At 43.7% G+C, this 72,089-nt stretch overlaps 1 protein-coding gene across 1 annotated transcript; it reads left to right on the top strand.

Annotated features, from left to right (window-relative positions):
* Positions 1-22,582: 22,582 nt before the first annotated feature.
* WNT9B (Wnt family member 9B) lies at positions 22,583-50,619 on the top strand. The gene is made up of 4 exons (XM_063138148.1): positions 22,583-23,031; positions 27,351-27,607; positions 28,640-28,905; positions 50,143-50,619. Exons 1-4 carry the CDS (start codon positions 22,583-22,585, stop codon positions 50,617-50,619), a joined length of 1,449 nt encoding a protein of 482 aa, XP_062994218.1.
* Positions 50,620-72,089: the final 21,470 nt, after the last annotated feature.

The raw sequence follows: 72,089 nt of genomic DNA, 5'->3' as shown, positions 1-72,089 counted from the left end.
TTCCACAACCGGGGTGCCACAGCGGAGAAAGCCCTCCTCCTAGTAGCCACCTGCCTCACTTCCTTTGGCAGGGGCTCACGGAGAAGGGCCCCTGTAGATGATCTTAAGGTCCGGGTAGGTACTGAATAGATTATATATTTGTTTCAAAAGAGTTTGCAAGTAAGGTATGTAAAATGGAAACGGGGGTAATAAAGGTAACAGACCATGCATTGCTAAGTTTAGAGTTCACAGTTAGGAAGAATTATAAAGAAGCGTTTAGGTGGAAATTAAACACAAAACTTTTGAAGTATAATAAAGTGGTAGAAAAAATGCAAAGAGAACTATCAGAGATTTGGGAAATTAATGAGAAGGGGGGAATGAGAAGGGCAGTAGTTTGGGATACCATGAAGGCAGTAACAAGAGGGATATGTATTAGAGAAATGTGCAATTTAAGGAGGCAACAAATAGCAGAGCAGGAAAAATTGGAGGAAGAGATTAAGAAATTGGAGAAAGATTATTGGCAATTTAAAAGTAAATATAAATTAATAGAAATACAAGCAAAGAAAAAGCAATTAGAAAATTTAAATTTAGAGGAAGTTCAGAAAAATTTAATATATATGAAAAGGGAGTATTTTGAAAACAGCGATAGAAATTCTAGATTGCTTGCCAGACTCACACAAAAGGAAAAAGCCAGGAATGGGATAGGAATATTGAAGGATAAACAAGGGAATTATTGTCATACAATGAAGAGTAAAATAAAAAATTTTCAAGAATTTTATCAAGAATTGTATAAGGGAAAGGATACTCAAAAACAGAAGTTGGAAGCTTATATAGAAAAGTATATAAAGAAGGGAATAAAAATAGAACATAAAGAGTTAATGGAAAAGGTAATAACTCAAAGAGAAGTAGAAGAAGTAATTGAGAATCTGAAAGTGGGTAAATCACCGGGGGTAGATGGTTTAGGCTCAGAATATTATAAGGTTTTTAAAACTTTTTTAGTACTGAAATTATTGAAGCTGTACAACTCCATATTGGAAGGAGAAAGAACACCAGAATCATGGGAACATTCATTAATAATTTTAATACCAAAACCAGACAAAGATTTGAATGTCCCTGATTCATATAGACCTATTTCATTAATAAACCAAGATGCTAAGATTTTTTCAACTATTTTAGCAAGGCGGTTGAATAAATTTATAGATGAATACATAGGGGAGGATCAATGTGGATTTGTAGCAGGTAGACAGATGCCTAATTTAGTGGGAAGAGTTTTAAATGTAATACAGGTGATAAATAAGTCTAAGATTAAAGTGGGAATTCTGGCATTGGATATTTTTAAGGCTTTTGACTGTTTTAGCTGGCAAGCTTTAAAGATGGTTTTAAATAAAATGGGATTTGGAAATAAATTTAAAGCTATAATAGAACAGTTGTACTCTCAAAATACAGCTGTAGTGGTGGTGAATGATGGTGTGACGGATAAGATACGACTAGCCAGAGGGACAAGGCAAGGATGTCCACTGTCGCCAGTCCTATTTGTAATGGTAATGGAATTATTGGCGAATGCAATACGAGAAGATGAGGAGATTGAAGGAATAGGTAGTATGAAAAAAATTAAACTGATTATGTTTGCAGATGACACGCTGCTGACCATTAAAAATCCAATAGAAAAGATGGGGAGAATTAAACAGCAACTGAGAATTTGAGGATATTACTGGGTTACGAATAAACTGGTCCAAATCAGAAATGATGTTGTTTAATTATACTAAAAAGGAAGAGAAGGATTGGGAAGAAAAGGGAAGAGAAATGAGAGTTAAGAATCAGATTAGATATTTGGGAATAAAAATTACGCAGAAGTTAGTTTAGAGAAAGAAAATTTAAAAAAGAGATTTTGGTAAAATGCGAAAAATATAAAAGATTAAATTTATCCTGGTTTGGAAGAATAGGATTAATAAAAATGAAGATTTTAGCAAAGATTAATTTTGTGTTTAGGATGCTACCAATAAAAATTTCAGAATTAGAGATAAAAAGTTGGCAAAGTATCATAAATAATCATTGTAATGGTGATAGAAAAGCTAGGGTAAAAAAAAGTAAATGGTATCTAAGTCAAAAAAAGGGAGGATTGGGTCTCCCAAATATTAAATTATATTATGTAGCTAACAGATTAAGACATATTGTGGAGGCAATTATAGGAATAGGAGAATTAGATTGGATGAAGGATAAAACTGCAAGTAATATAGAGATTAATTTGGAAAATATATTTTTTAGGGAAGGGAAAAAAATGGGTAGAAAGTATAGATAACCCGTTTTTGAGGTCTCACTGGGAAATTTGGAGTAAATATAAAGGGGAGCTGCTTCCGAGCAGCTCCCCTTTGTCACCGGTAATAATGTTAAAGAATTTCTCGGAGGAATTAAAGAGTAGATTAAGTAAAGTTTTAATAGAAAAAAAATAAAATGAAATTAAGGGAATTGTTAAGAGGAATGAATACAAGAGAGGATATGGAAGAGGTCCTTAAAGATAAAAAAATAACTTGGTTAAATTATTGGCAATTAGAACAGTGGACTAAAAAGTGGGTAAGAGATAACGGAGATTGTAGAGAATTGACGAAGTTTGAGGAATTAATAGTCAAGAAAGAAAATGATAGGGAGAAAAGAACAGTATTAAAAGGGTTGATGAGTGAAATATATAGAATACTGGTGGAGAAAGGGTTGATGGATAATTCAGGTAAAATGGTTTGGGAGACAGATTTGAATGTACAAATAGGACAACAGAGCTGGGAGGGACTATGGAAACAAAGGGCATTGAGAAATATGTCAGTAAGAATAAAAGAGAATTATTTTAAAATTATATGGAGGTGGTACCTAACTCCAGTTAGATTGAACAAGATAAATAATCAGCAATCAGCAAACTGTTGGAGAGGATGTGGGGGTAAAGGAACGTATTTACATATGTGGTGGGAATGCAACTATATTCCAAAATTTTGGAAGATGGTGTTTTTGGAGATTGAAGAAATTGTGGAAATGAAGATAGAACGAACACCAAAAGTTGCATTACTGTCACTATTTGAAGATTTTAAATGTAAAAAGGAAATCAAGGAATTGATAACGAATTTGCTGACTGCAGCAAGATTGATTGTAGCTAGGAACTGGAAGATTCAAGGGGAATATTCTATTGAAGAATGATATAAAGAAGTATGGGATATAGCTATTAATGATAAATTGACATGTAATATTAAATGGAGAAGAGGTATAGCTAAATCAAATGATTTTGAAGGAATTTGGAAACAGTTCCTAATATTTGTGTTCTTTAAAGGAAGTGGAAAACCACCAGCAGAAGAAAGTATGAGATTTTGGAATCAGGAATGAGATCCCGAGGTGGGGGGTGCACTTGTATGTTAATCTTGATTATGTTATTAAGATAAGATATTATGTATTCAACATTTCAACATTATGTAGTATGTTGTTGTTGTTTTTTTATGTGAGAATGTAAATGTGTATGTTTAAGTATTGTAGAAAAATAAAATTTATAAAAATAAAAAATAAAAAATGAAATGCTCAATTCCTACTTTGCCTCGGTCTTCTCCCAAAAGCCGGTCTATGACCCCCCTGGAAAAAGTGAAGCAGAAGTTGAGGGGGCAGGATTGCAGTTTGAGATTGATAAACAAATGGTCAAAGAACACCTAATTTCCTTGAATGAGTTTAAATCTCCAGGGCCCGATGAACTGCATCCAAGATTAATGAAGGAGCTAGCAGAAGAACTCTCAGAACCTTTGTCTATTATCTTTGCAAAATCATGGAAGACGGGTGAGGTGCCGGACGACTGGAGGAGGGCTAACGTTGTCCCTATCTTCAAAAAGGGCAAAAAGGAGGAACCTGGGAACTACAGACCAGTCAGTCTGACATCCATCCCTGGGAAAATTCTTGAGCAGATTATAAAGAAGTCAATCTGTAAACACCTTGAAATCAATGCAGTGATTACTAGAAGCCAACATGGATTTGTCAGGAACAAATCCTGTCAGACTAATTTGATCTCATTTTTTGATAGGATAACCTCCCTTGTGGACTGTGGGAATGCTGTGGACGTGATATATCTTGACTTCAGCAAAGCTTTTGACAAAGTACCACATGACATTCTGATTAACAAACTAGCTAAAAGTGGGCTAGACGAAACAACTATTAGGTGAATCCACAGCTGGCTACAGAATCGGACTCAAAGAGTACTTATCAATGGAACCTTCTCAAACTGGGGAGAGGCAACGAGTGGGGTGCCGCAGGGCTCAGTCCTGGGCCCAGTGCTCTTCAACATTTTTATTAATGATTTGGACGAGGAGGTGCAGGGAACGCTGATCAAATTTGCAGATGACACAAAATTGGGTGGGATAGCTAATACCCTGGAAGACAGAAACAAACTTCAAAGTGATCTTGATAAGCTGGAGTGATGGGTTGAAAACAACTGAATGAAATTTAATAGGGATAAATGCCAAGTTCTACATTTAGGGAATAGAAACCAAATGCACAGTTACAAGTTGGGGGACACTTGGCTCAGCAATACTACAAACGAGAAAGATCTTGGAATTGTTGTAGATGACAAGCTGAATATAAGCCAACAGTGCGATAGGGCTGCAAGAAAGGCAAATGCTATTTTGGGCTGCATTAATAGAAGTATAGCTTCCAAATCACATGAGGTACTGGTTCCTCTCTATTCGGCCCTGGTTAGGCCTCATCTAGAGTATTGCGTCCAGTTCTGGGCTCCACAATTCAAGAAGGACGCAGACAAGCTGGGTCGTGTTCAGAAGAGGGCAACCAGGATGATCAGAGGTCTAGAAACAAAGCCCTATGAAGAGAGACTGAAAGAACTGGGCATGTTTAGCCTGGAGAAGAGAAGATTGAGGGGAGACATGAGAGCACTCTTCAAATACTTAAAAGGTTGTCACACAGAGGAGGGCCAGGATCTCTTCTCGATCCTCCCAGAGTGCAGGACACGGAATAACGGGCTCAAGTTAAAGGAAGCCAGATTCCAGCTGGACATCAGGAAATGCTTCCTAACTGTTAGAGCAGTGCGACAATGGAATCAGTTACCTAGGGAGGTTGTGGGCTCTCCCACACTAGAGGTCTTCAAGAGGCAGCTGGACAAGCATCTGTCAGGGATGCTTTAGGGTGGATTCCTGCATTGAGCAGGGGGTTGGACTCAGTGGCCTTGTAGGCCCCTTCCAACTCTGCTATTCTATGATTCTATGATTTATCACTCATCCATTATCAACAGGAAGCAATAAAACAGATAAGACCTGTAACACAAGAAACTTAATTAAATGCCTTGAAAAGTAGCCTTGAAAAGTTTCAGTAATGCTTTGCCTGTTCACACTGGAAAGGCTGGCATTGCAATTGCATATTATTCTAAAAGAAGAAGTAACAAATCAGGTATAGGAGGAAAATTGGGTCAATATAGAAAAAGCTGGACCTCAACTATTTTGACAATGATGACTGGATTCTTTGTAAAAAAAAAAGTGTGTAAAGGATGGCAATTCTAGAGAAAAGGGCTGGTGTGGAAGTGGCTCAAGATCGTTCACTCTTGCACTTTCTAGTACTATCAAATCTTTCATGGTTCTTTAGTAGTGATGCCCCAGATTATTAAACCAATGTATACTTTTACATCAGTTACATACCTTTTATCATCTGACTCATAGGCTCAGTTCACACACAATGATAACACAGGTTATTTGGTAAAGTCTAGATTACCAGGAGTGAGCCAGTGAGCTCGTTCACATGGTCTATTGCCCTCACTTGGCTCTTCCTGTCAGTGGGAATGGCTAAGGACATGCCCAGCCCAAGGCAGGTCGCTTCCTGAAGTGTAGCCCCATCACTGCCACCACCTCCCTCCCTCCCTCCTAATCGGCCTGTGTGCAGGCCTCAGCAGCCGCCCGCCCGCTTGCCCGCCAGCTGGCTTACTTTTCCTGCATGTGCCTGTGCACTCACTCCCCCAGCACACTACCTGTAACGTCTTTCTGCCTTCAGGAGGCATGCAGCGTCTGCTTGTCAGGCAAAGTATCCAGGACCTCTCGTGATACTTTGCCTGACCATGTGCAGGTGCCACACCATTCTTGAAGGTAGAAACATCATTCAGGCAGTGTGCGAGGGAGGAGTGCACACATGCGTGCACGAAGAAAAGTAAGCCGGCAGGCTGGCAGCCAAGCAAGCAGGGTGGGAGTGAGTGAGCACTGCTTCTTGGTCCCGCATGGCCTGCCGGCTGCCCCACCATGCAACCAGCCAGCAGGACCAAGAAGCAGCACACTATTTGGAGGGGGGGAGTTAACCCTGTTTGAAAAAATTATGTTTCCACACATGTGCAGAGTTTCACATTTTAAACTCACTTAAGGTGAACCCTATGCGTGTTTAGACAGAATCCTATGTATCGTTGTACAATCCTAGCTGTAGGACAGAAAAAAGCCCTACAACTCCCAGTTTTCTCCAGCCAGCCATATTAGGGGATTCTGGGAGTTGTGGGACTTTTTCTTCTCTAAATATGCAGAATATTGTGCCTTTAACTCATCATGTTTAATTAATCATGATTATAGATCCCGTAGTATCCTATTAATGCAGTGCCTTCAGCAATTCCTTCCTTTTCATATTTACCTCAGGGTAAGTACTATTGAACTCAGAGGGACTTCTGAGTACACAAATTTAGGATTGTACTGTAACTCTGTTTTTTAAGATGACACAAGACACAAAAACTTCCTAGGATAAAGTGAAAAGAGGAGAACAATCAGGGAAGGAAATATCAGAGCTTAGGGGGGAACCCAAGAATAAAGCAATGATGTGTGTGTGTGTGTGAGAGAGAGAGAGAGGGGGGGGGGATCTGTGTGGGGAATGGAAAAAAGAGGGATCACCAGCCAAACTTCTGAGAAGGACCAGCAGGTTGTGCCTGGCTCTGGCAAGGGCAGTGCTGCTTTGCATCAAACTTGCACTTTGCAACCCCCTCCCTATGCCTGTTCCTCTATCTGGGAGTAAATCCAGCATAGTGTCTCCAGGCATGCACCTTCACCTCCTTCTCTGGCACCTTTGTGATGATGATGGAGGCAAGAGAAAGGGCAGTGAATTGGGAAAGGGCAGCAGTGCCTCTCTCTTCATCGGTCCCTGGCACACGTGAGGAACAAGAGGCAGGTGATGACAGCAGCTTGCACACAGGCAGGTCCTCAGCTGCGCACTCCTGCTGGAGTTGCTGGTGGGTGGCAAGGGGATGGGTGGCTCCATCAGGCTGCTGCTGCCGCTAGAGGCATGGGTGGCAGCATGGCTGCGGTGTTGGGGAGCTGGGATGCGAACAGCAGTGGTGAGTGGGAGCAACAGCAGCAGCTGGCTGCCGCCCAGCAAGGCTAAAGGCATACTGCGCATGGCAGATGTGGTGCTCCCAGCAGATGCAGCAAGCCTAGCCTGAGCTGCTGCTCCCTGGCTTTCCCACTCTTGGTCTTAAGAGACTTCAGGGATGAACGCATCCTGGAAGTCTCACAAGAAGGGGGTCTTCCAGAGCAATACATCTGAGTAGCGCTCCATCCCGCTCTCTCCTGAGCCAGCTCAGGAGGCAGTGGGTAGGAGCACTAGGTAGATGCGTTGCTCCATGGCTTTCAGGAGAGGCGGGGAAGCCAGAGATTGAGTGGCGGGGGCTTCCCCGCCTCTCCCGGAAGTCTCGCAAGAAGAGGGTCTTCCAGAGCAATGCATCTGAATAGCTGTAGTAGTAGTAGTAATTTATTAATGCTTACGCCATAGGCCATTCACATACAGAATAGATACACTATGGAGAAACAACAATATAAAAATACTACATATAATCACAAACAGATCATACATAATAAAAGAATAAAATTCAGTACAATTAAAAGCATAATTTGAATATAAAATTTGTAGTTAAATACAAATTTTAAATACAGCACAGCATCTCCAGCACAGTCAACTGCAATCTCAGTAATAAATCTTGCCTGAATTTTCATTGCTGCCAGGGCAAAAAGAGATACTTTGTGCGTTATCCTAAAGACAGTGTCAGACAGGAGATAGAAAATCTTTTCTGAAGTGGTATTGAAGTGTAGTTGATATAGAATAGATTCCAAAAATTTGGTTCTTGGTTCGGAGTATAAAGAACAGAAGAGCAAATAATGAGGCAGATCCTCAATTTCTGGGGCCCCACAAATACACAGACGGAGGGCCAAAGGGGTGTGCTGATATCTGCCATCTGTCACAGCTGTGGGCATAGTTTGAAAACGGAGGGCTGTAAATGCTTGCCTAAGCTTTGGGGATGTAAGCTTTACCAGGTAAACAGCCCTTTGATGGTCAAATTTATAAAGCCTATAGCATTTTGAAAATTTGGAATTGTTAATGGCTTGTCTGTCCAGCTGAACACCGTAGTTAAAAATATATTCCCGAAGTTTCTCCCTTGAGTTCAAGACAGAAAAGTTGTCAAGAAGAGCAACTTGTAATATCTTGAACTCCAGCTTTTGCAGTTTGATAGCTGTTCAAAACATACCTTGGGGAAAATCCTAACTGAGGAATCCTGTACAATTCTCCAATAGTTAAATAAAATAAAATGAATGCGAGATCTAATAGAGGAGAGATCTACTTCTGTCTGGACCAATGCTGCAGGAGTGCCTGGAGGAAGTCTTAACAGTTTTTTAAGAAATGTGTTCTGAAGTGCCTCCAGTTTAACCATTTGAGAGTCATCCCAGCCCCAGACAGCAGCACCATACAGGATCTGGGCAATGACTTTACTTTGAAATATTTTCAGAGCTGGAACAACCAAGTGTCCTCCTGTAGTGTAATAAAATCTAAGGATTGCTCCAATAGATCTCAAAGCCACTACTCTAATAGTTTCTATATGTGGCTTCCAGGAGAGATTCTCTGCAAAGTGAATGCCAAGGTACTTAAATTCCCAGCATTGTTCAATCTGATGACCATTGATAGACCATTGGAAATGAGAATGTCTTTTCCCAAACACCATCACCTTTGTCTTAGTATAATTAATGCTCAGTTTTTCTTTAGTACAAAATACACTGAGCTTAGAGAGCAGCCTTTTCAAACCTATACGGGTAAGTGAAATTAGAACCATATCATCAGAATATAAAAGGACAGAAATCTTCTTTGACCCAACTGAAGGCGGAAAAAAATCTGGGCCAGACAATGCTGGAATTATGTCATTCAAATATAAATTAAAGAGTAATGGTGCCAGTAGACATCCTTGTTTTACTCCTTTGTTTGTGGAGATAGAATCAGTTAATAAGCCAGAAATACCAACTCTAATTCTAGCAGTTGTATTGGAGTAGAGTTCCTTAATTAGAAACAATAGGCGCTTGTCTATATTAGTGTTGGCCAGTTTATTCCACAACAAGTTGATATCGATCGAATCAAAAGCTGCTGCTAAGTCAACAAAGGCGACAAATAAATGTTTGGTAGGACCAGCAATTCCTTGTTGGGCTAAAAAATAAAGAGTCAAACAATGGTCTGTAGTGCTCTGCCCTTTCCTAAAGCCAGCCAGTTCAGGGTGGATAATATGGTTGGTAAATTCCCAGTCCTCCAGTTTTTTTAGTAGGTGTTTACTGTATAGTTTGGAGTCAATATCTAGAAGACTAACAGGTCGATAATTGTTTGGGTCTTGCTTATCACCCTTCTTGTAAATAGGAACAACAACACTTTGTTTCCAGCCCATTGGGATTATACCTGTATTATTAATATGAGTAAACACTTTGGCTAATATTGGGGCCCACCACTCAGGAAAATATTTAAATATTTCTGGAGGCATCATATTTTCTCCTGAAGCCTTGCGCAGGGCAAGAGCTGCAATCAACTTCTTTATCTCCGACACTGACACAGAGGGCCAATAAGGCAGACAAGCAGTTTCAGAAACATTAGAAGGGTGGTTCCCTGGGGATGTAGCTCCATAAAATCTGCTAAAATGAGTATGCCACTGCTGAGAAGAAATGTGCCCTATGATTACCGGTCTAACTGTGTGCATACCAGTAGAAATTATATCCCAGAACTGCTTCTCATTCTTTTCCGTCACAGCTATGGCTAATTGTTTCCATTGTGTCCTAACATATGTGTCTTTCTTTTGTTTTAAGAGTGCCTTATAAGATAACCTCATAGAAGCTAGAATGTCAGGAGAGGTAGTACCATTATTTCTAAATACCTGTCGTGAATAATGCATTAATGCTTTCCGGGCATCTCTACATTCAAGATCAAACCGTCTGTTGCCCACTACTCTATTGGGTTTAAATTGTTTGTCACAGACTAATTTAGGTCTAAGATTTTGAATAATGGTTTGATAAACAAGATATCTGAATTAGAATGTAAGATTTCTTGATAAAGGGATTTAAAAGTTGGACTCTCAAATATCTGAAAAATGGAAGTGCCCAGATTGGTTGACCACCTTATTCTCTGTTCTCCCACGTGAATTCCATTTAAATTTTGAGAGGGACATGGGAGATGGAGCATTTCAAAATTAAATAGCAGCGACAAAGGGAAATGATCGCTTTCAACCCTGTTGTTTTCAAATCTATGGATGTCTGGGAGCAAATTGGCAGAAACTGCTATATAATCTATTGTGCTAGCTCCCCTGTTGGTGACATAGGTATAGGTACCCAGCGTTATATCCTGGTGGGTTCCATTAAGACATTGCAATTAATGCAAAGAGAGAACCTCTAGAAATCTTAGCCCTGGCTTGTTTATACTAGTATCTTGGGAGACCCTAGCAACAGGTGAAACTTGGACATCTTGTCCAAAATTAGTGCCCTCTACTTGTTTCGAACCAGCCCCAATTCTAGCGTTATAATCTCCACACAGGATGAGCCTTGTGGAAGGGTATTGACACTCCAAGATGGTAAGAGTTTCAGATAGACTATTCCAAATACTATTAGGGCCTACATTTTTTGACAAGCTAGGTGGGAAATAAACATTTATACAAATAAGAGAGCCAAAATGCTTACTCTTAATAAGTAGGGCCTGTATATATTGTGGACAACAAGTAGTCAATATTTGTATATCTACATGCAAATCAACTGAGATAAATATAGTAAGGCCTCCGCTACCACGGCCTCTAAGACGTGTCTTGATAGCTGGGAGAGAAAAAGATTGAAATCTGTGGAGAGATGGTAAATTAGTTTCAGGGGCCCGTGTCTTTTGTAAACAAAGAATTTTAAATTTTTGTAAGTAAACTGCAAAATTTGCATCATGAAACTTATTTGCCCACCCCATAATGTTCCAAGATATTAAATTTAGTTGTCAAACTGGCGTAGTCAAGTCTGTAATGTCACATATCTCCAACGATTCTGTCTGAGCAGTGGTTTTTTGTTTGGGAGACAACTCATGCGGAGAGGGTATATTTCTGCCTGAGCTCAACATGGCGTATACCTGCAACAAGTGCAAGCTGGTGGCACTTTTGGAAGAAAAAGTGAGAGGACTTGAGCAGTGAGTGTCCACCCTCCAAGGAATAAGAGAAGTCAAGGAGTTCTTAGACCGAACGGGGGAACTGCAACAGCAACAAGAAGCACATGAGATTGAAGAACAACAGCCACCTGAAGCAGAAGTGGAGTATGCTGAGGGGAGGAAAGCCAATGAAGAGGAAACTCCCTGGAAAAGAGTGACAGTTAGGAGAGGAGGAATTAGAGGGCGTTCTGAACCGGTGGAGCCATTGGAGTTAAGCAACCGCTTTCAGCTTCTGGAGAATGAGACTGAAGGACAGTTTGCAGAGGAGGAAGTACAGGAGACACCATCCAACAGTGACCAAGAGGCAGAAGGTAGGTCAACCAAGAAGAAGAGAAGAGTAGTCGTTGTGGGAGACTCCCTGCTGCGTGGGACTGAAACCCAAGTATGTCGTGAAGACCCATGGACTCGCCAGGTGTGCTGTCTCCCTGGAGCACAGATTAGAAATTTGACTGAAGGGGTACCAAAGCTCATAAAGCCCACGGACACATACCCCTTTCTTCTCATCCATGTGGGAACAAATGATGTCACCAAGCAGAGCTACGAAGAAATTATTTCAGACTTTGAAGTTCTGGGAAGGAAACTGAAGAACTTTGGGGCCCAGGTAGTTTTCTCATCCATCCTCCCGGTTCTTGGAAGAGGATTAGAAAGGGAAAGAAAAATACTCCGGATGAATGACTGGCTTCGAAGGTGGTGCTGTCGTGAGAGTTTTGGATTCTGGGACCACGGGCTACGCTACTTGGAACATGGACTGCTGGCAAGGGATGGGTTGCACCTCACAAGGGCTGGAAAGAATGTGTTCGGCCACAGCGTGAAGAACTTGATCAGGAGGGCTTTAAACTGAATCTTACGGGGGTGGGAGACGTAAATTTTGAGGCAACAATGGATAAAGGCCAATGCACCACAGTACCGAGAACAGCTCCAACAGTGTCCCAAAATAGTGTCTGCAACAAGGTAGGAACAAAGCCAGACTATAAAACACATGATCTTCGATGTCTATATACTAATGCCCAGAGCATGGGAAACAAACAGAACGAACTTGAACTCTTATTACATGAAGGCAAATACGACTTGATAGGTATATCTGAAACTTGGTGGGATGACTCCCATGACTGGAATATAGCAATTGAAGGATATAACTTGTTCAAAAAGAACAGAAAAAATAGAAAGGGAGGTGGAGTTGCACTATATGTTAAAAATACCTATCCCTGCACAGAAATACAGGCGGATGAAACTGGGAGCCCCGTCGAGAGCGTCTGGATTAAAATAAATGGGGCTAGGAATATAAAGAATATGATAATCGGAGTCTACTACCGACCACCCAATCAAGGAGAAGACGAGGACGAAACTTTTGAGAAACAAATTGCCAGTGTTTCAAGGAAGTGTGATGTAGTAGTGATGGGGGACTTCAATTACCCTGATATCTGTTGGGAGACCATTACTGCCAAAAGCGGCCCTTCCAAGAAATTCCTGACATGTATGGGTGATAACTTTCTCCTACAGAAAGTGGTGGAAGGAACTAGAGGGTCGGCAATCCTTGACTTGATATTGACCAATAGGGATGACTTAGTGGATAAAGTGGCAGTTACGGGAACTCTGGGGGAAAGTGACCACGTCATACTTGAATTCTTGATTAAGAAGGAGACAAAAGTCGAGCGTAGCCATACACGTACTCTGGATTTTAGGAAAGCTGATTTTAATAAACTCAGAACTATAATAAGTAAGGTCCCGTGGCAAGGGAGCCTAATGAGAAAAGGAGTGCAGGATGGGTGGGAGTATTTAAAACAGGAAATTTTAAAGGCACAGTTACAACCAATTCCAACAAGGAGAAAAGATAGAAGACAACCAAGGAAACCAATGTGGCTCCACAAAAAGCTTAGAGATGACCTGAAAACAAAAAGGGATACATATAGGAAGTGGAAGGAAGGCCAGGCTACAAAAGAAGAGTACAGACAAGTGGCGCAGAAGTGCCGAAATGGTGTCAGGAAGGCTAAAGCTCAGAATGAGCTGAGATTAGCGAGGGATGCTAAAAGCAATAAAAAGGCTTTCTTCAGATACGTGAGTAGTAAAAGACAGAGGAAAGAAATGGTGGTTCAACTGTTTAATGAGGATAGTAGATTGATAACAGATGACGAAGAGACACTGAAGTGCTCAATTCCTACTTTGCCTCGGTCTTCTCCCAAAAGCGGGTCTATGACCCCCCTGGAAAAGTGAAGCAGAAGTTGAGGGGGCAGGATTGCAGATTGAGATTGATAAACAAATGGTCAAAGAACACCTAATTTCCTTGAATGAGTTCAAATCTCCAGGGCCCGATGAACTGCATCCAAGAGTAATGAAGGAGCTAGCAGAAGAACTCTCAGAACCTTTGTCTATTATCTTTGCAAAATCATGGAAGACGGGTGAGGTGCGAGACGACTGGAGGAGGGCTAACGTTGTCCCTATCTTCAAAAAGGGCAAAAAGGAGGAACCTGCTAACTACAGACCAGTCAGTCTGACATCCATCCCTGGGAAAATTCTGGAGCAGATGATAAAGAAGTCAATCTGTAAACACCTTGAAATCAATGCAGTGATTACTAGAAGCCAACATGGATTTGTCAGGAACAAATCCTGTCAGACTAATTTGATCTCATTTTTTGATAGGATAACCTCCCTTGTGGACTGTGGGAATGCTGTGGATGTCATATATCTTGACTTCAGCAAAGCTTTTGACAAAGTACCACATGACATTCTGATTAACAAACTAGCTAAAAGTGGGCTAGACGAAACAACTATTAGGTGGATCCACAGCTGGCTACAGAATCGGACTCAAAGAGTACTTATCAATGGAACCTTCTCAAACTGGGGAGAGGCAACGAGTGGGGTGCCGCAGGGCTCAGTCCTGGGCCCAGTACTCTTCAACATTTTTATTAATGATTTGGACGAGGAGGTGCAGGGAACGCTGATCAAATTTGCAGATGACACAAAATTGGGTGGGATAGCTAATACCCTGGAAGACAGAAACAAACTTCAAAGTGATCTTGATAGGCTGGAGTGCTGGGCTGAAAATAACAGAATGAAATTTAATAGGGATAAATGCCAAGTTCTACATTTAGGGAATAGAAACCAAATGCACAGTTACAAGATGGGGGACACTTGGCTCAGCAATACTACAAACGAGAAAGTTCTTGGAATTGTTGTAGATTACAAGCTGAATATGAGCCAACAGTGTGATATGGCTGCAAGGAAGGCAAATGCTATTTTGGGCTGCATTAATAGAAGTATAGCTTCCAAATCACGTGAGGTACTGGTTCCTCTCTATTCGGCCCTGGTTAGGCCTCATCTAGAGTATTGTGTCCAGTTCTGGGCTCCACAATTCAAGAAGGACGCAGACAAGCTGGAGCGTGTTCAGAAGAGGGCAACCAGGATGACCAGAGGTCTAGAAACAAAGCCCTATGAAGAGAGACTGAAAGAACTGTGCATGTTTAGCCTGGAGAAGAGAAGATTGAGGGGAGACATGATAGCACTCTTCAAATACTTAAAAGGTTGTCACACAGAGGAGGGCCAGGATCTCTTCTCGATCCTCCCAGAGTGCAGGACACGGAATAACGGGCTCAAGTTAAAGGAAGCTAGATTCCAGCTGGACATCAGGAAAAACTTCCTAACTGTTAGAGCAGTGCGACAGTGGAATCAGTTACCTAGGGAGGTTGTGGGCTCTCCGACACTAGAGGCCTTCAAGAGGCAGCTGGACAACCATCTGTCAGGGATGCTTTAGGGTGGATTCCTGCATTGAGCAGGGGGTTGGACTCGATGGCCTTGTAGGCCCCTTCCAACTCTGCTATTCTATGATTCTATGATTCTATGATTCACCCTCTTTGGCTCCAAGGGTTGTACTAGAATTGTAGTTTCACAACCATTCTCCTTTGTTGTTAATAGGGCATCTATAGAGCCCCATCCATATTCCTCTTGACATGAGGAACATCTCCCATAGATTCTAGATTCACCAGTGATTCAGCCAAGTCATTAATAGCTAGCATTATGTTCTTTACATCTTCCAGTCTAGTGGCAATGTCTTTTTTCCCTTCATTAATAATTTGTTCACTCAGGCTCGAAGACTGCTTCTCACTTGCGGTGCTTGAAGTTTTGGCTGGGTTAGGATGCAGTATAGTCGTGCTCGGAGTTTCTTTTGAGATTAATGAGCAGGTATTCCTTTCCTCTGTAATCATCCCACTGCAATACTTAGGGGTAATTAAGGGGTGATAACTAGATTTTGAAAAACTCTCTTTGGTGTTATTTGGAAATTGGACAAAAAATGCTTCATTTTCATCAGCATGAGAGGAATTGTAGACTGTTCGAATGTTACCATAACTCTCTTGTATGCTGGTACACTAGGAAGCCACTCTACAGCCATCATATCAATACTATGTGCATGTATAAGTAGAAGCTGGCTCAAAGAAAACCTGATAGTGCCATGCGACCTCCGTCTACCATTGTTTATTCTATTGTTGGCAATTTGCAGCATAACTTGATTTGCTTGTAAAATCCTGTTGCAATTTCCTTTTTCCAGCTCCTTTGAAAACAGGCACTAGAATCATTGGAGGTGGTCTTTTTGCTTCCCGGTTTTTCCTCCTTTCTAGATTCTGTACTGTTAAGTTGAACTGCATGCTTTTGTGTAAAAGTATCAAAGGAGAGTTTAAGACCCTCAAGTTGTCTGGCAATTTTTTCTAGGCGTTCGTATATTGAAATAACAGTGTGAGCTGTTAAAAGGCACTGTTTTGTCGCAAAGTCTGAGGGGTATAATTGCTGTTCAGTATGTTGTATCTTCTCTGTAATGAGCAATTTCTCGGAAGCAGACTTATCTACCCCATTTGACTCCAAGGACACTCCTTCCTGATTCACAAAGGAATTATTGCCAGAGTTTTCCGCGGACTCAAGTAAAAGCTCATTTTCTATATCCAAAGCTGAAAAACTATTAGCAGTAGGAATTGAAAACACTAAGTTTGAGTCTGGGATACTCACGGTTTCCTCAAAGGCGAATAATTCGTCAATTTTAAGTTGTTTAGGTGCTTTGTTGTGTTTAGCTGTCCCTGGGCTTGTTCTCGCACGTTTTTTGTTTCCCATTTAAAGATTGCCACCGGTTATCACAAAGTAAAGGAAAGAGCAGATTAAAACAGTGAAGTACTGTACTTCCCAAAGTTATAATTCCTAGCTTCCGTTTTTTAATCTAGGAAAGTTGCCAGCAGAGTATCAGAGTAGCTGAGTGAGGGCCAGTTTTTGTCAGGTGAAGCTCTCCTCAGCCTCCGTTCTTCAAGCAAGGTGGCAGAACTCCTCCAGTGGCTTCTTGCCCACGGCTGAGAGCTTCAGGCCTTCGGCTCGCGCCTCCAGCACCCTGGTCCCTTTAATACCTGTTGGAGTGGGCGGGACAAACAAACACTCTCAGGCTCTGCAGCAGCCCTCCAGCCCGCATCTGAATAGCACTCCATCCCGCTCTCTCCTGAGCTAGCTCAGGAGGCAGTGGGTAGGAGCACTAGGCAGATGCATTGCTCCATGGCTTCCAGGAGAGGCGGGAAGCTAGAGATTGAGTGGCGGTGGCTTCCTCGCCTCTCCCAGAAGTCTCGCAAGAAGGGGGTCTTCCAGAGCAATGCATGTAGCACTCCATCCCGCTCTCTCCTAAGCCAGCTCAGCAGGCAGTGGGTAGGAGCACTAGGCATATGAGTTGCTCCATGGCTTCCAAGAGGCAGGAAAGCCAGCAAACAAGCAGCAGCTTCCCTGCCTCTCCTGGAAGTCCTGCATCTCAAGAGACTTCTGGGATGACGTGTCTGATGTCTCAGCTGGGATGCTGAGATTTGTCCTGGACATTTTAGAAAATATTTAAAAATAACCCAGATCTGAGGTGGAGGCAAAACCCCTGACAAATCTGGGAAAAACTGGGCATATGGTCACTCTAACAACAACAGCATTAATTAATTAATTAATTAATTAATTAATTTGCAGGTCTTGGAACTTTCTGTCTAGTGAAATTTCAGTGTGTAGTGCTTGTTTAAGAATTTGGCATCTTCCATTTCATTTGTTGGAGGCAGATGCAAATATTCTTTCTTTACGTTTTCTTTAGCTCCTTGGTGGAGTGGGGAGATACCACTACAGAGTTTTAGTTCTCCCCGTTTTTCTTCTGTACAATTCCCAAAATGAACACAATAATGGCTTCTTCATGTGTTTGCTTTCTGTTGGATAATAGGGACAATTCCTCATGCATCCAGACACTAGAGGATGATAGAGAATGTCTTATAGTTTGATCAGTTCCAATTTCATGCTCCCTCCCTTTCTTCTTCCTCCTCCTTTCTCTGTCTCTGCAACAAGTATCATGTGGTCTCTCCAGAGAGAAAGCAAATCACCATAACTCATGCCATTGCTTACTTATACTTACACACCCACAGTGTTAGATAGCCTTCTCTGATAAAGTGTATTATTATTATTATTATTATTATTATTATTATTATTATTATTATTATTATTATCATTATTATTATTATTATTCATGGTCTCTGTGGATCACACATACGGGCTCTGCGCCTGCGTGAAGCCCTGCTTCAGGAATCTTCTATAGCTAAGAGGCATTTTGGGCGGGAACCCCTCCCCCTCTACTGCACATATGCAGAGGGGTTCCCGCCCAGATTCCCTCAGTTCTTCTTCGACCATCTCCGCGGCAGCCTCGTCGAGAATGCTTCCGTCTATAGTAAAAATTATAGCTAAGACTTACCTCCGTTTTCTTTCATGGTCTCCTCCTTCATCTTCTTTCTTATCTTCTGACCTTTCCTATAAAAAAAAATGTTATTTTCTTCAAACTTTACCTCAAAATCTCCTTTCTTCTTAACCTGGTCCGTATGGGCCCCAAGGCCCCGTTTAAAAAGTGTGCCCGCTGTGACACGAAGCTACCTCCTTCGGATGGACACAACTTTTGTGTGATCTGCTTAGGAGAGGGGCACAAAGTGGACGTTTGTCCCCATTGCCAAGCTTTCTCCAAGCTGAAGAGACACCACAGAGCGGACAAACTAAGAGCTGAGCTGTGGGAAAGGGCACTTAGAGCAGTAGAGAAACCTGCTATGGCACAAGAAGAGCCGTTCGTGCCTCCAGCCCCCTTCCAGCCGACAACAAGTCGAGCTGATCGGCCCCGACAGGACACCCCTGCTACGCCAGGGCGTACCTTAGTTACTTCAGTAGCCAAGAAGTTGTCCAAAAAGGCGAGAACGCCAAAGTCTTCTGACAAGACAAAACACAAGAAGAAATCTAAAACTCATAGCCACGATATCGAGGGGAGAGCGTCGACGTCGATACAGCCTCCAGTACTAGCGCCACAGTCGATACCCCATCGGGTAACCACCCAGTCGGCTTCGACAATCGACCCCATAACAACAATGTCGTTATCGGAAGGAGAAATCAGAGACTCATCGTCTGTCCATAACACGGACCTGCTTCCGTTACCGACAGGCCAAATGATCACTTCACCATCGATCAATTTACCTGCCTCAGACCATTGTAGACCTGAATATCGAGATCGAACATCGAGCCGCCGTCGATCTCCTGAGTCGGTCCGATCATTTGATTCTTGATATCGTGAATCCGACTCCTACTATCTTCGAAGACAACATCACTCCAGATCTCCTATAAGAGATTGAGAAAGAGAATCGCAGTGGTCATTGTAAAGGAGACCAGACTTAGCCAACCGGCTTAACCACTGGATTTTGCACAGATCCCAGGAATAACGCACACAGCTCACAAGAGTGAGGGTTAAGCAAACTTAAATTTATTGAGAAGAGGCAAGCAAACAGGATTAGCAAGTAAAACAACACATGCAGATATATATTGAACCCCACAACCAGCAAACTAAAAAGCTATGTACAGTATTATACTTCACCCAGCCATAGGTTCCGCCAGCTCAGGACAAAAGCTTCACCCTACCTGGTGCCTGTTTACACTTCCCTGTGCCTGTTTGCATTCTCTTTCCCTCCTTATTGTTTACTACAACTTTATTAGATTGTAAGCCTATGCGGCAGGGTCTTGCTATTTACTGTGTATAATCTGTACAGCACCATGTACATTGATGGTGCTATATAAATAAATAATTAAATAAATAATAATAATAATAATAATAAAAGCCCCATTTCAAACAGGCCTTTTTTATAACCCTTTTTCCACTCCAACTTCCCTCCCACCCTCCGGTCCTCCTTGGGTGAGGTATTTCGCACTTTTCCTCAGATGTTAATTTCTCCAAGGCCAGCCGGCCTGGGCCCCAAGCGGTTCCGGGCTGTACCCATCCGCCCACTCACAGCTGGCGACTAGCTGGCGTCTTATCAGTTCTTACCTAAAATCATAACAATAGAAGACTTTAACAATTCTTCCCTTTTTTAAGAACAGCTATTCCATGTATGAATTAACCCCTTCTTTACAGTCATTACCCCCTACACACTCATACCATTATGCAGACTGGCGTGAGCTAGAGGACTGATATCGCCGTTTGCCAACGCGACGTCGACCATCGGCATCGTTATCAGCACCCGAACCAGCCGTGAACGTACATACAAGTCAAAGGACTACACAACACGAAGATTTAGCAAGACTGTCACGGGCCACAGAGACAACAACCCATCAAGCTCAACAGATGGATATTCAAACTATACAGATCCCCTCCTCCCCACAATCAGTGGAGGACTACTGCTCCGATTCGATATCGATAGCGTCGGTAGCACCATCTCTGCCATCACCCGACTCGATAGTTGAGGCGCAAGGATCCGTCTCGCCATCAGAGGGACTGGGGCACTTCGCTGATCTTGTTCAAAGAATGGCGCAATTCCTAGGTATTGAAACAAGGCAGTCTTTAGAAAAATTAACAGATCTGGTGTTTGAAGCAATATATACAGAAGCCACAACACCGGTAGCTATACCTTTCCTCCCAACTTTGACAAAGACTGTCAAAGAGCACTGGAAGGACCCTGCAACACTTCAACCTTCCTCGAAGCGGCTTGATAATATGTATAGAGTTTTTGAGAAGGATGTGGAATTTTTATTTACGTATCCTCAACCGAACTCAATAATTGTCGAGTCAGCCCAGGGACGTTCACAGAGGGTGCACATGGCACCAGTCGACAGACAAGGAAGACGTTTAGACCTGATGGGACGTAGATTTTACTCCACGGCATCTTTAAGTTTGAAGATAGCCAACTACCAAGCTACGATGTCGAGATACCAGCTCTTTCTATGGGAGAAAATGATGTCACTGTGTGAGAATCTAGGAGATGACCAGAGAGAGCTCTCTAGAGTATTTCACGCCGAAGTTACACGCATGGCACGTCAGCAGATCGCAATGGCTAAATATCAGTCAGATTGCGGGGCGAAAACAATGGTTGGATCAGTGGCCTTACGTAGGCATGCCTGGCTCAGATCTGCAAGCCTTTCGCAAGAAGCCAGGACACGCATAGAAAGTCTTCCATTCAATGGCATAGGCCTCTTCAATTCGACAACCGATGAGGCAATGGACACAGTACAGAAGGCAAGAATAACGGCCAGGAAAATGGGAATTGGAGTAGGACAACAAGGACAATACTAAAACCAAGAAAGTGGTATAGAACTGGATCCAACATACCACGATACCAACCTGATAGGCAACAACAGAGACAACTACCAGTACTACAACAGGGGAAGAGACAATTTCCGGCTTCAAACCTGAAATCTCAACGTCGAAGGCCTGACTACCAACAAAACTGGCGTCTTTGATTCAATCACTTCCCGCGGCACGAGCACCCCCTTCGGCAATCACCTCTCAACATCAATTGAGGCATGGTCCAAAATAACATCGGACAAATGGATGCTGTCGATAATCGAGGGGGGTTACAGAATAGAATTCGACTCCCTACCACCAACAGGGCACCAGAAAAGAACAACACCATCAGCACCTCTACAAGACGAAGTCCACTCACTTTTAAAAAAGAGAGCAATACGACCAGTGCCGAAACAACAACTAAACCGGGGTTTTTACTCTCGATATTTCACGGTTCCGAAGAGCGACGGAGGAATTCGTCCCATATTAGATCTAAGGGATGTAAACTCCTACATTACACCAAGAAAGTTTCGGATGGTCTCCCTCCCCACTATACTACCACTACTCACAAAGCATTCTTGGGTCTCCTCCATCGATCTAAAGGATGCTTATTTCCATATAGCCATCCATCGCGACAGTCAACGTTACCTTTGTTTCATCATCGGCAATCGAGCCTTCCTTGCCCTTCAGTCTATCAACGGCACCAAGGGTTTTCACGAAGTGTATTGCAGCAGTTTGTGCCCATCTCAGAAACCAGGGCATTCAGATCCATCCTTACATAGACGATTGGCTCTTGGTAGCAGAATCAAAGCAGACCCTTTGACATCATATTTTCTATGTTCAAGACCTCTTACACCAACTAGGTCTATTAATAAATACAGAGAAGTCAATTCTCTCTCCAGCCAGAAGAATAAAGTACATAGGAGCTATCCTAAACTCAGACACTACCAGGGCATATTTTCCTGTAGACAGAGCAACGGTCATAAGAACCCTGACAACCCAAGTAATTAGACAACACACCATAACTGCTTACACAGTGCAAAGGCTGTTAGGGTTGATGGCATCAACTACTATGGTGGTACTGTTTGCGAGACTCAAGATGAGAACCTTGCAAATGTGGTTCAACAAACAATTCAATCCCATAAAGAACGCCAGGCGTACATTCTGACTTTTTTTTTTTAAAAAAAACATTTTTAAAGCCGAAGCTTTATCACCAACTGTGAAAAAATCTTCAAAGTGGTGGACCAACTGCCACAACTTAACAAGAGGGGTGCCTTTTCAATGCTCCACTCCAACCAGGTCGATTACAACAGACACCTCCCTCGACGGTTGGGGAGCCCATCTCAATTCCTTGAAAGTGCAAGGAGTCTGGACAACAAGGGAAAGGACAAAACACATCAACTACCTCGAGTTGCTAGCGGTCCAGAAAGCCCTCAAAGCGTTCGAGGCAGAGATATCCAACCAACATGTTCAAATAACGTCAGACTACACAACCGTTGTGTTCTACCTCAATAAACAGCGGGGAACGAAATCCCCACCACTGATAAAACTTACCATCCACATATGGGAGTGGTGTAGTCGATGTCGGATACTCTTGACGGAGGTCCATATAGCGGGATTGGACAACCAGTTAGCAGACACCCTCAGCAGACACGCAGCAGTAGTCCACGAATGGAGGATTCATTCCATGATCATCAAAGAAATTTTCCGGATCTGGGGGAAACCAGAAATAGACCTCTTCGCAACGGAAGACAACACAGTGTGCAACCTATTCTGCAGCAGAGCGGGAATAGGAAGAAGATCACTAGGAGACGCGTTCCTCTGCAAATGGAACCACTCCTTCCTATACATATTCCCTCCATTTCCTCTAATAACAAGGATATTAGCCAAGATAATTCAAGACAACGCAAATTGCATAATTCTGACACCATGGTGGCCCAGGCAGAAATAGTTCGCGACACTACTGAACAGGGCACAGGGTCTCTACATGAAGCTGCCCATGAGAAGGGACCTTCTCTTCCAGCACCAGGGTCAGATACAACATCCAGACCTAGATACACTCCACTTGACAGCATGGAGGCTAAAACCCCAATATCGGACATCGACTTAACAGCCAAAATAAAGACAGTTTTGCATGCAGCACTAAAACCTTCCACAAGGATGAACTACAATAGAAAATGGTCTGCATTCAATTCCTTTGCATTGGAAAGACATTTCCCTCCCAAGACTTGTTTGGTTGATCAGATCCTGTCGTTTTTATTGTTTTTAGTTGACAAGGGCCTGAAAGTTTCTTCTTTAAAGGTATATCTAGCAGCAATCTCTTATTCCCATGATTGCATTGATGGTTTCAGGGTGTTTTCGCACCCAATGGTTAAACATTTTCTAAAGGGCTTATCTAACTTAAACCCGCCAGTAAGAATTTTCTCGCCTTCCTGGAGCCTGTCAGTAGTACTGCATGCACTATCAAGGTCACCTTTCGAACTGCTGGCAACCTACCGACTTACGTCTTCTGACATTGAAGGTCGTCTTCTTAGTAGCAATCACGTCTGCAAGACGTGCTAGCGAACTATGTGCACTAAGAATAGATGAGCCTTACCTGGTATTCCACCTGGATAAGGTGGTACTCCGCCCTGACATCCAATTCCTACCTAAGGTGTTGTCGGCCTTCCATGTCAATCAAGACATTGTACTACCAGCCTTTTCCCCCTCTCCTTCAACTACTTTGGAAAGGACCTTACATTCACTAGGCGTAAGAAGGGCCTTGGCATTCTATAAGGACCGCACTGCTCTTTTCTGCCGGTCACAACGTTTATTCGTTTGCCATGGAGAAAACAAGAGGGGTCAGCCTGTATCATCTCAAAGGCTCTCCTCCTGGCTGGTTCAGTGCATTATTCTAGCCTACCAGCTACAGAGATTGGAACCCCCAACATTGATCAAGGGGCATTCCACCAGAGCTGTCTCCACATCATCTGCCTTCCATCGTGGCATCACCGTCCCGGAAATATGCAAGGCAGCAACATGGGCTCGACCAATGACATTTGTGTCACACTACAAACTGGACGTCAGGTTGAAATCCGACTGCTCCTTTGGCAGGACAGTATTGTCATCTGTATTCACCTAAGGACACCAACCCTCCTCCGGTGAGTAAATCTTGCTAATCACCCATATGTGTGATGCACAGAGACCATGAAGAAGAAGGACAGGTTGCTTACCTGTAACTGTGGTTCTTCGAGTGGTCATCTGTGCAGTCACACAACCCTCCCACCATACTCCCCTCTTGGTGTCCATCAAGTATTACTAATGCTTTATCAACTAGTTTTTTCAGATACACCTAAAGGTATCCAAATTCCTCAGACGAGGCCTACTGGTCTCAGAAGAACTGAGGGAATCTGGGTGGGAACCCCTCTGCATATGCGCAGTAGAGGGGGAGGGGTTCCTGCCCAAAATGCCTCTTAGCTATAGAAGATTCCTGAAGCGGGGCTTCGCGCAGGCGCAGAGCCCATAATGTATGACTGCACAGATGACCACTCGAAGAACCACAGTTACAGGTAAGCAACCTCTCCTTGTTATTTATTTAGCACCATCAGTGTACATGGTGCTGTACAGAGTAAAGCAATAAAATAGCAAAACCCTCCCGCATAGGTTTGCTTTCTAATAGAATCATAATAAAACAATAAGAAGGGGAAGAGAATGCACCAAACAGGCACAGGGTAGAGTAAAACTAACAGTATAAAAGTAAGATCAAAAGTAAGATTAACTTGAGTACGTTATTCCATGTCCTGCACTCTGGGAGGATTGAGAAGAGATCCTGGCCCTCCTTTGTGTGACAACCTTTTAAGTATTTGAAGAGTGCTATCATGTCTCCCCTCAATCTTCTCTTCTCCAGGCTAAACATGCCCAGTTCCTTCAGTCTCTCTTCATAGGGCTTTGTTTCCAGACCCCTGATCATCCTGGTTGCCTTCCTCTGAACATGCTCTAGCTTGTCTGCATCCTTCTTGAATTGTGGAGCCCAGAACTGGATGCAGTACTCTAGATGAGGCCTAACCAGGGCCGAATAGAGAGGAACCAGTACCTCACGTGATTTGGAAGCTATACTTCTATTAATGCAGCCCAAAATAGCATTGGCCTTTCTTGCAGCCCTATCGCACTGTTGGCTCATATTCAGCTTGCGATCTACAACAATTCCAAGATCCTTCTTGTTTGTAGTATTGCTGAGCCAAGTATCCCCCATCTTGTAACTGTGCCTTTGGTTTCTGTTTCCTAAATGTAGAACTTGGCATTTATCCCTATTAAATTTCATTCTGTTGTTTTCAGCTCAGCACTCCAGCCTATCAAGATCACTTTGAAGTAACTTTGATCACTTTGATCACTTTCTGTCTTCCAGGGTATTAGCTATCCCACCCAATTTTATGTCATCTGCAAATTTGATAAGCGTTCCCTGCACCTCCTTGTCCAAATGATTCATAAAAATGTTGAAGAGCACTTGGCCCAGGACTGAGCTCTGCGGTACCCCACTCGTTGCCTCTCCCCAGTTTGAGAAGGTTCCATTGATAAGTACTCTTTGAGTCCGATTCTGTAGCCAACTGTGAATCCACCTAATCGTTGTTCCATCTAGCCCACTTTTAGCTAGTTTGTGAATCAGAATATCATGGGGCACTTTGTCAAAAGCTTTGCTGAAGTCAAGATATATGACATCCACAGCATTCCCACAGTCCGCAAGGGAGGTTACCCAATCAAAAAAAGAGATCAAATTAGTCTGACAGGACTTGTTCCTGACAAATCCATGTTGGCTTCTAGTGATCACCGCATTGATTTCAAGGTGTTTACAGATTGACTTCTTTATCATCTGCTCCAGAATTTTCCCAGGGATGGATGTCAGACTGACTGGTCTGTAGTTCCCAGGTTCCTCCTTTTTGCCCTTTTTGAAGATAGGGACAACGTTAGCCCTCCTCCAGTCGTCCGATACCTCACCCGTCTTCCATGATTTTGCAAAGATAATAGACAAAGGTTCTGAGAGTTCATCCGGTAGCTCCTTCATTACTCTAGGATGTAGTTCATCTGGCCCTGGAGATTTGAACTCATTCAAGGAAATTAGGTGTTCTTTGACCGTTTATCAATCTCAAATTGCAATCTTGCCCCCTGAACTTGCCCCAGGATGATCAGGGGTCTGGAAACAAAGCCCTATGAAGAGAGACTGAAAGAACTGGGCATGTTTAGCCTGGAGAAGAGAAGATTGAGGGGAGACATGATAGCACTCTTCAAATATTTGAAACGTCACACAGAGGAGGGCCAGGATCTCTTCTCGATCCTCCCAGAGTGCAGGACACGGAGTAATGGACTCAAGTTAAAGGAAGCCAGATTCCAGCTCGACATCAGGAAAAACTTCCTGACTGTTAGAGCAGTGCGACAATGGAATCAGTTACCTAGGGAGGTTGTGGGCTCTCCCACACTAGAGGCCTTCAAGAGGCAGCTGGACAAGCATCTGTCGGGGATGCTTTAGGGTGGATTCCTGCATTGAGCAGGGGGTTGGACTCAATGGCCTTGTAGGCCCCTTCCAACTCTGCTATTCTATGATTCTATGATTCTATGATTCACTTTCTCCAGGGTGGTCATAGACACGCTTTTGGGAAAAGACTGAGACAAAGTAGGAATTGAGCACTTTTAGAAGTTAAAATAATTTAAATTATAAAGTTAAAATAACTTATAAATTAAAAAAATTATAAATAAATTTTAACTTGGTGTTTTAAATTTGTAATTTTGCATTGCTGCTGTTTTTATCTGGTTGAGCTTTTATATTGTATTTTATATTATGGTTTTATACTGCTGTTTTATACTTTGAATGTTTTTAATTTTTGTGAACTGCCCAGAGAGCTCCGGCTATTGGGCAGTATAGAAATGTAATTAATAAATAAATAAATAAATAAACATGAAGTCTGCCTTCTTTACAGCAGCCGCACACGGGTTGCTACTTTCCCTGAGCTCTCTACCACAACCCCGAGATCTCTTTCTTGTTCAGTCACTGCTAGCTCAGTTCCCATCAGGTTATGTTTGAAGTTGGGATTTTTGTGTACATCAAAGGACCACCACACATATCCTAAAGAAAGAACTTCCCTGACTATCTAGCTTCTTCTCAAATGCAGTGCTTTTCATGCAGTTGGTTTATGTATTCATCTGTTACTCATCAAAGGAATAGCCCTTTTCTCTACAGGCGTGTGCGAACTAAGCCCATGCTTACCTGGGGAAACACTTTGGGATAGGTACATTGTTGATAGTCTGTTCAGTAGCAATGATGCACCCTTTGCCAACACCCTCTTTAAAGACATGACTGGTTTTTTCCTTCCTCCTCTAGCTTGACTGGGAAAGAAGCATTAACTCAGTTTCCGCTCCTGGGGACTTCAAAAAACCTTGCCCACTGGAAAGCTCACTTGAAGCAATGTGACCTGCTCAGGCTTTCCCATAAGCAGAAAAGGCTTTGCCGTCGGGAACCAGGGCTGGCTGAAACCTTACGGGATGCCATCCGACTCGGTGTCCTTGAATGCCAGTATCAGTTTCGCAATGAGCGCTGGAATTGCAGCCTGGATGGAAGGGCAGACCTCCTGAGGCGAGGTATGAATGGCAACCCCAATGGGAGACCAAAGCAACACATTGATTTCCCCCTTCTTTTACTCTAAAGTAAGTGCAGGGCCCCCGGTCAGGATCAGCACCACGGTATTATTGCTGTAGTTCTGATCTTGTTCAAGGGGGGGGGCACCTCAGAAATTCAAATTTCCAACAATTGATCCATTAAAACAGGTGTACAACTGCCAAGTGACCCATGAAGTCTAGGGGTTTCTGTCCAAAGACTGGAGATAACAGCAGGGTTTCCCACATCTGTGTGCATGGGTGTGTGTGTGAAGAGAGGGTGTGTGCGTGTGTAGGGAAAGTATATGGGGAAAGTTTTTTGTGTGTGTGAAAGGAAATGTGTGTGTGTGTGTGTGGCAGGGGAGAAAGAATGTGTGTGTGACAGGAAAGGTCTCTCTGTGTGTGTTGAGGGAAGTATCTCTGTGTGGAGAAAGAGTATGTCTGTGTGTCAGGTGGAAAGTGGGTGTGTGCATGGGTGTGTCTGTGTGTGGATGGGAAAGAGTGTGTGGGGTCAGGTAGCTAGAGTGTCTGTGTTAGAGAGGGGAACTGTGTAGAGAGTGTCTTTGTTGGTTGGGGAAAGATTGTCTGTGTGTGAATGTGGAGTGGAAAGTCTGTGTTAACTGTTGTGAACCGCCCAGAGAACTTCAGCTATTGGGTGGTATAGAAATCTAATAAATGAATAAGTATGAGTATGAGGGAGCATGTCTGTGTGTGAGCATGGGGGAGAAGTCCATCTCTGTGTGAGTGTGGGGAAAGTGTGTGTGTGTGTGTGTGTGTGTGAATGGGGGCATGAGTATCTGAGCATTGGGGGGCTGCAGGGGAAGAGTGTGGGGAAGAGATTTATCTGTGTGTGAGCATGGGGGAAGTGTGTGGGTGTCTGGGTGTGAAAGAATATGGTAGGGTGTAGTGTGAGTGGGGAGGAAAAAGTTCTGTGTTTGGGGGAAGAGTGGGGGGCAAACTGTCCTCATTGCCTAATAGCTTTCCCTACTCTTGGTTGCTTGTCTTCCGTTCTCCCAGGTTTTAAGGAAACAGCTTTTCTGTATGCAGTGTCTTCAGCAGCACTGACTCATTCCCTTGCTCGGGCATGCAGTGCTGGGCGGATGGAGCGCTGCACATGTGATGACTCGCCGGACTTGGAGAACCACAAAGCATGGCAGTGGGGAGTGTGTGGAGACAACCTCAAGTATAGCACCAGGTTTCTGAAGAACTTCCTGGGCCAGAAAAAGGTTGGGAAAGACCTGCGGGCCAAAGTGGATATCCACAACACTAACATGGGCATCAAGGTGAGACTGAAGGCCTTGTGGGACTTGCCAGGAGAAAGAGACGAATGGCAAATGCAAAAATATCTTTGGTCATCTTGCCCCCTCCCCCAGTCTCAAAGTAGATACTGGAATAACATACCTGTGTCTTTTTCTGAGGACTATAGTCAGAGCAGTGAGCTTTTCACAGTTACATTATGCAGATTTTTATACCTTAATGCTGCATTGTAGGGTTACCAACAACCAGCCCATTTGACATTCTTGTTTCCAGTTCAGTTTCAGTTATGCCGTAGAACAAACCAGCCCCTTTTAATATATCTGGCACACGTGTAGTAGTAAAGAGCATGTGCCAGGTGCTTTCCCTCATCTCTGACTAATTGCAGCTTACCCCATACTCTCCCTTGATGGATTGAAGTAAACCTGTCTGGATTACTGGATTCAATCATCCTTATTTACCAGGACTGTCCCAATTTTCTGGTACCTGTCCATCGTAAATCACTGTCTGTATTCTGCCTTTGGGAGAATTTTGGAAATGCATTTTAAAAATCCTGCTACTGGGTCCAGTTGCTACCTGTAATTGTAGTTCTTTGAGTGGTCATCTATGCATTCACATATAAAACCTCTGCACCTGTGCAGAGCTTTGATTTGGGAAGCTTTTATAGCTGAGGAGTTTTGGTGGGCTTCCCCCACTATCTCAGTGCACATGTCCCTAGTGGGTCCCTGCTTATTCCTTCAGTTCCTTGAGACAAACAGTGCAGCCTCATAAGTGAGAGAAAATTACAAAAGAATACCTTCAGTATCCACCATCAGTCTTGAGTTTGACACCGAGGAGGGGACAGTGAGTAGATTGTGTGAATGCTTACGCAACCGCTTGAAGAACTATAGTTACAGGTAGCAATATGTCTTTCTTCTTCATGGTCTCTATGCCTTATACATATTTACGAGTAGCATCAGGGAACTTTTCACTGTAGGATAGTTCCTAGGTCCCAGCTTGGAGCAAGGTAACATCTGTCACCTGATCTTCCACTCTGTCATGTGGAGAGCTGTCAAGTCTGGATGTCAGATCCAACCATTTTCTCTGGTGAGGACTGATAGTGTTTTTTAAAAAGTTTTTTTTTTTAAAAAAAAAAAGTTTTTTTGTTTTTTTTAAAAAAAGGAAATTTAAAGGCACAATTGCAAATAATTCCAACATGGAAAAAAGATAGAAGACAATAGAAGAAACCAATATGACTCCACAAAAAGCTTAGGAATGACCTGAAAACAAAAAAGGATACATGTAGGAAATGGAAGGAAGGCCAGGCTACAAAAGAAGAGTACAGACAGGTAGCACAGAAGTGCTGAAATGGCGTCAGGAAAGCTGAGAATGAGCTGAGACTAGCGAGAGATGCTAAAAGCAATAAAAAGGCCTTCTTCAGGTATGTACATAGTAAAAGACAGAGGAAAGTAATGGTGGTTCAACTAATTAATGAGGATGGCAAATTAATAACATATGACAAAGAAAAGGTCAAAATGCAGATTATGAAGAAGTCAATCTGTAAGCACCTTGAAAACAATGCAGTGATTACTGGAAACCAGCATGGAATTGTTAAGAACAAATCCTGCCAGTCTAATCTGATTAACAAACTAGCTAAAAGTTGGCTAGATGGAACAACTATTAGGTGGATCCACAGTTGGCTACAGAATCGGACTCAAAGAGTGCTTATCAATGTTACCTTCTCAAACAGAGGAGGTAATGAATGGGGTACCACAGGGCTCAGTCCTGGGCCCAGTGCTCTTTAACATTTTTATTAATGATTTGGATGAAGAGGTGTAGGGAATGCTTATCAGATTTGCAAATGACACAAATTGGGTGGGGTAGCTAATAACCTGGAAGACAGAAACCAACTTCAAAGTGATCTTGATAGGCTGGAGTGCTGAGCTGAAAATAACAGAATGAAATTTAATAGGGGTAAAAGCCAAGTTCTACACCCGGGAAAAAGAAACCAAATGCACAGTTACAAGATGGGGGATACTTGGCTCAGCAATGCTACAAGCAAGAAGGATCTTGGAATTGTTGTAGATCACAAGCTGAATATGAGCCAACAGTGTGATGTGGCTGCAAAAAAAGCAAATGGTATTTTGTGCTGCATTATTAGGAGTAAACTTCCAAATCACACAAGCTACTTGTTACCCTCTATTCAGCACTAGGCCTAATCTTGAGTATTGCATCCAGTTCTGAGCACCACATTTCAAGGAGGATGCAGCCAAGCTGCTGCTGCTGGTGGGTCAGAGGAGGGCAATGAGGATGATCAGGGTTCTGGAAACAAAGCTCTATGAGGAGAGACTGAAAGAACTGGGCATGTTTAGCCTTGAGAAGAGAAGATTGAGGGAAGACATAGTAGCACTTTCATATTTTCATATATTTCTCTATGCCTTCGACAACAGCGACAGCTAAGGATAGTGTGTCTCCTTTGAATGAATACTTGGAGGCGGTAATGGGCTGGATAAGGAAAAACAAACTGAAGCTGAATCCAGACAAGATGGAGGTGCTCACTGTCAAAGGATGCAAACTGGGTTTGGAGGTGTGTCAACTGGTTCTGGATGGGGTTATACTCCCCCTGAAGGACTGTGTTCGCAGCTTGGGGGTGCTTCTGGATCCATCGCTCCAAATGACAGCTCAGATAGATGCAATGGCCAGGAGTGCCTACTATCAGCTTTGCCTGATACGCCAGCTGCGCCCCTTCCTAGAGTTGGAAGACCTAAAGACAGTAGTGCATGCACTGGTAACTTCAAGGCTCGACTTCTGCAATGCGGTCTACATAGGGCTACCTCTGTGCCTAGTCTGGAAACTTCAATTAGTCCAAAATATGGCAGCCAGGCTGGTCACTGGTACACCTAGGGGTGAGCACATTACACCAGTTTTAAAATTTCTTCACTGGCAGCCAATTAGTTTCAAGGCGAAGTACAAAGTGTTGGTTATTACCTTTAAAGCCCTACATGGTTTGGGTCCAGGCTACCTGCAGGATCGCCTTCTCCCGTACAATCCGCCCCGCATACTCAATTCCTCTGGGAAGAAACTACTTCAGCTAGCAAAAACTAGATTAACAACTGTTACCCAGAGGACCTTCTCTTCTGATGCTCTGACTGTGGAATGGCCTGCCGGAGGAGATTCGTCAACTTGACAGTTTTTGGAATTTAAAAAAACTTTAAAGACTGATCTATTCTGGCAGGTCTATCCAGTAAAGTTTTAGAATGTTTTTAGGATGTTTTAATCATGTATGGTATGTTTTAAATCAGTTTTTAATGTGTATTTTATATCATGTTTTTATACTGTTTGTTTTATACTTTAAATGGTTTTAGTTTTTGTGAACCACCCAGGGAGCTTCGGCTATTGGGCAGTATAAAAATGCAATAAATTAAAAAAAATGGATAGACCTCTATGCTCTCAGTCACAGATGACCGCTGCCATGCGGTCTTTGGAGGGTGGCGAGACCAAAGGGTAACACCTGAATTAGTAGGCGCCGGTACCAATGGCAAAGTGGAGGTAGCATTGGTGCGATTGCTGTATGGCAATGTGAAAACATGTGTCCTCGAGGTTGGTAGATGTTGTGTCCAGTGATGTTGTGTCCCTCCCAAGCCCTTGTACTTTCAATAGGAGGCAAATGATGAGGCTTGCTGAGTAATCCAAGTAGTCTTTATTAAGCAACAAATTTCTCTTTAACCTGAATAGAGTCTACGTCTTTGAATCAACGCCCTAAGCAATTACTATGCAAACTAAGCAAGACAATAGTCCGTTCAAGAAGAGAGAGAGGAGTTACCTCTCAAATGCCTGTAACTTCAAGGCACCTGGTGTCGTGGCAGCTTCTGGTGCAATCTCTTCGACTTTCTCACAGCCTCTTTATGCGCTGTGCGTTTGAGCTTCTGGTGGATTCTAGCATCAGTTAGTGTTTCAGAATGCTCACCCCCGGAAGCTCCCTCGTTTCCCTCTGAGGGTGTAGGATTTGGCCTTGAGGAGATAAGATCTGGAGTGGGCTGATTTATTTATTTATTTATTTATTACATTTTTATACCGCCCAATAGCTGAAGCTCTCTGATTTCCAGCTGAGGAATCTCCTGTGAGAGCTTGCTCCCCCACTGGTATGACAAAGAAAAGGCTGAAGTGCTCAATTCCTACTTTGCCTCAGTCTTCTCCCAAAAGCGGATCCATGACCCCCCTGGAAAAAGTGAAGCAGAAGTTGAGGGGGCAGGATTACAGTTTGAGATTGATAAACAAATGGTCAAAGAACACCTAATTTCCTTGAATGAGTTCAAATCTCCAGGGCCCGATGAACTGCATGCTAGAGTAATGAAGGAGCTAGTGGAAGAACTCTCAGAACCCTTGTCTTTGCAAAAGATTTTGCCTTGTCTTTGCAAAATCATGGAAGATGGGTGAGGTGCCGGACGACTGGAGGAGGGCTAACGTTGTCCCTATCTTCAAAAAGGGCAAAAAGGAGGAACCTGGGAACTACAGACCAGTCAGTCTGACATCCATCCCTGGGAAAATTCTGGAGCAGATGATAAAGAAGTCAATCTGTAAACACCTTGAAATCAATGCGGTGATCACTAGAAGCCAACATGGATTTGTCAGGAACAAGTCCTGTCAGACAAATTTGATCTCATTTTTTGATAAGGTAACCTCCCTTGTGAACCGTGGGAATGCTGTGGACGTCATATATCTTGACTTCAGCATAGGCGTGCGCAGCACATTTCATTAGGGGGTTCAGCCAGGGATTATTTTTTTTTAAGGTAAACATTGATTAAATATATAGTAATAAAGGACTTTTTTTTCATTCATCAAACAAACAAAATAAACGAAAACTGAAGTAAACTGTATTTTTTTTAATTAACAAGTAATCTGTACTTTAAAAATACACATTTTAAAATGCAGACTCTGAATACTATTTTTTGCTGTAGTGATAACCAGGCATATATAAAGATACAGTCAATTTTCACCATCTTTAAATTTAATCAGATAATGACCTAATCCAAACTTACTAAAACAGATTCACATTTAAAACAGATTCTATCACATTAACAACAATGATTGTCATCTTAAGTTCCAGCACCATACAGAGAATACACCATATATCAAATGCCCTAATAATGATTTTAAAAGATTGCCCTGTGTGCTGCTGAGCAAAGAATTTGGAATGAGGTCCAGGAGAGAGACTTCTGGGGTGAATATAGTGAGGACGAGGGGTGGCTGCGAGCCTAGCGTAAGAGAGGGCTGGCTGGCAAGATTTGGAGAACTTGGGGGAGTGTAGGAGATCTGGAACTAGGGGCATCTCTGGAAGGCCGCGAAGGGGCTATTGGCAGAAGACAGGAGATGAAGGAGAAAAGAGAGGATGGGAAACCGTCACAAGGGCACATCAGTCTTCTTTACTGATCAATTGTAAGCCGCTCCGGGAGACTTTTAGGCTGAGGTGCGGGATAAAAATACTCTAAATAAAAATACTCTAAATAAAATAAAGACAAAAGAAGAGGATTGGCGTAGGGGGAGCCCTGGGGAAAGAAGAGAGAGAAATGCCCCTATGTGTGGGGTAGAAGAGGGAGAGAGGGTGCAGACAGGAGAGGTATGAGTGTCCCGGAGGGGAGAGGAAACAGAGGTAATGTTTAGCCTTGAGGAGAAGCCTGAGGGGAGACATGATAACACTCCTCAAATAATTGAAAGATTGACACACACAGAGGAGGGCCAGGATCTCTTCTCGATCATCCCAGAGTGCAGGACATGGAATAATGGGCTCAAGTTACAGGAAGTCAGATTCCAGCTGGACATCAGGAAAAACTTCCTGACTGTTAGAGCAGTATGACAGTAGAACCAGTTACCTAGGAAGGTTGTGGGCTCTCCCGCACTAGAGGCATTCAAGAAGCAGCTGGACAACCACCTGTCAGAGATGCTTTAAGGTGGATTTATTTATTTATTTATTTATTTATTTATTACATTTTTATACCGCCCAATAGCCGAAGCTCTCTGGGCGGTTCACAAAAATTAAAACCACAATAAAACACCCAACAGGTTAAAACACAATTACGAAATACAGTATAAAAAGCGCAAGCAGGATAAAACCACACAGCAAAGTTGATATAAGATTAAAATACAGAGTTAAAACAGTAAAATTTAAATTTAAGTTAAAATTAAGTGTTAAATACTAAAGTGCATTGAGCAGGACTTGATGGCATTATAGACCTCTTCCAACTCTATGATTCTATGATTCTATGAAAACAGTAGTGTAGATCCTGCCTGAGACACCTGGGCCCTGTACACCTAGGAAACCCAATGCATGTTGTTCAGTATCTAAATTATAGCCAGCTCTTGCCAGGGCTGGCCCAAGACATTTTGCTGCCCAAAGTGGAATAGCAAATGACATGACCCCCCACCCCCAAACTCACAGTGCCAAGCCAGTAAAGTCATTTTGGCACTTGAGGCCAGTGGACAACAGTTTATTATGCCATAATAAAGTTGTGAGTCTTCCAGATCTCACAGGATACTTTACAGCTTTTGAACACAAAAGAAGAAGAGGACTATACCACAACCTGGCCTTGTGGGTCATGGAACCAGCAAGTCCAGTCCAGAAAGGAAATCCAGACACAAGCAATTCAAGCCAAACCACACCACATACCCACATACTGTATTATTTTGCCCCAGTCCAAACATTGGTGCTCATATCCCTTTTTGCTGCAGTGCCACTTCTGCCCCCTTGACCCAGATAAGGGGCCTGGGCAGCTTGGAAGAAGCAACAAGTAAAGAAGGCCTCTGGCACTCCATTGAACATGTCAACAGCCAGTCCACCCACTCCTCCCCTTCCCAGGAGTCACGCTGCCTATAATGGCAAAGTATTGTAATTGCCAGGGCATCTCTCTCTGCATAATCAGGTAGTAGCTTACAATGGTGTTAAGCAATTTTAGAAACCATATGTAATAGTCTTATAGACCCCTTTATGTCTTAAAATGCGTTGCTTCAGTTCAAATGGCAGATATATCTTCCACACTGACAGCTGCTACATTCCTGATACTAGACCAATAGTATATATATGATTCAACACATGTGAGGAGTTTCACATTTTAAACTCATTTAAGGTGCAAGCCTGTGCATATTTAGAAAGAAAAGAAGTCCTATAATTCTCAGCATACCCCAGCCAGCCATGCCAGCTAGGGGATTCTAGGAGTTGAAGGACTTTTTTCTGTCTAAACATGCATAAAATTGTGCCTTTAACTTATGTCACACTAACAGGAATCAAATAGGATTTCCTTCTTCAGTGGGACACACTTACTTAGGAGTAAGTACCATTTTGTTATAGGAAAGGATAATATATTTTAATTAAAATTTAAAAATAACTATCACCTGGTACAGAGTTTTCCTATGGAAGACCTGGCTGGTTCACTGTTGTAATTATTTGATTGGGACTGAAGTAGAGGGGCACTAATTTTGCTGTACTTATTGTCTATAAATATGGTTAAATATCCCAGTGTGGGATGTACTTATTGTCTTTAAATATGGTTAAATGTCCCACAGTTACCTTGCTATTCTATTTCTACAATTCTTTTTCTCCTGTCCTTTCTTCATCCTCTCTTCATTTTCAGGCTGCATCCGGTGCACATTTACCTCAGAGTAAGTTTGATTGATCTCAGTGGGGCTTACTTCTGAGTAGACATACATAGGATTGTGCTGCAGCTCTGTTTTAAAGTGACACAAGATACACACATACCATATTTACCAAAAGAATGGCTTGAAAAATAAATATTGTAGAGCTAGGAACAGTGTAGCAAAAAGCAACTAAAATGTTCATTGGGCTTTAACAACCTTAGCGAAAACAGCTGAACCCAATGGAAATTTTTATGCAGGTAAGTGATCACCCAGCCACTCCCTACATAGGTGGAAGGGGGTGGGAGAAAGGGGATGTCTGGCAGGTTCTGAAAAAGCCCAGGGCAGCCAAATAAAGCCACGTGCACGCACGCACATTGCAACTGGAAAAAGGATTTGCATTTGAGGCCAGGGCAGGAGGACATTGCAGCAGCTGGAGAAAGATGGGGCGCGAGGTCTGGGCAGGGAACAACCTCCGGGGAAGCTGTGTGCAGCATGCACTGAGGCTGGAGTTAGGCAGGCGCCCGGCGCGAGGCCTGTACAGGGAGCAACCCCCAGGGAAGCCCCCCCAGGGAAGCCATGTGCGGTGTGCACCGAGGCTGGAGATAGGTGAGGCGCCCGGCCGAGGCCCGGGCAGGGAGCAACCCCCAGGGAAGCTGCATTCAGTACGCGCCCTGGCTGGAAAAGGAGTGTGTGTGCCTGGGCAGCCAAATTGCCTAGGAGGCGCCAAGGCTGGAAAAAAGGGACTGGCCCAGGCAGGGACAAGCAAGGCCCCTGATTGTAAGCCCCACCGCTGGCCGGCCTTCTCCCCCTCACCTCCTTCGCACGTGGTGCTCTTCTCTTCCGCCTCGCTGCTGCTGCCAGCTCTCCTCCACTCTCCATTGCCGTCAATGGGTACTGGTGCTGCTGTTGCTTTTTTCTTCTATTCTCTCCCTCCCTCCTTCCTCCAGATTGGTCGAACTGGGTTTTTCTGGGTTTCGTTACCCTCGCAGCAGCAGGCGGCAGCTGACCATATATGGGGGAGCTTGGGCTAGAGCAGCGGCTCCTTGCTTGTCCTCTCTCCCTGAAGTTGCTCGGCAGGGACGGGGCAAACATGGCGGCAGCAGCGTATTAGGGGGTTCGGCTGAACCCCCTGAACCCCCTGTCTGCACGCCAATGGACTTCAGCAAAGCTTTTGACAAAGAACCACATGACATTCTGATTAACAAACTAGCTAAAAGTGGGCTAGATGGAACAACGATTAGGTGGATTCACAGTAAGCTACAGAATCGGACTCAAAGAGTACTTATCAATGGAACCTTCTCAAACTGGGGAGAGGCAACGAGTGGGTTACCGCAGGGCTCAGTCCTGGGCCCAGTGCTCTTCAACATTTTTAGTAATGATTTAGATGAGGAGGTGCAGGGAACGCTGATCAAATTTGCAGATGACATAAAATTGGGTGGGATAGCTAATACCCTGGAAGACAGAAACAAACTTCAAAGTGATCTTGATAGGCTGGAGTGCTGAGCTGAAAACAACAGGATGAAATTTAATAGGGATGAATGCCAAGTTCTACATTTAGGAAATAGAAACCAAAGGCACAGTTACAAGATGGGGGATACTTGGCTCAGCAATACTACAAACGAGAAAGATCTTGGAATTGTTGTAGACTGCAAGCTGAATATGAGCCAACAGTGCGATATGGCTGCAAGAAAGGCCAGTGCTATTTTGTACTGCATTAATAGAAGTATAGCTTCCAAATCACGTGAGGTACTGGTTCCTCTCTATTCGGCCCTGGTTAGGCCTCATCTAGAGTATTGTGTCCAGTTCTGGGCTCCACAATTCAAGAAGGATGCAGACAAGCTGGAGCGTGTTCAGAGGAGGGCAACCAGGATGATCAGGGGTCTGGAAACAAAGCCCTATGAAGAGAGACTGAAGGAACTGGGCATGTTTAGCCTGGAGAACAGAAGATTGAGGGGAGACATGATAGCACTCTTCAAATACTTAAAAGGTTGTCACCCAGACGAGGGCCAGGATCTCTTCTCGATCCTCCCAGAGTGCAGGACACGGAATAACGGGCTCAAGTTAAAGGAAGCCAGATTCCAGCTGGACATCAGGAAAAGCTTCCTGACTGTTAGAGCAGTACGACAATGGAATCAGTTACCTAGGGAGGTTGTGGGCTCTCCCACACTAGAGGCCTTCAAGAGGCAGCTGGACAACCATCTGTCAGGGATGCTTTAGGGTGGATTCCTGCATTGAGCAGGGGGTTGGACCCGATGGCCTTGTAGGCCCCTTCCAACTCTGCTATTCTATGATTCTATGATTCCATGATTCTATGGTACAGTCTGGCTGGTTTCTGGTGCTGTATCTTCTAGTTCTGAATCTGATTCTGATTGATTACCTGAAACCCCTTCTCCCGAAACAGGGGCAGCAGGGTTAGACATCACAGTAGAGATGAACAAATTCCCTCAAGAGAAGAGGGGCAGGACGGATGCAGCAAAACCATGTGGAATTTCCTGGGAGAGATGAACAGGTTCAGTTCTCAAAGGTCTGTGACTGGCCAAGTCTTCCATTCTTTTTTAGTAACTGAAGTAGCTTGCATAGAAACCATCCAGAAGGTGAGCTCATGGGACAGGTTCGATTGTCCCTTTCTCAAGGAGTGTTTGAACTTTATGATGAGTACAGGAGAAGGAGCAGTTGATAACATGGGGAGGGCATCAAACTTGATATGATAGAGCCTCTGGACTATGGCCAGGACACAGGAATCTGATGTCCTGTCTGCTGCCGCTGCAGCTGCTGTAATGTGGATGGCTGGTGAGGTTTGTATGGAATTGATGAAGGCTGGAACCAGCGTCATTGTCTGGGAGGCTGTTGAGACGTAAAAGCCATCTTACATGCACAGTTCGGGCTTTCTGTACTGCATCTAGAACATCATTGGTCCTTGTATTAAATAGGCCTTGTCCATCAAAAGGCAAGTCCTCAATGCGACTTTTGATCTCTTGAGGGAGGCCAGCGGATGTCAACCAGGCATGGTGACAGAGGGCAATGGATCCGACATGTACCTTTGAGTAGCAGCAAACTTGGTGGCACAATGTAGTTATTTGCTACTTATATAATTTTGCAACTTCATCTTGGAAGAGCTGAGCTGGTTCCTTCTTGTCATCAGGGAGATGCTCAAGAAGATGGGCGATCTCATCCCACAACAGCAACTGATACTGTGACATTGCCACCAGATACCCGCATCGATGTGGAGGAATATATTCTCCTTCCAATTAGATCGAGGCACCTTGTCCATTGGGGAAGAATGCGCCTGACAAGCCTTGCTCTGTGCAGCTTCCACAACCATTGAGTTTGGAGCTGGATGTTTGTACAGATATTTGGCAGTGGACTGTTGCAGATTATACATATCCTTCCTCGCTGTGGAAGGAGATTTCCATGATTGCTTAATGATTTCCTCCAAAGCTGGCAACAGATGAAAGGCCACTGGTTGAAACAGCTCTGTGTTTACCACATCAAAGACAGTGTCTTGAATGGTGGAAGCCACCTGATGAATCTCTAAGCCTAATGCCTGTGCCATCAGTAGGATCTGGTTGGCCAATTGTCCCAAGGGAGGTATGGCCTCATTAGAACTGGCGAATGCATCTGGGGATGAGATGCAATGTGGTGTCTGATTGGTAGCCCTACATCCAAGACATTGGAGAATCTCTTGGCGGAATTTGGTCTGGTGGTTGCTGTTCAGTATACTTGATAGGCAGCAGCTGGATGGCATCAGTATAAGTTCATTGGCTGGGACGTATCATGGCTAAGAGTAAAAAAGGCAATGCAGTCTGCAATTGTGCCTGCAACTCAGCTGGCCGAAAATTTCGCTGCTGCCAGTTAGTTGGTAGAACAGGCTTGGATGGTGGAGGCTGTACAGGCAGCATGCAGGGGGGCACTGGTGGGGCAACCTGTGAATCTGGTGCTTTGGATAATGTAGCTGATGGGCAATGGCGGTACTGATTTTTTCTCCAAAAAGGAGGCTCAGTGTATCGCTGGTAATATGAACCATGCAGGTCATTGCAATAACCACCTCAACCATGGGGTTGTGCATACTGCCTATATCTGTAAGTACGTCTGTCCCAGTTTGAGAAAGGGGATCACCAGAGTGCCCTCTTGCCAAAGATGCCACTGAAAACATGGAATCTGGTGAATTCTGGCATCAACGCTCATGTCTGTATGGGCGAGGTGATGGTATCAATAGTCTTGGAGGCAAGGAACCTTGGATCTCGCCCTGCAATGTGAAGGTTATAGGAACCAGATTCACTGTCGGGATGGGCGACAACATCAGTGGAGTAGCTAGAGTTGTCAGTCCCAACACAGGTGAATGCATTTGAATATTTGTTGTTACAGAGGTGGGAAACAAAACCTCAGCTGAGGATTGATCCGGAGCAGTCTGTGCAGTGGCCAGAGCTATCGGCAACTCATCTCAGGTTGGGATTGCTGGAGATGGGACATGTACTGGCCTATCATGGTCTTGAGGTGCTCGCAAAGAGTCCAAAGGAGCTGGTAAGCCCAGTGCTCGATCCCGAGCAAACTTGTGAGAGTCTTTTGAGGGCTTTTTCTTTTTCTTTTTGAGTTCTGTGGACGGGAAACTCACCTGCTTAGAAGGCTTTTGCCATTTTTGCCATTTTTCTAGCCAGTGTCAGCATCAAGGATCCAACAATTTAGCCACTATACCACACTGGCTCTCATAAGTGATGTATAGAGACCACGAAAAGAACTACAAGTTCCAAATCTTATTCATGGTCCACAGAGCTTGAGAATCCAAAACCAAATATTTGTTTCGATACAATAAGGGGAATGAGCAGGGGGTTGGACTCAATGACCTTGTAGGCCCCTTCCAACTCTGCTATTCTATGATTCTATGATTCTTTGAAAATAAACTCAAGAGAGCCCACTACGGATACATTCATAGAATCATAGAATAGTAGAGTTGGAAGGGGTGTAAAAGGCCATCGAGTCCAACCCCCTGCTCAATGCAGAAATCCACCCTAAAGCATCCCTGACAGAGGGTTGTCCAGCTGCCTCTTGAAGGCCTCTAGTGTGGGAGCGCTCACAACCTCCCTAGGTAACTGGTTCCATTGTCATACTGCTCTAACAGGAAGTTTTCCCTGATGTCCATCCGGAAACTGGCTTCCTGTAACTTCAGCCTGTTATTCCGTGTCCTGCACTCTGGGAGGATCGAGAAGAGATCCTGGCCCTCCTCTGTGTGACAACCTTTTAAGTATTTGAAGAGTGCTAACATGTCTCCCCTCAATCTTCTCTTCTCCAGGCTAAACATGCCCAGTTCTTTCAGTCTCCCTTCATAGGGCTTTGTTTCCAGACCCCTGATCATCCTGGTTGCCCTCCTCTGAACACGCTCCAGCTTCTATGCGTCCTTCTTGAATTGTGGAGCCCAGAACTGGACGCAATTCTCTAGATGAGGCCTAACAAGGGCCGAATAGAGTGGAACCAGTAGCTCACATGATTTAGAAGTTATACTTCTATTAATGCAGCCCAAAATAGCATTTGCCTTTCTTGCAGCCCTATCGCACTGTTGGCTCATATTCAGATTGTGATCTACAACAATTCCAAGAGCCTTCTCGTTTGTAGTATTGCTGAGCCAAGTATCCCCCATCTTGTAACTGTGCCTTTGGTTTCTATTTCCTAGATGTAAAACTTGGCATTTATCCCTATTAAATTTCTGTTGTTTTCAGCCCAGCACTCCAGCCTATCAAGATCACTTTGAAGTTTGTTTCTGTCTTTCAGGGTGTTAGCTATCCCACCCAATTTTGTGTCATCTGCAAATTTGATCAGCGTTCTCTCCACCTCCTCGTCCAAATCATTACTAAAAATGTTGAAGAGCACTGGGCTGAGGACTGAGCCCTGCGGTACCCCACTCGTTACCTCTCCCCAGTTTGAGAAAGTTCCATTGATAAGTACTCTTTGAGTCCAATTCTGTAGCCAACTGTGAATCCACCTAATCGTTGTTCCATCTAGCCCACTTTTCGCTAGTTTGTTAATCAGATTATTATGGGGCACTTTGTCAAAAGCTTTGCTGAAGTCAAGATATATGACGTCCACAGCATTCCCACAGTCCACAAGGAAGGTTACCCGATCAAAAAATGAGATCAAATTAGTCTGACAGGATTTGTTCCTGACAAATCCATGTTGGCTTCTAGTAATCATTTCATTGTTTTCAAGGTGTTTATAGATTGACTTCTTTATAATCTGCTCCAGAATTTTCCCAGGGATGGATGTCAGACTGACTGGTCTGTAGTTCCCAGGTTTCTCCTTTTTGCCCTTTTTGAAGATAGGGACAATGTTAGCCCTCCTCCAGTCGTCTGGCACCTCACCCATCATCCATGATTTTGCAAAGATAATAGACAGCGGTTCTGAGAGTTTTTCCACTAGCTCCTTCGTTACTCTAGGATGCAGTTCATCGGGCCCTGAACTCATTCAAAGAAAGTAGGTGTTCCTTGACCATTTTTTTTATCAATCTCAAACTACAAACCTGCCCCCTCAACTTGTGCTTCACTATTCCCAGGGGGGTCATAGAGCCGCTTTTGGGAGAAGACTGTGCCAAAGTAGGAATTGAGCACTTCAGCCTTTGGTTTGTCATTTGTTATCGATTTGCCATCCTCATTAAGCAGTTGAACCACCATTTCCTTCCTCTGTCTTTTACTACTCACGTATCTGAAGAAAGCTTTTTTTATTGCTTTTAGCATCCGTTGCTAATCTGAGCTCATTCTTGGCTTTAGCCTTCCTGATGCCATTTCAGCACTTCTGTGCACCAGTCTGTACTCATCTTTTGTAGCCTGGCCTTCCTTCCACTTCCTATATGTATCCTTTTTTTGTTTTCAGGTCATCTCTAAGCTTTTTGTGGAGCCACCTTGGTTTCTTCTGTTGTCTTCTACCTTTCTCCTTGTTGGAATTGTTTGTAATTGTGCCTTTAAAATTTCCTTTTTTAAATACTCCCACCCATCTTGCACTCCTTTTCTCATTAGGCTCACTTACCATGGGACCTTACTTATCATGGTTCTGAGTTTATTAAAATTAGCTTTCCTAAAATCCAGAGTACGTGTACGGCTACACTCAACTTTTGCCTCCTTTATGATCAAGAATTCAAGTATGACGTGGTCACTTTTCCCAGAGTTCCCGTAATTGCTTTTGGCAGTATTTGTCTCTAAACAGATATCAGGGTAATTGAAGTCCCCCATCACTACTACATCACACTTCCTTGAAACACTGGCAATTTGTTTCTCAAAAGTTTCATCCTCGTCTTTTCCTTGATTGGGTGGTTGGTAGTAGACTCCGATTATCATGTTCTTTTTATTCCTTGCCCCATTTATTTTAATCCAGATGCTCTAGATGGGGCTCCCAGTCTGATCCGCCTGTATTTCTGTGCAGGGATAGGTATTTTTAACATATAGTGCAACTCCACCTCCCTTTCTATTTCTTCTGTTCTTTTTGAACAAGTTATATCCTTCAATTGCTATATTCCAGTCATGGGAGTCATCCCACCAAGTTTCAGTTACACCTATCAAGTCATATTTGCCTTCATGTAATAAAAGTTCAAGTTCGTTCTGTTTGTTTCCCATGCTCTGGGCATTAGTATATAGACATTGAAGACCATATGTTTTATAGTCTGGCTTCGTTCCTACATTGTTGTAGGAACAATTGTCCAAGAACTGGGAGGATGGATGAGAAAACTACTTGGGCCCCAAAGTTCTTCAGTTTCCTTCCCAGAGCTTCAAAGTCTGACATGATTTCTTCGTAGCTCCACTTAGCGTCATCATTTGTTCCCACATGGATGAGAAGAAAAGTGTATGTGTCCATGGGCTTTATGAGTTTCAGTACCCCTTCAGTCACATCTCTAATCTGTGCTCCAGGGAGACAGCATACCCGGAGAGTCCGTGGGCCTTCACGACATACTTGGGTTTCAATCCCACGCAGCAGGGAGTCTCCCACAACGACTACTCTTCTCTTCTTCTTGGTCGACCGACCTTCTGCCTTTTGTTCACTGTTGCATGATGTCTCCTGTAATTCTTTCTCTGCAAACTGTCCTCCAGTCTCATCCTCCAGTAGCTGAAAGTGGTTGCTTAACTCTAACTTCTGCTCCTAACTGTCACTCTTTTCCAGGGAGTTTCCTCTTTATTGGCTTTTCTCACCTCAGCATACTGTACTTCTGCTTCAGCTGGCTGTTGCTCTTCAATAACTTGTGCTTCTTGTTGCTGTTGCTGTTCCACCATTCTGTCTAAGAACTCCTCGTCTTCTCCAATTCCTTGGAGGGTGGACACTCACCACTCAAGTCCTCTCACTTTTTCTTCCAAAAGTCCCACCAGCTGGCACTTGTTGCAGGTATACACCATGTTTGATCTCAGGCAGGAACACGAACATTGCACACACTTTGCAGGTCACCACTGCTAGGGACTCCTTTCCTTCCATATTGTCTATTTCTGCTTTGTTTTTTTCCTTTCTGATTATAGTGAAATTGCCTGTGCTTTGTCCTGTCCTCTCTGAAGGTGCCCAACTATATGAGTATGTCATAAGAGAAGAAAAAGAATTTTTCTTTATTTTTTGTTTTTGTTGTTGGTTTCCCCCCTTGTTTTCCCCCTTAGAGACCTCCCCCTTGACCTCCCCTGCTGAACTCCCCCTGTCAAACTCCTGTTTGTTCCTCCAGTTCACTCGCTCTGATCGCTCGCTCTCTGGGAGCTGGCTTACTTTTCTAGCTTCTAGTTCAGCTGGGCCAGCTGCTCTTCTCTGCTTCTGTTCAGCTCCAAGTCAGGAATCACATTCTTCTTCTTCTTCTTCTTCTTCTTCTTCTTCTTCTTCTTCTTCTTCTTCTTCTTCTTCTTCTTCTTCTTCTTCTTCATGAAATCCACTAAATTATCAGCAATAACTTCAGCAGGTTTTTTTATGTTTGAATCTTTCTCTGGAGTGAAGTGGTACAGATACCTTCCATCTGGCTCGCTACATACAGAATAATGCTGTTCTTTCATGATGCTGGGGAAACACCGATCGGAATTATCAGCCTTCAGCATAACTTTAGTTGTGTCTTGATGTCCATCAAAGAAGATGCAGTCAATTGTACTCTTCTTCTTGGGCCCTCTTGACTTTATTATGATCCCTACAAATGTCTTGTCTTGTCCAGTAACTAAGCCAGCATCAATAAAAGCTGCAGTGGTAATGGCAGCTGTGGCACGCAGGCCAACACCATACCTGATGCTCTGCATAGCAACATTGCGTATTTCCAATGTGTTGTGCTGTTTATTTTTATTTGAAGTAGAAGATGTACTTGGCAATTCTAATGACATTCCATAACTTTCATCCTTTCCATCTTCAGGATCAGTAATTTCTTCTTCATCATCAGTGGAGAAAATTACTTCATTTGACGATATTGAAACATCTGGCTTAGTCCTCTGCTTATATTCAGAAAGTCTTCTCCTCTCTTCTTGCCGTTTCTGCCTTTTGACTTGTCTGTTATGTTTGGACAAATCTGGCAGACCAATTTGATGTGGTCCAATAGAACCAGCCTTGTCTCTCTGACCCTTAATGAAAGCAAATTCATTCACAGGGATCTTAAACTCTGTACGACATATACATTGGATATAAGCTACCTTTTTGCAGTCTGCAGCACAGCCTGCTTCACAACAAAGCACAATTTTACACTTGCAGTTAAGGATGTCAAAAAGCTTGTCAAGTTTTAATGTGAAAGCCTCTTTGGTTTCTAGCTTTCCCCTACCAAGCGATATATTCTTAGCCTGCTCCCAGCTGTCTTGAATCTTATGTAAGATTCTAATTTTTGAATTTATAACAGGGACTACAAAAGCACTGTTAGCAAGTTCCCACTTCTCAATCACTTTAGGATAAATGTCCTTTGCAAGACTGATTGCTGGATAGTTTCTAGCATCATAGAATCATAGAATAGCAGAGTTGGAAGGGGCCTACAAGGCCATCGAGTCCAACCCCCTGCTCAATGCAGGAATCCACCCTAAATCATCAGCACTTTGTTCTCGTAGCAATAATCCATATCTCAGGACATCTCGCAGAGTTGGTAGTTCAGAAGGCAAGAGGTCTTGACCAGTTCCAATAAAATTGCTTATATGAGTGAATGTTCCTTGTCTAGTTTTTCTTTTTGAAGCCATTTTATCACCCCAAACAAAGATTTCAATACAGTCACACTAATAAAATTTTCACCCGCAAGGAAGAAAAATAATTTTAAAGATGAATTTACATAGATACTTTCATAAAAAGCATATCATCTATATAAATAAAAATGAAAAAGACCGTTCGTTACTGTCGTTATATCTCCGAAAGTTCTTCACCGATTGCTTTGAAATTTTGACACAGCGTTGCGTTCGAATACGCGAGCGTTGTTATATAACTATGTTCTCTATGGGGTCAAAGGTTTGTCTTAAAATCGAAGAAATAAGCCTCCTCAAACCAGTCCTGCTGATCATTGTGACATCACCAACCAGTAGGCCAATCCGCTGCCTCTGCCTCCTCTCCTATTTGCATGTACTCTCGCAATTGGCTGAGTGAATATAGATGTCACACCTGTGACAGTTACACGTTCTGAAGAAAGGTAACTTCCAGGAGTTTCCAGTAACCTCCTCACGGTAAAAACATGCTTTTATATCTCCAAAAGTTCTTCACCGATTGCTTTGAAATTTTGACACAGCGTTGCGTTCAAATACGCGAGCGTTGTTATGTAACTATGTTCTCTATGGGGTCAAAGGTTTGTCTTAAAATCGAAGAAATAGGCCTCCTCAAAACCAGTCCTGCTGATCATTGTGACATCACCAACCAGTAGGCCAATCCGCTGCCTCTGCCTCTTCTCCTATTTGCATGTACTCTCGCAATTGGCTGAGTGAATATAGATGTCACACCTGTGACAGTTACACGTTCAGAAGAAAGGTAACTGCCATGAGTTTCCACTAACCTCCTCAACGTAAAAAAAAACTTTTTAAAAAACCAAACAAACTGCTTTACTTCATTCAAATAATGCCTCGCAGAAGATCACACTTAGGTCGTTGTACTCGCGGAGCGGAAGCACTGCGACGAGAAATTGCAAATCAGACTCAGGAAGAACGGGCTTCAGCAAACGAGAAAAAAAGAAAAAGAATGCCTCAAATACGTGCCAAGGAACTAGCCAAGCAACGTTCAGCCAGACTTGAGGATGCACGGTTGCGAGCACGGCAATCGCGTACTACAGCTACAGATCTGCTTTGTTCTCAACATAATGAACGCGAAAGGCTGAGAGGGGCTGAAAGACGTCAACGAGAAACAGCACATCAGCGTCAAACACGACTCCGTGGTAAACAATCACACGATTACAATCGCCTTGCATTCCGGTACAACCCAGCTGATGATTATAGTTTGAGGCGGCATGTTCTCATTGGCACTATGACTGAAGTGTGTCCTTATTGCAAGGCTCTTAAATTTAATGGAGAAACAAAAGGAATGTGTTGCGCTGCTGGAAAAATTAAACTGCCTCAATTTGGAGAACCACCAGAGCCATTACAACCTTTGCTTGCCGGATATACCGCTGAATCAAAGCATTTCCTATCTAACATCAGGAAATACAACTCATGCTTCCAAATGACGTCGTTCGGCGCAGAAATCATCACAGCTCCATTTATGCCAACTTTCAAAGTCAAAGGACAAATTTATCATAAAGCTGGCTCCTTCCTTCCGTTTCAAGATAGTCAACATAAATTCCTACAAATGTATTTCATTGGTGATGGCAATGATGAATTGAATGCTCGCTGCGGAATTTATACCGGCATAAAAAGGTCCATTGTTTCAAAACTGCAACAGCTACTTCACGAAAAAAACAATTTAGTACATTTGTTCAAAACAGCAATTGACATGATGCCATCTGATACACACAAGATTGTTATTCATGCTGACAAAACGCCTGCTGGAGAACATGTGCGAAGATTCAATGCTCCAACTATAGACGAAGTGGCAATTGTTATAGTCGGAGATCAAGCTTGACAGGACCTTTCAAAGGTGAAGATGTCCTCATTCCTCGCATTCCTATGATTCCAACAGATATGCCATTTCAATTTAAGAGATTGCAATTCCCAATTCGATTGGCGTTTGCAATCACCATCAACAAAGCTCAGGGCCAATCTTTAGAATTGTGCGGTTTAGATCTAGACACAGATTGCTTCTCACATGGACAATTATATGTTGCGTGTTCTAGAGTCGGCAAACCAGACAATCTCTATATCTACACAGACAATGGAACAACTAAAAATATTGTATATCCACAAGCATTGTGAAATTTAACATATTAGAAACATCCGCTTTGTCTTTTCTTTCTTTTCAATTTAACCAGACTGAGCCACAGCAACGCGTGGCAGGGTACAGCTAGTTTTACAAAATAAAAAGCATACAGATTAATTGGAAGTTGCATAAAAATGTAGAAAAAATGCCATTTTTACATGCTCATTTACCAAGCAAAATCAAATTATATCAATTTAACAAAAACGTTTTTTAAAATTCTCCAGTCAAGCTGCAATTTTTTAGCACCCCAATTTTTTAATTTTTTAATTCAGAAAATTTGACACGCCCTAGCCCCCCAAGGCCCCTCCTCTCCCTTCTTAGGGTTCTTAATCTTTAAACCAGGCTTGGACTGGACAGCCCTTCAAATAGAGACTGTCCTCTATAAACGGTCACATGGCCACCGTAATGTGGTCGAGTTCCATGATGGAAGAAAGGTAGGATATAAATGAAATAACAAATAAATAAAATAAAAATATTATCCGTTCTGAAGTAAATCCAACTGAATTCAATGGAACTTACTACCAAGTAAGTATATATAGGATTGCAACCTAAATAGAGTAACAATATGCCTTGATCATTCATGTCAGCAGTAGGCAACCTTTTTGGGCCCACAGGCACATTTGATGTTTTTAAAAGATGTCCCAGGCACCACCAAGAATTACAGCCGGGGGTGGGGGGAATCTTGGGACTGCCTCCCTTCTCTGGATTCTCACTTTTTGACAGGGGATCCTCCAACAAATTATAGAGGTGGGGACATGAGCCTCCTGCCAAAAAAACAGCTGGTGCAAGGCAAAAAACATAAAATAGGGGGCAAGAAAAGTGAGACTGCAGGGAAGAGAGGAAAGAAAAGTGAGAATCCAGAGAAAAGGCAATGGCCTGTTGGTCCCACTTTGCACATCCTACCCTGGCTTGGGGGTTGTCATGTTATGTAAACCCAGAGAGCATGGGTTATGTGAGGGCTAAACACAGGTTTGATGAAGTCTTTAAAAGCAGACCACTGCATGAACTAGAATGTGTTGATTTGGACTTAATCAAGACTGTGAGTTTCTTTCAGTTTAAACATGTTAAATTGATGTAACATAGCCAGAAACACTTCATGCACAAGACAAAGTGAGCTCCAGTCCACAAAAGCTTATGTCAGAATAACTGTGTTGGTCTTCAAAGTGGGAAAAGACTCCCTTTGCTTCTTAACTACACAGAAGTGTCTCTGAATTGTTGTGCAGATGTCATGACTAACAGGCAGGTTTGAGAGACCTGCAATATCTTCCGTAAAAAACTAGCTAATGGCCTAAACGGTCTTGTCTTCTAAATGTCCTGATTATCCCTGAAACTCTTTTTCCCTGTCCATCCTTTTTCCTCTTCCACAGGCTGTGAAAAATGGACTCAAGACCACTTGCAAGTGCCATGGTGTGTCTGGCTCATGCGCTGTGAGAACCTGTTGGAAACAGTTGTCTCCTTTCCACGAGATGGGAAAGCTCCTCAAATTACGCTATGATGGTGCCATCAAGGTCTTCAGTGCCACCAATGATGCTGTGGGCCACTCAGAGCTGGTGAGCCCACCGCACAATGGCCACTTGGCCAAAGGCCTTGCCTCTCCCCGCTCCACTGACCTGGTTTACATGGAGGAGTCTCCCAGCTTCTGCCGGCCCAGTAGGTATTCGGTGGGCACTGCTGGAAGGACGTGTTCCCGGGAGGCCAACTGTGACAGTCTGTGCTGTGGCCGAGGTTATAACATCCAGAGCCTCATGGTCGCCTTTTCCTGCCATTGTCAGGTGCAGTGGTGTTGCTATGTTGAATGTCAACAGTGCATGCAAGAAGAGGTGGTTTACAGCTGCAAACAGTAGGAAGGTGACTTTGGCAGCTGGATTAAGAGGACAGTTTCCTCTTTGGTTTGCATGCTTTGGACCCCCTTGGTACTTTGGTTTCCTCCTTCATATTGGGGATGGAAGTTAACGTGAGGGGAGCTTGCAATGTGCAGCAGTTATACGTCACCGGAGTTCTGTGTATGAGCCGGGCAAGGAGGAAGCATAGCAGCAGGAGCAGCCCAATGCCAGGTCTGGCTCTGCTGTGGGCAGGCTGACATTTCTAAAGAGTCAAGGACTGATGCTCAGAAGATAACTTTTCCCTATTGATTGGTCATCTAGCCTAGGACTGTGCCTGGGGGCAAGTGATCAAAGTCTCAGGCACAGGGTCTTTCCTCACCTGGGATCCATTTCTAAATAGAGATGTCAGGCACTGAAATTAGGAATCTTATCTATGCAAAGCATGGGCTCTACTGCCAGATTGCCTCCATTCTCTTGAAGAACTCGGACTAGTGTAAGCTGCAAGTCTGAGTAGCAGCTGCCCCTTTACCTTGGGATGGCAGTAACATTCATCTTATGAAACGTCCAGGCAATGGGGCAGTGAAGATGATCTCTGGCCACAATACTGCCTTTTTGGGGGTCGGTACTGCTCCACTGGCTAGTGCAGCAACCTTGGCCTCAGGCCCCACATCAGCACACAGACCATCCTCACATCCCAGCCCCAGCAAGGCCTATTGCTGACTTTTGCTCAGGGGTCCCCTTTAAAAAGCAGCTGGGTGCCTCAATTTAAATTCCCCACAGTACTCTACATGGCATCACAGGCAAGGTGCAAAATTGATGTGGAGGCAGCTGGTCACCTAGTGCTGATTTGGACTGCTGCTGCTAGAGCTCATTGAGGGAGGAGGAGGAGGAGGAGGAGGAGGGCCAGGAGGGCCACCAGAGGGTACTTTCCCCAGAGCTCCCTTCTACCTGCAGCCAACCCCGTTTGACGTCACAAAAGCTGCTCACTGGTACAGGGAAACCTGGTTGGGAGCTCAATAGCACGACTTCTCCTCCTGGTGAATTTGGGGGTGGGGATTATGTTATACTTGATGTGCTGCATTCTTAAGGGGCAAGCACTTGTAGGAGGAGTACAAAATGAAGAAAGTGTAGGCAGGAAATGAGAAGTGGGGATACTTGAGGGTGGCCAGCTTTCATCAGCATTTATTGACTCATTGTAGTGCTGTCATTTGGGGAAAGAAAAACTAATCATAGCGTGAGTTTGCAATAGAAATACCCACAGGGTGGCTGCTGGGGCAGAAGGGGGAGTTTGGCAGTTGGCAAGCTTAGGAATATAGACACCATTCCAGTACAATAACTTCTATATTTGAGGGCCAAGGTGGGGGGACATAATAGATGGACACTTATATCATATGTAAATTAGGCTGCTTGGATTCATTGGCCTGGATTTGGTGACCTAATAGCACCACGAAGCAGCGTCCAGTGGGGCAGAAGAATGCCAGGCAGCTTCGAAACAGAGTGGATATTTGACGCTGGGAAAATATTTTGGATTTGGGTTTGGGGGTTTTTTCCTCTTCAACTGCAAAGACTATGCCATTTTCAGCAAATATTGAAATTAAAGAATATTTAGCACAGCTTTAATTCGGTAGATGTATTATCCTGAAGAGCATAACCTGACTCAGTTGTTTGAGTTTCTGGAATTCTTGCAGATCCAACACCACACATTCCATGCCTGGCTCAAATTACTCAGATGTGCATAAAAACATACTTACTTGTGTTTGCAAATTGTGGCCTATTTGGAGGTAGGGGTTATTGCAGAATGATTTTTCGAGGAGGAGGAGGATAATTTCATAGACTGGGTAGAGAGCCAAGATGGATAAAACATTGATGTGGGAAGTTGAGGGAAGGACAGTAACTGAGTAGAAGCAGAAATTTAGTAGAGACCAAGTTTGCTAAACTTGCAGCCCTTCAACATAGACCACCAGCCTTATTGGACAGTCCTCTATTTTAAGGACTGTTGAGTACAAATACAATTTAAAGATAAGAATGGAGAACAGAAGTTTTGAAAGTGGCCGTTGCTAGCACCTGGACAACAGACTGAGAAGGCACACAAGTCACCTGATCAGTCTCCTCCAATACGATGTGGTGTATTGTATTTCTATCTATATTATATTAATCAATTCTAAATCTACCTCTAGACATATAAATTAGCACATGCACATCTGTTCTTTTCTAGTGATGCATTTCCTCTTTTTCAGTCATGAGCCACAAGTGCTTGAAAAAAAAAAGGTATGTGGCTAGTGGACTGTGTTCAGCTTGATAGGATACAGTCAAACCACCATAGAAGTCCCCCTTCCTTGGTAGGCAGGGAAATAACTCATTTGCTACAGGAGTACATGCAGGAGACCTATGTTATCCTCCCTTACTGGGACTGAGAAGGGCGCACTGGTGGGAAAAGTGGCCTGCATGCAACCAATCTAACCATGCCTAGGAAAAGGGCACAAAATGCCCTGAGGAGCAGATGCAAGAAGACACAACTGCAACTCTCATGCCTCCATCAGGACCTTGGGGAAAAGCAGCAGAGCAGTAGCCACATTGGTCATACACACACACACACACCACCTCCTTGGAAGGGACAAGTAATCGCTCTCCAGAGAGGGGTCAGGGGTCAGAGGGAATGGCTCGGTCCTCCTCCACCTCTCCCTCCCCTTCCTCGTCCTCCAATGGGAAGGAGGAAATTCAGGACTTCATCAAGTCATAGAATCATAGAATAGCAGAGTTGGAAGGGGCCTACAAGGCCATCGAGTCCAACCCCCTGCTCAATGCAGGAATCCACCCTAAAGCATCCTTGACAGATGGTTGTCCAGCTGCCTCTTGAAGGCCTCTAGTGTGGGAGAGCCTACAACCTCCCTAGGTAACTGATTCCATTGTCAGGAAGTTTTTCCTGATGTCCAGCTGGAATCTGGCTTCCTGTAACTTGAGCCCATTATTCCGTGACCAGCACTTTGGGATGATCAAGAAGAGATCCTGGCCCTCCTCTGTCTAACAAACTTTCAAGTATTTGAAGAGTGCTATCATGTCTCCCCTCAATCTTCTCTTCTCCAGGCTAAACAGGCCCAGTTCTTTCAGTCTCTCTTCATAGGGCTTTGTTTCCAGACCCCTGATCATCCTGGTTGCCCTCCTCTAAACATGCTCCAGCTTGTCTGCGTCCTTCTTGAATTGTGGAGCCCAGAACTGGGCGCAATACACTAGATGAAGCCTAACCAGGGCCGAATAGAGAGGAACCAGTACCTCATGTGATTTGGAAGCTATACTTCTATTAATGCATCCCAAAATAGCATTTGCGTTTCTTGCAGCCATATCGCACTGTTGGCTCATATTCAGCTTGTGGTCTACAATGATTCCAAGATCCTTCTCGTTTGTAGTATTGCTGAGCTGAATATCCCCCATCTTGTAACTGTGCATGTGGTTTCTATTTCCTAAATGCAGAACTTGGCATTTATCCCTATTAAATTTCATCCTGTTGTTTTCAGCCCAGCACTCCAGCCTATCAAGATCCCTTTGAAGTTTGTTTCTGTCTTCCAGGGTATTAGCTATCCCACCCAATTTGGTGTCATCAGCAAATTTGATAAGCGTTCTCTGCACCTCCTCGTCCAAATCATTAATAAAAATGTTGGAGAGCACTGGGCCCAGGACCGAGCCCTGCGGTACCCCACTCGTTGCCTCTCCCCAGTTTGAGAAGGTTCCATTGATAAGCACTCTTTGAGTCTGATTCTGTAGCCAACTGTGAATCCACCTAATAGTTGTTCCATCTAGCCCACTTTGAGCTAGTTTGTTAATCAGAATATCATGGGGCACTTTGTCAAAAGCTTTGCTGTAGTCAAGATATATGACGTCCACAGCATTCCCACAGTCCAAAATTTGTTCCTGACAAATCCATGTTGGCTTCTAGTAATCACTGCATTGATTTCAAGGTGTTTACAGATGGACTTCTTTATAATCTGCTCCAGAATTTTCCCAGGGATGGATGTCAGACTGACTGGTCTGTAGTTCCCAGGTTCTTCCTTTTTGCCCTTTTTGAAGATAGGGACAACGTTAGCCCTCCTCCAGTCGTCCGGCACCTCACCCGTCTTCTATGATTTTGCAAAGAGTTCTTCCGCTAGCTCTTTCATTACTCTAGGATGCAGTTCATCGGGCCCTGGAAATTTGAACTCATACAAGGAAATTAGTTGTTCTTTGACCATTTGTTTATCAATCTCAAACTGCAATCGTGCCCCCTCAACTTCTGCTTCACTTTTTCCAGGGGGGTCATAGACCCGCTTTTGGGAGAAGACTGAGGCAAAGTAGGAATTGAGCACTTCAGCCTTTTCTTTGTCATCTGCGGAGGCCATGAAACCTCTGCACCGAGCAGCCCTGCACTTCTGTCATGGTGGTCCATTGGCCATTCCACTGAGTCTTGGAGCAGAACACTACCACTCGTGCCTCCACCTTGGGAATGGCAATATCCTTCCTTACATCATCTTGAAGGAGATAGAACGTGTTGCAAATGTGGTGGGTGAAGCATGGCTTGGCCCACTCCTTCTGAATGACCTCCTCAAAACTTGAACCACAATGAAATCCTGCCTGATTTCACTGAAAAGGGAAAGCCAGGAGAGCTTTGGCTATGGTGTATAAATTTAACAAATAAATAAACACAGGAGGGATGGAATTAAAAGTAGCAGTGTTGCTGAACCTGGAAATAATCATAACAACAAGAATTGAAAAAAGAAGGCCTTGTCTGACTTTATTACCAGTAAGGGGAAAGTGGACGTGCCCAGAGGGACAGGGGATTCCAGTCATTTGAATGGCCCTGTCTAGGTACATGCCTTTGAGAAGCGACATCACACTTCAACTCGTGCATGTCATTGGCTTCTCCAAATGGCTAACCTTTGGAGGGTTCTGATGACCCCCCAAGGCAGGTCAGTGTGCACTAGGCATGCCCACATGCCGTATGGACATCATCCCCTTGCACCACATCTATTCAGTTGTTCCCCAAGGTTATGGTGGGTACCTTGCAGTGGTGTGTTGCCTATCTGTTATTTTACTTAGTATATGATTTAAGGCTGTGTGTGTGAGTTTAGTGGGGCTACTGCTTCAAAACAATGCAAAAAGTCTGATCGAAAGACAAATAAATCAAAGTTACTAGTATCCCAAGTTGTTTTAAATTTGTAATTTTCCATTGCTGCTGTTTTTATCTGGTTGAGCTTTTATATTGTATTTTATATTATGGTTTTATTCTGTTGTTTTATTCTTTGAATGTTTTTAATTTTTGTGAACTGCCAAAGAGAGCTCCGGCTATTGGGCGGTATAGAAATGTAATAAATAAATAAATAAGTTACAAAGTATCCCGTTTTGCTTATTCCCCCCTCCAACATTGGGATTGGAGGATGCTTGACATCAGGTGATCACTTATCACGATTGGGCATTGAATCTGTCAATCAAGGTGGAAAAAAGTGCTTCCCCCTCCCGCTTTTACCCATTCTAAAGAAATTAATAGCAAGCAATCCGCATGACAAGAACTTCTGAAAATTGGCACAAATGACTCCCAATAATCACTCCCTCAGCATAGTAAGTTTCAAGGATGTAGCTTGAAAAACAAAAAAGTGATATGCATGTTTCGCACCATGCAATCCTATGGGGAAAAAGTTCCCAATAGTGGGCGGATCGCTCCACTACAAGCAGGGTGCTCCACTTGTGGGTGCTCTGCTTTTATGCTTTGCTAAGCCCCTGACTCACTTCTCCTTCGCCTTTAACGGAGGCAAATCAGGGTACTCCGATGCCGCTTCTATGACCCTAAGCGAAGCGGAACACAGCCCTACTGTCTATTATCTTTGCGAAATCATGGAAGATGGGTGACTGGAGGAGGGCTAACGTTGTCCTATCTTCAAAAAGGGCAAAAAGAAGGAACCTGGGAAGTACAGACCAATCAGTCTTACATCCATCCTTGGGAACATTTTGGAGCAGGTTACAAAGAAGACAGTCTGTAAGCACCTTGAAAACAATTCTGTGATTACTAGAAGCCAGCATGGATTTGTCAAGAACAAATCCTGTCAGGCTAACCTAATCTCATTTTTTGATTGGGTAACCTGTCTTGTGGGCGGTGGGAATGCTGTGGATGTAATATATCTTGACTTCAGCAAAGCTTTTGACAAAGTGCCCCATGCTATTCTGATTAACAATCTAGCTAAAAGTGGGCTAGTTGGAACAACTATTAAGTGGATTCACAGTTGGCTACAGAATCAGACTCAAAGAATGCTTATCAATGGAACCTTCTCAAACTGGGGGAAGTAATGAGTGGAACACCGTAGGACTTAGTCCTGGGCCCAGTGCTCTTCAACATTTTTATGAATGATTTGGACGAGGAGTGCAGGGAATGATTATCAAATTGGGTGGGTTAGCTAACTCCCTGAAAGTCAGAAACAAACATCAAAGTGATCTTGATAGGCTGGAACACTGGGCTGAAAACAACAGAATGAAAATTAATAGGGGTAAAAGCCAAGTTCAACACCTAGGAAAAAGAAACCAAATGCACAGTTACAAGATGGGGGATACTTGGCTCAGCAATACTACAAGTGAGAAGGATCTTGGAATTGTTGTAGATCACAAGCTGAATATGAGACAACAGTGTGATGTGGCTGCAAGAAAGGCAAATGCTAGTTTGGGCTGCATAAATAAAAGTATAACTTCCAAATCATGTGAGGTACTGGTTTTCCTTTGTTTGGCCCTAGATAAGCCTCATCTTGAGTATTGCGTCCAGTTCTGGGCACCACACTTCAAGAAGGCTGCAGACAAGCTGGAGCATGTTCAGAGGAGTTTATTGGAATTTGTGAACCGCCCAGAGAGCTTCGGCTATTGGGCGGTATAGAAATGTAGTAAACAAACAAACAAACAAACCAGGATGATCAGGGGCCTGGAAACAAAGCCCTATGAAGAGAGACTGAAAGATCTGAGCACGTTTATCTTGGGCCAAGGTTATTTGAAAGATCATATTCTCCCTTATGAGCCTGCCCATGCTTTGAGATCCTCTGGAGAAGCCCTTCTTTCAGTCCCACCATCTTCACAGGCACGCTTGGTGGGAACATGGGAGAGGACCTTCTCGGTGGCTGCTCCGGTGCTCTGGAACTCTCTTCCTGGGGAAGCTAGACTGGCTCCCTCCTTGATGGGCTTTCGGAAGCAGGCTAAAACTTGTTTGTTCCAGCAGGGCTTTGGAGAATAATCTGGCCCTCCATCTATGTTAATGTCTTATAATTTTGTTGTGTATTTTAAACGTTTATGGTTTTGTTCCCCCCCTCCCCCCATGTATGTTTTACATTTTGTAAGGCCGCCTTGAGGCCCAGCATTGGGCAAAAGGCGGGATACAAATATAATAATAATAATAATAATAATAATAATAATAATAATAATAATAATATGTTTAGCCTGGGGAAAAGAAAATTGAGGGGAGACATGATAGTGCAGCTTACGTTTGTTGCCAAGGAGCAACTTGTGGCCTACTGGAGGCAAGAATCCCCTAAAGTCGTATACATAGAATAGCAGAGTTGGAAGGAGCCTACAAGGCCATTGAGTCCAACCCCCTGCTCAATGCAGGAATCCACCCTAAAGCATCCCCGACAGATGCTTGTCCAGCTGCCTCTTGAAGGCCTCTAGTGTGGGAGAGCCCACCACCTCCCTAGGTAACTGATTCCTTTGTCGTACTGCTCTAACAGTCAGGAAGTTTTTCCTGATGTCCAGCTGGAATCTGGCTTCCTTTAACTTGAGCCCATTATTCCATGTCCTGCACTCTGGGAGGACCAAGAAGAGTAAAGGGCACGGACTAATGGGCTCAAGTTACAGAAAGCCAGATTCTGACTGTTAGAGCAGTACAGAAATGTGGAGGGAAAGGCACAATGGCAAAGGAAGAGGCTCAGGACAGAAGTAAATTTATTATGCTCTATGCATTTCGGAGGGATTGCCTCCTTCTTCAGGAGCTGTTTTATATTTTTTTTGAATTTCCTGGTCTCCAAGAACAATAATATTTTCTCTTTTTTTCGAGTGCTGTAAATGCTATTTTTTGAGCTTTTGTAACTTATGAGTTTCTGCTCACTGAAAGTTCTACCAAAACTTCTCTTGTATCTACACATGTTGACTTGAGCTTGTGTGAATGAAATATGTTGAACATGTATGCCTGTAAAGCTGCCAGCTTCTCAGTCAGTCTCTAGGTTGCTTATAATAGCAGATTAATATGTAAGAAGTAGTAAGTGAGACTATTTTTTGTGACTACAAGGACTAGAAATCTACTTTTTTCTTACAATGAAAGATTCTCAGGATTCCATGTTGGGTACTACATTCTATGTTTCACAGCAGCCTTATCCAACCTGGGATCTCCCAAGATTCCTGATCATTAGCTAGGCTAATTGGGACTGGTGGGATTTGAAATCCGAAACACATGTAGGGTGCCAAGTTGTTGAAAGCTGTTTCTTAGTGTAATGGGCCATTGGAACACCAGCTTCACTCTTTTTTAAAACCAATATACTACTACATTTCTTCCAGCTATCAGCCACTTTCTCTATTTTTTTTATCTTTTATCAAACCTTACATTTGCTAAGGCATCTTAGAGCTTAATTCCTATTGATGTGGTTATAATCTCCACGTTATTGCCAGTTTGGCATTAATTCATCTTGATTCTGAACCACACTAAACACTCTAGTAATTATTAAGCATGACCTCACTCATCATTTATGTGTTAGCCCTGTTAATCCTTAAGAAAATCTTTTTTAAGGCTTCCCATGGGATTTCAGGATGTTTGGCTAGTTTATTAGGTCTAGGGAGAATGAGGAACATTTATTTATCTTCACGACAATACACATACTTCGAGAAAACAGAAGGGAATGGATTGTAGCAGACTATGAAGTTTTCAACATTAAATAACTACCAATGACTCAAGCAAGTGAGCCAAGTCATTCTAGAGTAGGCCTCACAACTTTGTGTCCCACCAAGGTATACACAACCCAATAGCCATGTATTCTAGTCTACCAGGTGCTTGACAGCCCTGCCCTGCCCCTACACTCACTTTGCTGCCCTCAGCAAAAGCAGGAGATTTGTATATGTGGCCAGTGGGCCGTGTTCAAGTTGGTGGTTCACCGACTGTGTACAGCTGTGTTGGACAGCTGGCAGCGAGTGGGAGATAGAGGTACCACAATCATCAGTAGCACCTAATGTCTAAAAAAGAAGTGGTGATTTAGAGCTCTGGAAGCTCTGCTATTAATCCTTATTGGAATTATTCACAACCCTTTTGATTTCTGCCCCCTTTAAAAATATGCCAATCCACCTAACAACTTGGCACTATCATTCCAATTTGTATACTGAGGGGCAATATCACTCCATCACTGGCATTAGAGTTTTATAACCTTTTGGTTGTAAAGCATCAGTGTGAGTGGCTACTTATAACAAAAATGCAGTATGTGGGACCGTGGAAGAGCAACACAACATCACACACACACACCACCCTTATGATGCTGCACTGAGATACTTTCAGTTGTTTCCCCCTAGCCTGGCACACTTCCAGTATTGGAACTGGGCTGGGGAAAATGGCTGAAAGGAGCCATGAGTAGTAAGGTAAGATGGGGGGGGGGTTCATTCCCTTGCCCTGTGTGCTGTGTTAAAAGTAGACCCATACACACCCTGTTGGGTGGCACAAGTTTCTCAAATATGCACACATCTAGTTTGGCTCAGAGAATACAAGAGCAAAGCAGCACCTCTTCCATGGAAGGGTGAGGAAGTCCTGCATACCAAAGGGTTCTCCTTTTTCCTGGCATTTCATGGAATCCACCCTAAAGCATCCCTGACAGATGGTTGTCCAACTGCCTCTTGAAGGCCTTTAGTGTGGGAGAGGCCACAACCTCTACTGCTCTAACAGTCAGGAAGTTTTTCCTGATGTCCAGCTGGAATCTGGCTTCCTGTCATTTGAGCCCATTATTCCGTGTCCTGCACTCTGGGAGGATCGAGAAGAGATCCTGGCCCTCCTCTGTGTGACAACCTTTTAAGCATTTGAAGAGTGCTATCATGTCTCCCCTCACTCTTCTCTTCTCCAGGCTAAACATGCCCAGTTCTTTCAGTCTCTCTTCATAGGTCTTTGTTTCTAGACCTCTGATCATCCTGGTTGCCCTCCTCTGAACACTCTCCAGCTTGTCTGCATCCTTCTTGAATCGTGGAGCCCAGAACTGGACACAATACTCTAGATGAGGCCTAACCAGGGCCGAATAGAGAGGAACCAGTACCTCACGTGATTTGGAAGCTATACTTCTATTAATGCAGCCCAAAATAGCATTTGCCTTTCTTGCAGCCATATAGCACTGTTGGCTCATATTCAGCTTGCGATCTACAACAATTCCAAGATCCTTCTTGTTTGTAGTATTGCTGAGCCAAGTGTCCCCCATCTTGTAACTGTGCATTTGGTTTCTATTCCCTAAATGTAGAACTTGGCATGTATCCCTATTAAATTTCATTCTGTTGTTTTCAGCCCAGCACTCCAGCCTATCAAGATCCCTTTGAAGTTTGTTTCTGTCTTCCAGGGTATTAGCTATCCTACCCAATTTTGTGTCATCTGCAAATTTGATCAGCGTTCCCTCCCCCTCCTCGTCCAAATCATTAATAAAAATGTTGAAGAGCACTGGGCCCAGGACTGAGCCCTGCGGTACCCCACTTGCCCCAGCCCCCTCCCCACTCTGATTGCTACCCCCTTCTGTTTGCCACCTTAAAAAAAAGTTCTTTGGGAGTATGCAGTTGTTGTTGTTGTTGTTAGAACCATTCTTTCACAAGTGTGTAGGAGTGTACTTTTGCTTGTCTGATATGTGTAGCCTTGCCTTCTTAATTTCCTTCTATATTTCAGCTGTCAAAGGAAGAGCTAAAGTGATATAGATCAGTGGTGAGTTGTGACAAACATGCAGAGAACTAGACAAAACAAGGCTGCATAAAGGCTAATTTGTGCACAGTTGCGCACAGGCAATTAGTGCAATTCGGAAGCACCGAAAATAGAGAAAAAGGGCAAACACAGTAAGTGCACAAAAAGGGGGGGGCAACAATATCTCTCCTTTGGCAATATAATCCTCTCACTTTTAAGTGTTGTACTGTCACTTCGCAGTGTCTTTCTCTCATCCAACACTTTCCTGCATGCATTTCCCAGCCCTTAAATTTCAAAAATGGTCCTATACGCAACCTCACCTATTTCCTTGTATGTCTTCTACTCCACTTTGGCTCTCCCTTTCACAGCTGAAACATACAAGGAAATAGACATGGCAAAGCTGGGGCGTTGCTAGACCTACTGGCTGTTCCGACGTTGAGGAGCGGTGAAAGCGGATTTTCCCGTTCAGCCGTGACGCCTCATCATCCACACCTGCCTTCGATTTGTGGTGGAAGTTTGCGCCGTTTGTGCTGCTGCCGCCGCGAGCATGGTTGTGCAGCCACACCGGCCTGATTGCCGCGGCTTTTTTTTTGCTCGCTGCATGGTTTGCGCAAGTCCGAAAGACCGCAAACTTGCGCAGCTGTCAGCGATGCCGCTGCCGGCCCCGGCGGCGGTGGCACCGGCAGTGCCAGTGCCAGCTGAAGTGGGGAGGGGACGGAGGGGAGCCAGTTGCCATTGGTGGATGGCTCACAGGGGGTGCGGCCAGCGAGCGCTGGTGCTGAGGGTCAACATTGATGCGGTCACTTCCTGATGGGGTTCGTGGCGGATGTCATATGACCCGAGGTCAGTCGTCTGCATGGGCACTCTGTGCCTACATCTCCCATCATGCCTCTGAAGTGTCGGCGGCGATGACTGCCTCTGTGCCCTCTCCCCCATCCCACGGAGCCAACCCACATCTGGGCATAGGCATGGCAGCAGCCCAGAAACAGCTGTGCCCTCTTCCAGCCATGTACCCACACCAACAGGCACACAGCTCTTCATGCCTGGACCGTTCCCCTCAGTCCCCGCTAGCCTTTACATCTTCGGTGCACCGTACAGTGCCGCCATTATGCGGCCGCGGTGGCTGCCCACCGCGAGGAGTCACCCTCCCATGACTGTGGGATGCCTGCCTTTCCGAAAAGTGACCCATGCAAAGGTTGAAATAGGAAAAGCAGGCGCACATCCCCCACCCATCCACTACACACCCCCAGCAGCACACCAGCCACTTTTGCGGTCCTCCGTTCCTGCGCAAACTGTCACTGGGGGAATAAAAAAAAAAGCCGCTCCGCCGCGCTGCCCCAGCTGGCGGGCTGGGCACAAATGGCGGACGCAGCTCGACCGAAGCCGCTGGCCACTCCCCTTAGCACGCCTTTTCCTGACCAGTGCGGACCGCAGTGACCTCACATCCTCCCACACGTACTCCGAATTACCGCGGCCCGGCAGGAAAAGGCGCACTAGAACTCACTTTTTTAAAGTCGGGATAAAGAGGCTTCACTGCAGGATAACGACGGATCCTCGTGAACGTCATCTGGAAGTCTCGACGCGACTGCGGAAGGTAACGCGCGCTACAGCCTCGTCTAGTAACGCCCCTAGACATATCAGAGAGGTGAAAGTGTACTCCAAGGCACTTGCAAAAGAATAGGATGATGATGATGATGATGATGATCATCATCATCATCATCATCCGTGTGCTCCCAAAGCACACACAAAAAAATTTTTTTAGAAGGTGGTAAATGAGTGACAGCCCTTCCACAGTGCCTTTTTGGCATCAGTAGCAGAGCCATCACTGGCAAGGGAGGCTGGAGGCGGCACTGGCAAGATCGTGAAGAGCAGCATGGGCTTTTTTTGCCGCTCTTGCCAAGTGCCTCTATAGCCAATCCTGGCAACCCATGATAAAATTGCTGTCTTGGGTATGGATGACACAAGAACCCACCACGGGTCTTCAGGGTGTCTTGTTTGTGAAAATTAAGCCACTCTGTGGAGAACAGGCCAGGTTCAGACCACACAACAATACTGTCATGATGGGCAAACCAAGCCTTTGGCCGGGTTTGGACAATCAGCAGGGGGGGAAAGCCATGGTAGTTTCTTTTCCCCACCCCACACATGCTACTGGCACACCAGCTTTTCTCCCTATTACCCTCGCTGCAGCAGAGGTTGATGAGTTGTCTAAACCCAGTGAAGTGACTGGCCTCCAAATCACCCACAACCTATGGCTTATTGTAGGTGGTGTGGGGGGTTGGTCGGTTGGAAGCTACCCACAACATGCACCAGCCGCAGAGAGTGTAATTGTGGAAATGGCAGGTGTGCAAAGAGCACATATGGTCAGGGGGAAAGAAGCCATGATGCTTATCATGATTCCTAACTCTAGTACAAGCATGTCTGCAGAGAAATGCCTTATCGGTAGACAAGTGATCTCTGACCTGAAAGAAAAGGGGACTATCAGTTATCTTTCTTAATTATATAATCAGCAATGGATGCAAAGTATTTACTTTAATAAATTCTTAATGCTTTTAAGGGAAGGTGTCGGGCTTTTTTCCTACCTCAGAATTTGAGAGAATATTTATATAAGTTTTGTGGATATTTTTTAACTGTATTGCTATCCTACTTGTATATGATTTTTAAATCACACACAGCACAGCATATGCCTTAATTTTTAATGGGTATATATTTATACTGCTCTTTATGCTTTTTGAGAGGTGTTGCACTAGAGGACTGGGTAGGGTGTCATATGATCTCCTGACCAATTCCAGTTCTTCACCCCTGATTTAGTGTAATCATTAAGCAGCAATAAAGATTGTAATTTAAGTTGTTTTATTTAAGTTAATTAGTCATCTCCTACTGAAGTGATTACAGGTTCATACTTGGATCAGAGAGACCCATTTTCATACCCTACTTAACCATGATGATAACTGGGCCAGTCAAACTCCCAGCCTAATAAACCTCACAGGGTTGTTTTGAGGATAAAGAAAAGGAATAGAGCCATGTATACTGCCTTGAGCTACTTGGAGAAAGGGTGGTATAAAAATGTCATGAATAAATAAAAAGTTTAAACAAAATCTCAGTAGAAGCACTCTTTGGAGTTACTGAAGGAGGTTTGACCAAACTTGAGCAACTGAATAAAGAAAAGCTGCCACACATTGCTCGATGGAAAGGCCATTCTTATATCTTAATTGTCTTTACTTATTACAGCTGAATTCCAGGTGCCAAGGGCATACAAAAAAACCTGAGTATGCTTTTAACTAGGCATGTGCTCCGCTCCGATTAAAAGCGCAGAAGCAGGAGCGAATTGGCCTGCTCCGCCTTGCCCAGAGGCAGAGTAGAAGCGGACCGCGGACCCCTAGAAGCAAGACAAAGAGAAGCGACCATTTTTCGGAGCTCCTCTTTCAGGCGGACCGCTCCGATCGCCATCTTGAAACATTTCGCCCATAGATAACTGGGTTGTTTTTGAAGCTATCGTTCTGAAAATTCTTGTGCTCAGAGAGTCGTGGATGGGGGTCATTTTGAGACTACTCTCACCTCTCTGCGTCGTGTGGGTCGCGTGCTATATTTTTTAAAAAATCGGGTCAACAAACAGGGACAGCGCGGGTCAAACGGCGGTTTTCGCCCATAGGATTGCATTGCGGAAAAGAATTGGGGATAACTGGGTTGATTTTTAAGCTATCGTTCTGAAAATTCTTGTGCTCAGAGAGTCGTGGATGGGGGTCATTTTGAGACTACTCTCACCTCTCTGCGTGGTGCGGGTCGCGCGCTAGAATTTTTTAAAAAGTAGGGTAAAGGCGGGAAAAAGATTACCTTTTCGATCGCTGAGGGGCAGAGTCAACTCCCGGTCATGATCACATGATCCCAAAGTTGGAGGAGGGGATAGGCAAAATGGGTAACTTGGGATTCTGGGAAACTTCTCTTTCTTAGTCTGAACGGACTTTTCCCAGTGTTTTTTAAAACAGTAGCCCCACCAAATGCACAAACACAACCTGTGAAATCATATAATAAGCCAATACTAAGAGATAGAAACATAGCACTGCTACCCACCCTAACTTTGGGGAACAACTGAAAAGATGTGGTGCAAGGGGATGAGCTCCCCTAGGGCATCCCATGTGGACGTGCCCCCACTCTCTCCTGTACTTGGAAGGCCATCAGGGCCTTCCAAAGAGAGTAACCCGGTGGAGCAATGCCTATCATGAGTTGAAGTTAGCGGTCGACTTCTCTTAGTGATGGAGCGATGCCTATCATGAGTTGAAGTGACAGTTCCACTTCTTAGCGGTGGATCAATGGCTTTCATGAGTTGAACGGACAGGCTTGCTTCTTCAAAGACTGGTCACTACTAGGACCAGTCAAATTGGCAGCTGCTTCCCCCTCCCCCGGGCACGTCCCCCTATTACTGGTAAAAGACAGATATAACCTTTTTAAAAAAGTTCTTCTTGTTTATTCAGCAACACTGCTGCTTTTAATTCCACCCCTCCTTTATTTATTTATTTATTTATTCCATTTTATATGCATTACTGGCTTATCCTTGGCTCACTTCCTTATGCCCCCAGAAATGTCTGCTGCCTGCCTGCCTGCCTTCCCTCTCTCCTCCCCTGCCCGTCTTGCAGGGATGTTGTGTGTGTCTGGCTTTGACTCAGGGAAGAAGTCCTTCCTGTGCTCACTTGGAGTTTTGGAAGTTCCAAATCCATTTTTCAAGTGTGGAAGAAGATTCATACTCCCCAATTCATGGCATGTTGGGATTTCCTTTGAAATGGCCCCATTGAGAGGTCTGCAGGTTTAAGCCCCGCCAAAAAACAGGGGATGATGGGACTGCCTTGAGTCTCGGCGTGCGGCGTATGTATCCCTGGATAAGCTGTCATGGTGGTGAGTTTGAGGTTTTTTTTAACGTGCAAATTGACGGAGCTATTGGAAAGGGGTGTGAATGGGTGTTGGATTTTCATAAATTCCCCCAAAATCAGGGGATGATGGGACTGCCTTGAGTCTCGGCATTTCATGGTGGCGAGTTTGAGGTTTCTAACGTGCAAATTGACGGAGCTATGGAAAGGGGTGTGAATGGGGTGCCCGATTTTCAAAAATTCCCCAAAAATCAGGGGATGATGGGATTGCCTTGAAACTTGGCGTCCATGTGGACACGTGGATAAGCTATCATGGTGCCGAGTTTGAGGTTTCTAACGTGCAAATTGACGGAGATATTGAAAGGGGTGTGACTTAGGGTTATGGGTGGTGCGTTAGAGGTTAGAGCCCCGCCAAAAATCAGGGGATGATGGGACTGCCTTGAGTCTGGGCGTCCATGTGGACACATGGATAAGCTGTCATGGTGGCGAGTTTGAGGTTTCTAACGTGCAAATTGACGGAGCTATCCCAAGGGGTCTGAATGGGGTGCCCAATTTTCATAAATTCCCCAAAAATCAGGGGATGATGGGATTGCCTTGAAACTTGGTGTGCATGTGTATATGCCCATGAGGTGTCATGGTGCCAAACGTGAGGTTTCTAACTTGAACCAAAAAAAAGTTGTTTACTTTTTTAGCTTTCAATGCAACCCTATGGGGGGGGAAACGGAGCTCTGATCCGGATCCGGATCCGGAGCTCCGAGCGGAGCGGAGCAGAAATGGGTGGAGCGGGGGTGGGGCGAAGTGGCCCAATCCGAAAATCGCGGATCTGGAAGTGAAGCGGAGCGGGGGGTCCATGCACACCCCTACTTTTAACTCAGGTGCAATGTGTTTTTATCAAAACCTGAGTCAGCTGGCTCCTCTAGCATAGGCGACCTTTTGGGGCCTGTGGCCATATTTGGCAATTTGAGAGACTTTTGTGGACACCATCACAAAATGGGCATGCTGCAGGTGAAAGTATTGGCCTGCAGCTGCCTGCCATCTTCATTGGGGTGGCCTTCTCATTAGGTAGACTGAGGCAAGCAATTCAAGTAACAGAGAGATGAATTGCGTTGCTCCACTCCCTGTCCCCACCAGAAGGGCCCACTGCCTCCAGCAGGTGCCCTTGAGACCCCCATCACTGGCTCTCTCACTGTGGCATAGGAGGGGTAAGTTGCCTCAGTGGGTACCAAGAGAGATTTTTGAGAGCACTGGTGCCTAGGAGTGCCATGTTGCCTACCCCTGATCTAGTGATTCAGGTTTGAAGTCTTATTTGCCACAAATGAGCAATAGCAACAGGCAGCTTTTCCCAACAAAAGCATGGGAAAGGATGCAGTGGACGTTTTCTAAGCTAGTGGCCCTGTTGACTGGGATGGTTACCACTAAATTCTAAGATGGCTGATGGACATCATCTGTTTCACTATGTCATAAAAATATGGGGAAAGTCTTTCTGGATTCCAGATGAGCTCAGAAAAGCACAAACAAATTCTGTGAGAAGTTCTCTCATCCCAGTTTGCTCAGAGGTGGGCTTAAAGCCAACTCTCCACTACCACCATCCATTGCTTAAAGGTTTATAGCGGTCTGAAGCAAGAAATAGGCAGTTCAAATGAGGAGGGAGACAAGGGGATTTTCAGCATGGAAGAACAAAATCCAGATCCCTCTGTTTGCCAAGAAGCCATTTCCCATGACATTTTAATCCCAGCTCTGATGGGAGCATGGGAGACCTTCCATTCTTTTATCTCAGTACAGTTTAGAGATGAGATGTTTGTGGGCATCAGCGAGCAGCAGATTGTTTTAGACTGGGCATATGGACGCATGAGGCACAATGAAACTCTAACCAGGGCATCAAGAGCTGGTTTGAACGTCTCTAGCAGGTGTGGATTCATCAACAGGTGGGAGGGGAGGAGGGGGGATAGTGCTAGTACAGTGACATCGCGCCAGAATTAACTTCTTGGTAGCGGCTCCACAACTGAAGGATTCCTTTTCTGAGGAACTCCACCATGGCCTGCCTCTCCCTGCTATTAAGATGTTTTTATTCCATAAGCCTTTTTTGTGTGAATTTTCCCTGGGCTCTAGTATATGTTTTTATACTAATGTGTTTGTACAAACATCTATAATACATTTTGCACACTATATCAAAAAAGAGCAAATATGGCAACAACTACATTCCCTGGGAAACATAACATATAAAGATCAAAAGATAATGGTGATGCAAGATCTCTCTACAATAACCCTGAATAAGCAAAGAATCCTCCGTCCTTATACATTGCAACTTCAAGAGGCTGGTGTCAAATACAGGTGGGGCTTTCGCTTCAAACTGATAGTTACAAGAGATACTGGAACCCTTTCAGCTTGAAATGTGGATGAAGCTGCACGTCTGTTATCTACTTTGGGAATTAAGTTGCCAGAGGGGGCTACCAACACTGAAGAAATGCCTGAAACATCTGAAGATGCTGTTGGAAAAAAGCTCCCCCCACCCCCAGAAGAAGGAGGGAGTGCAGCCCAAGTCCTTGGCGGAAGGCTCAAGAAACAGTATGGATCCTGAAATCTGATGTACCATTGACTTGGGAGAGAGCCTTGCGATTGACCACCACAAGGAAAAAAGATGACAATAGACCAGCTACTGGAACCTCTGTCTACAGAATCATAATATGAATCAAGGATATGTTATCTCCTGTGATGATTTTCTAATTTTCTTTTTTTATTTATTTTCTGTGATTTTTTTTGAGTGCTTGCAGATGAATAACCTCATATAATATTAATAATTTTTTAGAGAGAGGGCAGATCTAAGCAATTTTGATTATGTGGTTTATTAGGTCTTTACTTGATATACTACAACTGTTCAACTGGCTCCTAGAATTTTCAAGCCACAGAGGGGCGGGAACAGATAGATCTAATATCGCAAGCTGTAATTTTTTCTTTTCTACAACTACTAAGTTGGGCTCGGGGGTGATGGAGGGGTGAGAAAGATGGGGGGATTCTTTGTGGTGGTGGATTTTTCTTTTGTTGGGGGGAATAATTTGGAATACAACTTTTTATTTTGTGCTGACTACTTCATTTACATACTGATCATTACAAGAAATGTGTTAATGTTCCATACTGTAATGTTAGAGAATTTTAGGTTTAAAACCCCAACTGATAACAAACATGACCGATTTACAGTTAATTACTCTCAACGTTTGAGGGTTGGGAGATGTGATCAAAAGACGGAGAGTTTCGGATTATCTTCAGGTTCGTAAGCCCTCCATTGTCTTTTTACAAGAAACATTTAAAGCAGGTGAGAGGGGAAAAACCTCTTACCTCATCTATATTTTGGGTCTCAGTATGTAGTGATTGGGACTAATCATGCTAGAGGAGTAGCAATTATTATAGCAAAGCATTTGAACTTGCAGGTGGACAAGATAAAAAGGGACCCAGATGGAAGATATTTATTTCTAGCAGGAGAGCTTGATGGCCAACCTATTATGTTAGCCTCAATATATGCAACTAATGTACATCAATATTTGTTTTTGGGTGAAGTGTTTAAAAAGCTATCTCAATTCACAATTGGGGAGCTAATAGTAGCAGGAGATTTGAATATGGTATGCAATCTAGACCTGGATAGGAAACCTGGTTCTCAATCAGATAAATACAGAGGAGGGAAGACTGGCTCCTTTGCTGAGATGCTTTCATTTGATTGATTCTTGGAGACAATTGAAACCAGGGCTAAGAGACTTCTCATATTTTTCTCCCAGGTTTCGTTCATTTTCCAGGCTAGATTATATTTTGGTTTCCCCGTTGCAGATCTCCAATTTCATTTCATTGAATATTCTTCCCAGAGTAGTCTCAGATCATGCTGCAATTGAAACAGGCTTGTCATTAAACCCTCAAAGTCCACATCACCCAAAATGGCATTTGGATAGTTACCTCCTAACCAGACAATTTTCCACTTTTACTATTAAGAAGGCCATTGAAGAATATTTTAAGTTAAATGATAACCTGGATATGGCACCAAAGATAGTTTGGGCTGCCATGAAGGCTACAATTTGCAGGATGTGCATTGCTGAAAGTATAAGAAAGTATAAGTATAAGAAAAGAATTGGAAAGTACAGCAACACCACAGGTATTGCTAAATCCCTTTGATATTTAAAACAAAAATATTACTCCTCTGGCAATAAACACTCCAAAATGCTGGCCAATGCGCTTAAAAAGAGACAAATAAAATCTAAAATTCACTCTATAAGTAGGAATGATGGTACCCTATCGTTTGATCAACTAGCAATTTATTCTTTATTTGCAGGTTTCTATACAGAGCTTTATAACACAACTTCTCCGAGGGCAGAACTTATAGAAAAATACTTGGGAAGAAGTGGAATCACCCCACTTAATGCAAACAAAAAATGCTGAAAGGAGATATACAGTTAAAGGAGGTTGAACAAGTTATTAAACATTTGAAACATAATAAAGCTCCTGGTCCAGATGGATTTGGAAGTTCTTTTTATAAAAAATTTAAAGAAACATTGATTCCTAAACTTACTCAGCTCTTCTCTAAAATTTGGCATGGTGAGGACCCTCCAGACACTTGGAAAACATCCAGGATAATAGTAATACTAAAACCTGGAAAAGACAATACAAAGGTAGGGTCCTATCGACCAATTACACTACTCAATCAGGATCAAAACCTTTTTTCGTCTATTCTAGTTCAACGATTAAATAAGGTTGTGGGTAACCTCAGTCATACTGATCAGACTGGATTTATTCCTCAAAGACATATATCCGACCCGATACGATGGGTCTTAAATATAATTTATGATGCAACTAAAACAGGTCATTCATTGTCATTAATATCACTTGATATATTCAAGGCCTTTGACCGCCTGGAATGGCAATATTTATTAAGAGTCTTAAATTACTATCAACTGGGAACTAAATTTGTATCTGCAGTTTCTAAATTATATGATGCTAATACTGCAATGGCATGAACGGATAATATTGATTCTCCACCTATTGGTTTGGAACGGGGAACAAAACAAGGTCTGCCCCCTGTCACCTTTGCTTTTCGCGCTTTGTTCGGAACCACTGGCTAATATAATACTTGGTCAACACCAGGTTTTGTTGGATACAGAAAGGGGGAGCGGAGAGCATGTGATAAATATGTATGCAGATGACATGATAATTTTGTTAGGTGACCCACACCAGTCAGCTTCTAATTTAAAGAAAGAACTTGCAGAATTTAGACAGGCAGCAGGTTTAAAAGTTAATTACGGAAAATCTACCATCACGTCAAATAATGTTCTTCCTAACCATCAGTACCATATTAGCCACATTTTGGGATCACCAATTTGCAGAACCTCTATTAGATACCTGGGAATATATATTCCTAGGAAAACTAACAAACTGTTTAAAATAAACTATGGCCCCCTTATTAAAAATATGACCATTGATTTGAAGAAGTGGAATAAATTGAATTTGTCAATTTTAGGGAGAAATGCAGCTATACAAATGCCTTTAATTCCAAGGTTTTTATTCTTATTCCAGGTTCTTCCCATTCTCCTTCAATCAAACATACTGAAGTCTTGGCAAAATCAAATGAACACATTCGTTTTTCAAGCAAAAGTGCCCCGCCTGGCTTTAAAATTATATTATAAAAAACCAGGCAACAGAGGCTGGGGACTTCCAAATCTTGCATTGTATTATGAAGCTTTCCAGATACGGCAGCTTCA

Source organism: Elgaria multicarinata, chromosome 11 (assembly GCF_023053635.1).
Source record: "Elgaria multicarinata webbii isolate HBS135686 ecotype San Diego chromosome 11, rElgMul1.1.pri, whole genome shotgun sequence".
Classification (NCBI taxonomy): domain Eukaryota; kingdom Metazoa; phylum Chordata; class Lepidosauria; order Squamata; family Anguidae; genus Elgaria; species Elgaria multicarinata.
This window is presented reverse-complemented; position numbering and strand designations above follow the sequence as displayed.

Excerpts from the sequence above, each read along its gene's own strand:
- WNT9B (XM_063138148.1), top strand. The coding sequence starts at position 22,583 with ATGTCGGATACTCTTGACGGAGGTCCATATAGCGGGATTGGACAACCA. Across the intron at positions 23,032-27,350 it reads CCTTCTCTTCCAGCACCAGG|CTTGACTGGGAAAGAAGCAT; the intron begins GTCAGATACAAC and ends TTCCTCCTCTAG. Across the intron at positions 27,608-28,639 it reads GGCAGACCTCCTGAGGCGAG|GTTTTAAGGAAACAGCTTTT; the intron begins GTATGAATGGCA and ends CCGTTCTCCCAG.